Source organism: Ascidiella aspersa, chromosome 7 (genome assembly GCF_963924565.1).
Source record: "Ascidiella aspersa chromosome 7, kaAscAspe10.2, whole genome shotgun sequence".
Taxonomy (NCBI): domain Eukaryota; kingdom Metazoa; phylum Chordata; class Ascidiacea; order Phlebobranchia; family Ascidiidae; genus Ascidiella; species Ascidiella aspersa.
In genome coordinates, this window is record NC_139453.1 from 26217943 (window position 1) to 26275599 (window position 57657).

General features: G+C 36.9%; 2 protein-coding genes across 2 annotated transcripts; one reads left to right on the forward strand and one right to left on the reverse strand.

Annotated features, from left to right (window-relative positions):
• Positions 1-1255: 1255 nt before the first annotated feature.
• On the reverse strand, positions 1256-20675 carry LOC146138700 (glutamyl aminopeptidase-like). Its single transcript, XM_083394653.1, has 23 exons — positions 20634-20675; positions 19698-19794; positions 18929-18988; positions 16919-17049; positions 15943-16123; positions 15561-15660; positions 14496-14640; positions 13854-13985; positions 12854-12980; positions 12080-12234; positions 11365-11478; positions 10780-10914; positions 10409-10540; positions 9297-9407; positions 8609-8750; positions 7690-7879; positions 6982-7129; positions 6585-6658; positions 4768-4875; positions 4073-4240; positions 2691-2831; positions 2106-2187; positions 1256-1429 (listed from the first exon to the last, which is right to left on the reverse strand). The coding sequence occupies exons 1-23, from the start codon at positions 20667-20669 to the stop codon at positions 1256-1258; spliced, it is 2883 nt and encodes a 960-aa protein (XP_083250779.1). The 5' UTR covers positions 20670-20675.
• A 10341-nt stretch (positions 20676-31016) lies between these two features.
• On the forward strand, positions 31017-53241 carry LOC146138701 (glutamyl aminopeptidase-like). The gene is made up of 23 exons (XM_083394654.1): positions 31017-31070; positions 31701-31797; positions 33468-33500; positions 33961-34091; positions 34795-34975; positions 35338-35437; positions 36467-36611; positions 38062-38193; positions 38752-38878; positions 39305-39459; positions 40527-40640; positions 40813-40947; positions 42786-42917; positions 43574-43684; positions 45155-45296; positions 46147-46336; positions 46721-46868; positions 47435-47508; positions 48291-48398; positions 49395-49562; positions 50575-50715; positions 52252-52333; positions 53077-53241. Exons 1-23 carry the CDS (start codon positions 31017-31019, stop codon positions 53239-53241), a joined length of 2865 nt encoding a protein of 954 aa, XP_083250780.1.
• Positions 53242-57657: the final 4416 nt, after the last annotated feature.

Sequence of the window (57657 nt, forward strand, 5' to 3'; positions counted from 1 at the left end):
GAAATAAAACCCGGTAACTAAGTCGAATCGATTGATTCTCCACTATTACCTAAATTACTAAGTTACAAACAAACTGTTTTTTTTACCAAAGAGTGAGTGTAACGTTTGAGTATGACTCCGGCTTTCCAAGATTCTGGTTTTTCGGGGTCCGATATAACAGGTTACTCCACTATAGTAACTCTTTAGTGAACAGAAATGTGTGTTATTTAATATTTTATGCCAATAACGATATCCGATAATCCTGGCTAAAATAGCGCGATCCGAACCGACACCAAATTACGTCATTACTATTTTTAAACAAGCACTATTAAAGATTCGTTCATAAGCAAGACTTTGGCTTTCAAAAAACTAGGCTCCGGTGAGATGCGAACTTACTACCTCGTAAATTGTTGCCGCAAATGGATGTGCAAGGTTTTGGTGAGTAAGTTTCCACAAGCATGTAGTTGGTGAATTGTAGAATTGAGTATATTCACATGTTTTACCGCATAATATCACAAAACAACCAGTTATAGAAAGTGATCTCACCAATGACAGCAACAGACCCTGCTTATCGTAGTAGGAATATTAAACCCGATGCAGAAATATGTAACATTTTAGCAGTTGAAAGTATATTAAGAGTCGTTCGAACCGTTTAACAAATGTTACCGTTTCTCTATGGACTTCAAAGTTTCCAATACGGATAGTCGGATTGCGTTTAAGGTATTCCTTGTAATGCAAATGGAAAGTTTATCCAAATAAATTGTTCTGTTACATAAGCGTTCCATTTGGGGCTTAGCAACCGTATATGTGGACTTTTATTAGGAGCGTTGGAAGTTTGGAGCACCTATTTAAAAAAAAACTTACGCATTTTACCCACAGGTTGGACTGGTTAAGTCCGCTAAACGAAGTGGTTTGGATTTCTGGACTGTGTATTCACGGTTGTAGTATGTTAAACAAAGAACAAAAGTTGTTCAAGGTTTTCACGGTCAAGTGTATTATACGATTTCGTAGAAGGAACGACAGGAAAAATTACTAAATCGGGTTGTTCATAGCCAATGAAAAAAAAAACAGAGCACGCTGTTACTTTAACTCCAAACAACTCTTGTGGCTTTATTTGTTTACACATTTGGCTTGGCGCATGTTAAAGAAAGAAACAGGGCGTTCACAACAAGGGGTCCTGGTTTAATTATAACGGAGTTATAATTGGACGGTCGGGTGCGGGGTACGATTGGAAACAGTGGCAAAAAAGTATGTTTAGGGAAACACGCTATATAGCTTAAGTAGTGGTAGGAGAAGGAGTTGTCATTGCCAGTTGCTCCTGAATCCAGTTTCCGATCGTATCTTGATTTTCCGCCATCCAGTTGATGTTAGTTTTTATCTCGTTGAGTGAGTTCGCTCTCGGGCTCTCTCCAGCGCCAGCTTCCGGATAGCGCTCGTAGAATGCTTCGACCTGCAGGGGGCGCAAAAGGCAAATGCTTATTAAATGCTTATTCTAATCCGTTTATATTGGTTTGTTCGTCACATAGCAAATTAGATGTAATCCATTGTGTATGCCATTTGAAACAAACTATCTATTCTAGTCAAAATTTTAACCTGCTCAGCACCGTGTCTAATATGGTTATGTATGACATTTTTCTGTCAAAGTTACCACACAACAAATTGGTTGTTTGCTTATAGTGTAGAGTTCAATAAATGGGTTGTCTGTTCAATCTAGTGACAACACACGGTTTGATGGTCGGTATAGTGCCAATAAATTGGTTTTATGGTCGGTTTACATACCAATAAATTGGTAACATGGTTATTCTGGCGACAATAAATTGGTTATATGGTCGTTATAGGGTCAATATATTGGTTTTATGGTCGGACTAGCGATAAATTAACTGGATCCGGTCCGGTTAGCGTCGAAAAAATTGGTTTTGTCACTATAGTGACCGGTTACTCTTAATGTCCCAAAATGTGCCTATCCGGTCAGTCTAGAGACCAGCAAAGTAATGGAATACAATTGACTACATTGATTTGGCAGGGACCAGTCGACCATACGGAGCATTGTAATTACTCGAAGACTCATGGAAAACATCATCTTGGATAAGAAAAAAAATAATCCTAAAAGTTGGCAATCTTTTTACCTCCCAGAGCTGTAGTTCGGTGTTGTAGTCTGACACAATGTTCGGAACCAAGCGACCAAGGTTACGGTCTTCAAGGCTGTACCTTTAAAAACAAAAAATAGGGCTGTTATTGCTGCTGTGTCAATTTCTCAATACTAATTAACATATTTTTTTACTGCAAATCAACGGCCAAACCATATGCTATTTTGTTACGAAATTTAATTCTGCTATTAAATAGTTTGCTGCTTCATCGTTTTTTTGTATTTAATTTCGTTATTAGAAATAACGCAGGACTAGCACAACAAGTTGTATTCAGATTTGTGTGAAAATGCTTTACAGTCTTTGTTTATAGGTTTAGGGCAAACAAAGTAGCCTATGAATTTCTCTGGTAAACAATAAAGCTTTTAGTAACGCTATAACATAAACACAATTAGTATTTTATCTTACATACATTTTACTGTATTTCCTATGTTTGAAAGAACAAGGCCATTCTGGGAAACATAAATGGTCATAAATCAAGAGGTATACCGCTGCTAATCAAGTAAAATTGATGAAAGCAGATATTCCGCATCTTCAACAAGTAATCATCATTAAAAAGTAAAGTACCTGTCGACGAGATATTCCCAGTTGAGCTGGACCCAGCTAAAGGCCATTCTATTTCCGATTGGCGTGTAGGAAATGTATTGGATGCAAGTGAATACGTCTTGCGATTTGATAATGTCGGGATCCTTTGTGTATTCAAGCATTCTACGACAAAATACTTCGTGCATTAACACGTAAACAGTCCAGCACACTATTCTAGCAATGTGATACAGGTTGACATAGTCTACACCAGCCTTTCTTAACCTGGAGTAAATTTACCCCGGGGGGTAAATTGCCTCGTTTTAGGGGGTAAATCCAAGGTATTCAAGCTCTGAAAATACTGGTTCCATTTTCTTTAACTAACTTTCGCGGAGCGGCTTCTCTGCATTGCTGACTATCAAATATAAAGCACGAAACCGACTTCATGTTAAATCTGATATTCGTTGTGCATTATCACTAATTTCCCAGACATTGCAATTTAACTCGGTGCCAAAAAGCATGGGCAGCCGTCACACTGACTACTGATGTAATTTGTTACTTTCGTTTTTTAATAAATGAGCACCACTTTATATATTGGGGGTAAATTTGATATTCATTTTTGTTCAGAGGGTAAAACATACAAAAAAGGTTAACAACCCATGGTCTACACAATATCTGGAAGACGTTCAAATACAATGATCAAAAGTCGTACTCGAATTGCAAAAATAAAAAGTGAAAACCCAATCCAAATCATAGGATACCCATTACCCAAGTCAAGTCCCAGTCAAGTCATTACGAGATCAAGTCAATTTCAAGTAATGTCACTGACAACAAAGTTACCCAATCAAATCAAACATTTAAAACATTACAATAAATTGTGCCTTCGTAAAACTCGTTTGTCTACTATAGTTGTTGGTTTTTAAGGGTAATTTCAGCTACAAAAGCCCCTTGCTGTTGCAATATCTCTGTGTTGGGTATCTATATGTCCGATAATATCGGATCTGAGCCGCTACCCTATCCTAAATGCTAGTACGCGTAGTCGTCAGAAAGTAGAATGATATCGGCACCGTTTCCAAACCAAATTAACATAGAAGTTTTAGCTATGATTTACAGTGTAACGTCGTTATTTCTAAATTAAAGTTTAATATTTTCGACTTAAAGTAACTGAACTCCTTCACGCTAGAGAAAATTTTGCCCTTATAATACGAAACAAAAAAACGCTGATCGTTTTAATTTCATCTATTAATGTTTGAGCATAGAAATCACGCAATTTAGCATCAGATCACATCGCGATACCTTTTGTCTAAAATATGGGGTATCGTTATCAAAATAAAATGATCAGTATGGGATATCCTTATAGTTTGCTGGTCTGTTTTTGGACAGAGAACACGATAAGACAAAACAACACACTACACAGAAAATCACACCTGTCCAGCAACCCGACGTCTTCGGTAGAAGTGAGACCTCTCAGTAAGTTTGTCTTCTCAGTGGCCACAGTTTGCTTGATGTAGCGGTCCAGGGTAATGTTCCACTCCGCCTCACCGCTGGCTGCGATTCCGTAACGGTAAACCAGCTGACGGACGTCCGGGTGAATGCTGTAGTGACGAAAAGCGTGAAAATGGTATTTTTAAGTTTGTTTGTGACAAAAATATGAAACGCGGTGCAATGAATCAAAAGCGCCGCCTCATTTTAGTCTGAAAATTTAATTTAGAAACATAAATTTGTCTTACTAGCGACATCCGTCAGTTTGTACACCGCAGTTTATGCTTTGCAAAAGTTCACTTCAAGTTTAGTCGGAAAGTGCACTTAAAATATGAGCGAAGAGTGCAATAAAAACTTAAGCGTAAAGTGTCTTAATTTAGACGGGAGTGCAGTTGAAATTTGAGCGGAATTGCACTTAAAGTTTAGGCAAAAAGTGCTCTTAAAATTTGAGCGAAAAGTGCACTTAAAATTTAAGAAAAATGCGACTTAAAGTTTGATCTGAAAGTGCACTTAAAAGTTTGATCCGACAGTGCAATTAAAAGTTTTTTTTATATTTAGTCCACTGTGCTGTAAATCACAAATCAAACCAATCTGCACGGTTTGACTTTGTTTAAAAGATTGACCAAAGCTCATCACTTACTAATAGGTTTCGTCTTTTATCCACTCGCCGAAAAGCCTGGTTGCTTCGGCAATATTTTCCAAGTCGTCAAAACGCAGAGCTAAACCAAGAGTCTGTGCACGGTTGAGCCTGTAAGCCAAAGTGGTGTTTAAAACCGGTAACTCGTTTATTGAAGAATTAGCTCCACCAGGCAACATATTTATTGGCATGAATCGCTCTTCTGGTGTAAACAAAGTATAAGCTGACGTTTCGACAGCAGATACAAGTCGACCTTTGCGATTTTCATATAATAGCGTTATTTATTATGTTCGCTTTCGTTCAAAGAACTACTACATTTGTTACAGTGGCTTAGCGGTCCTTTCTGAAGGAAGTAGACTGTTCCATATGCTGTTGCAAATATAAAAAAATGGGAACATATGGCCTCATAAGTATGTACCATGTTATTCGTTAGAGTACGTAAAAGGAAAATAAGACACATCGTGATCTACAAGCTAGACTGTTAAGCAATTGCAAAGAGATAACTTAGCGCAATGAGTTTTTTTCAACCTTTTTGAGCCACCAAACACTTTATGTATTAAATAGTTTTGTGAAACACAAAACGAAAGTTCATAAATGAAACTGCCTTAAAATAAACAGCAAAACAAACAAGCTCGGTATTTTTTTAGTGCGATATCTCGGCCTGTTTGCACCAGCATAAATTGATATTCAAATTGTAGTACAACCCCACTGTTACGCAACGAGTTTGTTATTACTAAACAATATATTAAACTAATCACAATAGAATATGAATTGGTGATAGTGAATATTTACTTTCATAAATTGAAAGGCACTCAAGTACATTGTGTTAATCGAGTGATATTTGACTGGTGTGCGATGGAATATCGTTTGAAATCAATCAATTTTATGCGGAACATCAGACGATGTTTCACGGAACACCGGTTAAAAATCACTGCCTTAGCGCAAATATATTTATTCGATTTGTTTCTTGACGTCTACCTTGTCAGTCCTGTTTAAAGAGACGCTCAAGGTGTTTATGAATAAACGCGTGCCCATAAAGCCAGTGTTCTAAACAAGTCATTTCGAAATGACTGTAGTCCCAGTCAAGTCATTTGAAAAATGACTTCATTCCAAATCAAGTCTTTTGCATAAATAACAAGCCAAGTCCCAGTCAAGTCATTTGAAAAATAACTTCATTCCAAATCAAGTCTTTTAAATAACAAGTCAAGTCCCAGTCAAGTCATTATGAGATCAAGTCAATTTTAAGTCATGCCACTGACATAAAAGTAAACTGTTAAACCATTAAAATTAGTAAACTCTTCCGACTATGAGCAACAATTTAACTAAAAAGGACACAAACGTAATATACAGCAATAAAATTGTTAAATGTTCAAAACTTGAGATACATTTCAATGAAAAAACTTAATTTAATCCCAACATATTTGACGAAGTCATTTGTCCTATTTGTTTATTTATTGCTAAGTGCGTAGCTGTGTTTAATTTACTTAGTTTTTTGCAAAAGTCGTAATTGTGTTGATATGATTATTTCCTCGCAACTTTTTTTTCTTCGCCCATTCAAACTTATATATTGCTAAAATTGAAAGGGTCGGTCTCTTTGTATAACCACTTGTGGTTCAAGGCTGATCCTTCCCCAAATCTGGTAACGTTATTTACTTTTCTGTTTGCATGTGCATTGTATTAAGCGTGGATGGGGAGAAAAATAAAACTTGAAACTTGCAACTTGTCCGAATGACTTAAGTCAAGTCAAGTCAAAAGAGCATTTAAGTCAAATCATTAAGTTCATTGCAACCCCGTATGAAGCTTATACGCTGTTGACTCACCTTTCCTCGTGAGTCCCATTAACAGTCCATCCCAGTTCGTCGGCAACCGGCTTGACTTTTTGCAGGAAATATTTCTGAAAACATTAAGTAGCGAAACCGGTATCAACATTTGTCTAATGCATGCCTAATTCTGGATGGAGTTCTTAGGCCAAGGAAACTTTTTAAATGAATATAAACTAAAAAAAAAACACATGCGGGTATATGTTTGTTAAAAGACCGCGATTGCAGTTTATTCAAAGGGAAAATGTATTATAGTTATAACATTATTATTTCTCTGTTTTTCTCCGTTTTTACACTTTTAGATGGCGTTGTTACGCTTTCACATTTTTTTTATTAAAGTCACCAAGGCCAAACCTGAAAATAACAGATCACATGAACTTCCTATTTTTGGTCCAACCTTAAAATCGCCATAGTACATGGAGTTTTCCATCATGATCCGAATGTAAGAGCTTCCCGATGAAAAGGAATACCAGGCAAAGTAGCTTCGCTCGCCGTCTAAGTATCGGGTGAGGTCAAGCGCTATCGGGTATGTCAGCTGTTTGGCACTGAATAAATGAAATAAATTAGTCTTAAGGCAGTTCAGCTTGTAAGAGTAACAAATAGAAAGAGTTTTTTTTATACAGCATTAAAAGGAACCACTTTTTAGAGGTCATAAATATTTTACTTAAGTCTCACTAAATCCTTCTTTAAGTTATTTATCGGTTTAGGCATTTTAATTTATTTCTCTTAACACTTTTATAACAAACATGGATTCGCTGCTATGCTTTGTCTCCTAAATAACAAGTCTTTATTAATTTGAAGCCATGTAGGTATATATACTGTAATATGTCACTTCATTGTAATGAGATAGAGGTTGGAATCGAAGAGGATTACGTCTGAAAATTGTTTTTATTTTATTTTATGGTTGATAAGCTCGATCTGAAGTTATTTAATCTTATTAAAACTTAATGCAGACAAGATTTAAGTAATGATAGTTGGAACAAACGGCTGATCTTGCGTTTTACTTAGATTTTTAAGCCTAAATTTAGCTTGTTTAATATTATATAAACGTTAGCGAAGCGGTGATTCACAAAAAAACAAGGAGGGTTTGTTAAAGGTTATTTACGCGGCCAGGTTGAATCCGTCGTCGATGAGGTTCGATCTATCAACCTCGGTGAAGTGGCTGAAGTTGCTCAACAGTTGTTCACCGATAAGCATCCACATCCCTTCGTCGTAGTTGACTCTGTAGTAACCTGTCTCTTCCGGATTGACCTTGAGCCAGTTTCCATCGGTCACCGCGGTATCGAGCATGAGACCTAATAATTAGACTTTACCATTTAGACAAATACCTTGATTTAGAAAAAATGTATTTTTTTTAAACTAAATTTTGGTAAAGTTATCTCTCTTCAGTATGGGTTAAACATTTACCGCGTTTGCATGTCATATAAGCAAGCTAGTTTAGGCAGTTTGGCATGAAAAACATTTTCTCCAATGATACAAATTTTAAAGCCTACCATTGCGTAAGTGCAATATAGACTTAGACTCAGTAAAATAATTATTGTGTTTTCCATTTCTTTTCTCTTTAACTTTAGTAAGTTGCATCGTTGGGTACCAAACCGTTCAGTCACTGATACAAAACAACCGTTTTTTAAATTAATATACCAACTTCGCCAATAAAATACGGATGGTTCACGATGGTTTAAAAAAACTTTCGTTCAATGTTTCATTTTCTTGGCCTTTGTGAAATCTTTATATTCATGCAATGTCACCGCAGAATAGTGAAGCGAACCTAGTAATTCAGGTTAGACACTATTTATATATGTTGAAAGAAACACATCGTTAGTATATCTTAATTGGAATGAATCAGAATGATATAAAATATAGTGTCTGACCTGAATTACCAGCTTTGCTAAACTATTCTGCTGTTACTGATCAATGAAGTCGACATTCATCTTGTCATGTGACTTCTAATATCACATATTCAGTGCAACTACGCATTGCATATGATTTGTTGGTCATTCAACTCCCCTAGTATGTATACTCACTGTTAGCTGCTATATCCAGAGTTTGTCTTACAACAGTTGAGTTATCTTGGCTGATGTGAGTGAGATCAACGTTCCAAGAGTAATCGTAAGGAGAATTGGGCCGTGCAGCCAGGTTGGCGTTGGGATCCGTGAGGAAATGTTGCTGTGTAAAGACCGATTAGCTTCACGTGGTTTTACATATTAGCGCTCACTACGTGGCAGAACGACTCATGATACGTTAACTAACAGATAGCAGCAAATACATCTAACCTGCACGTTAAACTTTATCACATAGCTTTATTTTGCAGTACAATCATTTAAAAAAAATTAGGTGCTACGATGTACAGAAGCTAAACTTATCCAATCCTAACGTTAGTCCATCGAAATGTATATGTTAGGGGTGTTCAAATGATTTCTGCCATAATCCAGCACAGCCAAACCTAGCAACATGATGATCCACTAAATACGGATAGTAAACATGTAAACCGGCATTTAGTCGAGTAAAACAGTCAGCAAAAAAGTCAAGGTACATAGATTGGTACCGTGAAAAATGCTACATTGGAAGATCCGCACAAAACGGTATAAAGATCCGGAACCGGATCAAGATCCGCCATTTGAACATCACTGGTTTATATATTTACTGTTTCAAACGCAATGGTAGCGATCGCTAATTTGTTCAAGCGTTATATTTATGACAAAAGCAACTAACCTGAGTAACCGTATTGGAGCTGTTAACTTTGATAACCGGGAATCCCATTTGTCTGACCCATGGGTCCATGGTCTCTGTGATGTTGATTGCCACTTCTACACGGTCCAAATACTGCAGAGAAAAAACAAATATAGATCGAATTAATTACAAACGTGGGGGTCAGGCACTACTGCTGGCCAGGTATGCAAAGTCGGTTAAAAATAAACGTGTCCGACTTCGACCAAAAAAATGAACCCGACTCCAACTCCGACCAGAAAATGAAACCGAGTTCAACTCCGACCAAACGTACGGTTACGTTGTGTGTGAGGGGGGGGGGGGGGGGCGGAGGGAGGGGGGGGGGGTGTCATATCATTTATCCACCAACAATACATGATTAAAAATATTTCGCCATACGTTATTCCACCTTTACAATTTACAGTTTCACGTTTCGGCATATCAATTCGAAATGTGATAAGTCAGACTCGGGATTCGTGTATAGTTTACTCCAGTTGAGCTTCCCAAATTAGACCTCGGAAAAATTAACTGACTATACTTCGAGTCCCGAGTCCTAAGTCCGACTCCACCTTCACAACCCTGCTGCTCATTGTAATGTAAACCTGACGGTTTTTTAAGCAATTTGAAAATACAGCATACGAACAAACATTACCGCAGTTATACAGTTATGTGAACAGCGGGTTATAAAAGATAAAAGTTTTGAGATTTTTGGTATTTTTTATCTCTTTAAACGTTATTCTTCGAGCACCCGGATGAACGTCTGGCCAAGTGTGCACCACTAACAGACTATTTTCATAGCGATTCACTTCTAAGTTACTTACGGAATTAATCATCTATTAGGATTCAGCATAGACAAAGTGTCAAATCTACGGAAAAGCAAAAACAAGGCGAAGCAATGTGAATAAATAGTGTAATGCGTTAGTAGTTACCTAAAGTTGTATAACTTTAATACGCCACAGATTATTTAAATGTCATTGCTCACTACAACAAACGTCTGCTCAGTATTTTAGATAAAAAACTGAACACGACGGTTTTTCGAAAAAAATCTCTCAGTAATAAAGATTGCCAATCCACGAAAAGATGCATGAACTATATTTAAACGTCGGTCTAAGCTTTACCTGTTGTACGCCCCTCCAAAGGTCCATCTCGTCCGCACTGCCGTAGATGTGGTTCTTAAGGTATTGATTAAGTCCGCCGATAAAATGCTCGTGACCCAAGATATTGCGCATCATTGCAAGAACAGCAGCGCCCTGTCGACGAATATGTTTACATGATTAACAAAATAAAAGGAAGTGAGCAGTTTATATTCGAAAGGTGGGGTGCTTTGCAAGGTTTCTGTTCCATTGGCGTGATTTGAAAAAGTAAAGGTAAAAAGAGACCAATTAGTTTTTTTAAGATCAACAATGCGTTGGACTTTTGGGAAATAATTCGTTTATTTTAATTTTATTGATGAATTTTGTGTTCACGATTTTTGTCCTTCGCCCTTTACCTTTGAGTACGAGATGGAATCGAACAGTGACGTAATCTGACTTGGGCTTTCCACCGGCGCAACAATGGGGTGTGACGTCACGACCGAGTCGACACGCATCACATATTGCAGGTCTTGGACGACGAGGTGTCCCCACTAGAAACAGAATAATTAACTAAATAGGCCATAGTATTTTGGCGAACACATGAATTCAGTATAGATAGAAATCGCTTTTCTGGTGTAAACGAATGAATTCAGTAGTTGTCGGTAATTATTTTTCGTGGCAAGGTGACCAGCGCAACAAATAATAACGTACTATATTAATAAAAAAATTAATGATAAGAGGATATAATATGGCAAGATTTTGGGCCTTCGGCGCATAAGACTATATATGCACAATAATTTCCTACTTGGCTGCGTTGCCCATGTGTTTATCGTTATTTTGGTATATTTTTACAACTTTAAACCCTGTTGGTGTGCGGCAAGTGACAAAAGGTTGCGGAGCACTGGTTTAGGTTGTAAGTACAACTGAGCTTTTTCACTGATTTTTAACATAGAATATTTATTCTTTTTAGGAATATTAGTATTTTATATGTTTGCACTTACGACTTTCCAGTCAGGTTCGGCAAATTCCATTCCCAGGTATTCAAAGAAGGAGGCAAATGCCTCGTTGAGCCAAATGTTATCCCACCACTTCATCGTCACAATGTTGCCGAACCACTGAGTTGTAATTGATAGTGTTGTAATGAATGACCAGTTAACAACACTGGTAATCGGAACGTTAGAGCATCGATACAATCAAAAGTACAAAATGTATAGCGTTACGTGGCTTTAAAATATGTTTGCTAACAAGTAAATAAACAGAACACAAAACATGCTAGTAAGTATTGTTATAAAAATAATTTTGAAATGCCTAAAGTCCTAGTCAAGTCTTGTTAAATAAATAGCGAGTCAAGGCATAATTAGAGCCAGTCAATTACAAGTAAAATCCTTGTCATAACAATTATAGATTACCCCCCGATAGTATGAGTGATACTTGACCTTAAACAAAACAAAACAAAATCGCAATATACAGCGAGCAAATTCCTATTGTTAAAAAATAGGTTAAATAACTAAGATTATAAAAACACCTTATTGTCCAAAACACTTAAGACAAGTTAAGTCATTTTACCCGAAAGACTTTAGTCGAGTCAAGTATTCTGAAAGCAGCGACTGAAGTAACCGAATTCCGCCACTCAATCAAATCAAATAAATCAATCATTTTTGTGCCTGTAAATTAAAAAGTAATTCCCTATAGATACTATTTTATTAGAGAAACTACCTGGTGGACTACTTCGTGAGCTACCACAGCAGCCACGCGCTGCTTGTTGCTGGTCGACGATTCGTTTGGGTCCCAAAGGAGGTTGGTTTCTCTGTAAGTGATCAGACCCCAGTTTTCCATCGCACCAGTTCCAAAGTCAGGAATGGAAATCATGTCTGGCGAAAAAAGGCGATAGCTTTATAACTAAATCTTACAAGAATTGAAAGATAACAACGGTAGATACTTAACCCAATTTAAACTTAATAATATGCAGGGCGACAGATATAATTTATCACTATGTTTGAATCGGACAATGTTTTGCGACGGGGTGGTCGACTGCCCTTTCAATAACATGGACGAAAAGTAAGTGAACTTAAGACAAGCCGCCTAAAGGGTAATAATATCGGGCTATCTGTTATTCGCAGAAAAAGCTCGTAATTGTTGCAACTTCCTAAAGCTAACCATAATGTAGCTCAATAACCTGGAAATACCTTGTTTCAATTTAATCTATATTTTTTTTAAGGCTATGGTAAAGGTAAAAAGTTTATTTTATTGAAGGAAGTTTCATTTATTTGAGTTTGTACTACATTATTACTTTACGTCGTTTGCATTTTAGAGACGTAACGCTGCGGTATAATATACTGAGATATCGATTGCACAAAAAGTGCCGCTTGACCATAAATGTAATTTAAGAAAAAAAGTTAAACAAACTTGACGTAAAAATAAGAGGAAAACGTTTTTCTTGGCTTGTTTCAGGACAATCGTGGGTTAGCCAACCTCTCTGCGAAATCTTACCGCATTTGGGCAGCGAGTAATCCATTTCGAAGAGGTCCTCGAAGAAGTCGAAATACTTCTTCATGACGATCAAGGAATAGTTGGCTTGTCCTGTTTCGAGACGGTGTGGTGGAATATAGACTCTTAACTGTGGAATACAGAGTAAACAAAGGTGATTATTTGAATGGCATATCCTGATCGTTTTAGTTGAACTCAAACTTTTAATCCTTTACACGAGTTTCTCTCAACACATGGGTGGCGAACAGAAACTGGAAGGACGTTTAATTTTTTCGGGCCGCTGATTGCATTAGTTCATGTGGTTGGTTATAGTGGAATTGGTTATGAGTAGGGCGAATATTTTTTGACTTGAATTTTGTCAAAATTTACACGTTAGGTCAAAATTTGTCAATATTTTTGTAAGTTTAAATCGAATAAAATTGCACATAAATCGCTTACAAAATTAAAAAAAAAAAAAAACTAAAGTTAGCTTTTTGAAATTGGTTGTTCGGTTATTTTGAAATTCATCTTTCATTTTATCAAAAAAAAGTTAGTTTTGATGTAAGTTCAAAGTCATTTTAACCGTATTATATTTTTATTAGAGCAATCTAAAGTATAAAAAAACGCGTGATTAACGACGCCTAGATTATTTAAATCAATGTATTTCTAACAGGTCAAAATTCTGTCAAAATAAATTATTTTCAGGTCAAAATTTGTCAAAATTTTAATTTTTCAGGTCAAAATTTCCTATTTTTTGGTCAAAAAATATTCGCCCTAGTTATGAGCAATAAGATTTCCCAAAATTTGAGAAAACTTGGGCAGATGTTAATTAAGGTCTAATTTAATAAACCTTCTTTGTGCTCCGTTCACTTTAAGTTCACAAAACGTTTATTGAAGATGATTGGATTGCCAAAGCTTCACTGTTTTACTTACGCTTAGCATTTGGGTCATTTCGAAAAAAGCTTGACTAACACTGCCCCACACATATAAAATAAACAACCCGCCTTGAGAACCCAAACCATACCGGAATTTTAGTTTTGTTGCTAAAAGCTTCGATGTAAGTGAATTCGCCGATGCAGAAACAGCCCAGATAGCACGACATGGGAACTGAAGTGTTGAATATAGTTTCCACCCAACCGTCTGGTCGAGTAAAGTTCTGCAAAACCAAAACACAAAGTGGTTAAGTTTACCTAATTGTTTGAACACCTTGGGATCGAACAAAACTAGAATATCAAGCCGGTTTAGCCGAATACTATACCAGGAACGTACTCACACATATGAGATCAACAACTACGTTTTAGCCCTGAAGCTGCAGTTTGGCAAACGATTATGGCTTACTTACCTTGCATCGCTGATCGAAATATTCGGTGAGTCTGTTATGGCTTTCGGTGTACGCTTTACGAAGCTTCAGATACGCGATAGTAAAGGAACGCATTGTTTATCATACATGTGAAATTCATTGATAGACTAGGATTTTAAAACTTTCGAACAATCTTGCCTTAAAACCAGGCAAAACGTAGGTACATATAAATTTTGGGCCTTGGTGTTATTAGAACAAATTCATAGTTTTGAGTTTTCGACACACTTTTTCAGAGGCGTTTATACACTAACCCGAACAATACTTCTTCTCCAAACTTTGAAAGATCAAATTCAATTTTGTCGTTACCTCTTTGATGTTCATGTTGGACAGGGCCACATGTTCCGGTAAGTGAACAAGTGTTGTAGTGTATTTTATCTTCATAGCTGGCTCATCAAAGCATGGGTAGGCCTTACGAGCGTCGGTAGGCTCCATGTCCGAGCCGACCATTTGCCTGAAACAATGTATGTTTTATGAGCATATATGGAGACTCCAATACTTCGCATTGTTTTCGGATAAGAATAGCGGATATTTTTTCTGAAATATTGAATAGGTGAGTTTTTAGGTAAACATAGTACAAGGTTTCTTAAACTGGGGTCCGTAGACAAGTTTTAGCGGGTCAATGAGGCCTATCGTTGTTAAAATAGTAGTGTATTATTTAGAAATGGAATAACGTTTTCAAATGAACATGCCACTTGTTTTATGACCTCAATTTATGACGTCATCTCTTAAAACGTCCATGCTGACCCTGGCTCACGCAAAGCAGAAATCCAGAAATATTTTTTCGGGGTCCGCGTTGAAAAAAGTTTTTTATTGCAATTCTGCCCAAGTTGAACTATGAACCATACAATTTATAGCGCTTTTCTAAAGTATTCATTCGAATTAAGATATACTGACGATGCCTTAGTTGGCGAAATATATATATATCTTTTAAGATGTGGTTAATGTGTCTGACCTGAATTGCTAGCCTTGCTAGATTATTTTGCTGTTGCTTTTCTAAAGTATTTCGAATTTTCTATGTCACAATATGCTAGCAGTGATAAATCATACTACATTTAAAACGAAATTTTTGTCATATTAGTCGAGTTTAATTACCATTTAAATTTAGTAATTTGATTGCGCTCATGTTTGGTCAAAACGAAACAAATATTTTCTTGAACGTTTACCGCTAGCATGCTGGATGAAACTAGACTCGATTTTAGTTTTACATATGGCTAATAATTTAACCAAACACAGCTCGTTATTACGAAACGTGTTTTATGGCGATATAGTATCACGTAAATTTCTCAGAAATGTTGCATGCCCCAAACTAAAATCCTAAATCCGCCCTGGCTGCTTCACGAATATACATTCATTCAGCATTAAGCGACTTACTTTTCCACTCCCTCAACCATGTAAGAAGTCTTGTAGAGTCCAACTATTTTACCGATCAACCAACCCTGGAACTCCAAAGTGTAAAGGTAGTAATCGTCAGCTGAAAAGAAAGCAGCACGTTAGCGGTTGAACATTTCGTGTTTTAAGATGCGAGCGCTCTGTAGAAATCGAAAAAAAAAAAATGTAAATCTGAAAATACAAATCAAACTATGGCGGTGTGTTGTGTCTATATGGCTTGTGGATCCGACTAAAACCAAGGGAAACGCCTTAAACTAAACCTGGTGCTATGTACATAGCCAAATATTATAGTTTTCTGGTTGAAACTTACCAAGAAAACATATATCAACAACAATGACTTATTCAACTTTGCTTTATTTCTCACCTGTATTTGTCGCCAGCTCATTTTCAGCCTCCACGATGAAATATTCAAACGGGGCGTGTCGAAACTCCCTCACGATGTTTATTTCTTCAAGAACGCTGTCGTCCGCCGCTGACATCAGCTTTAATGACGTCATAGTGACGTTCAGTTCGTCGTCCACGTGCAGCAAGATGTACTTCGTCGCCTGAACAATCAGTCGTTGGTTTAAAGCAGGGGTTCTTAAACTTTTTTTACCACGGACCCCTAAAATATTTTTTGCCCCGCGTGGACCGCAGACCACAGTAGGAAAAAATAAAAAATGACGTCACAAATTTACGTCACAATACAAATAGACTTCATAAACTTGCTGATTTCGGTCCAGAAATGTGAAAGTGAACTTGAGTCTTCATATTAGTGCAAAACCGTTTTATTTTTAATTAAACCGTTTTGTTTGATTACTTCTTAATAATACACTAATAATTCAAGTAGGCCTCCATGGACCCCCTTAAACTAGTTCACGGGCCCCCAAGTGGTCCATGGACCCCAGTTTAACAACCCCTGGTTTATAGTGCCCAGAATGCGATATGTGAACGGAATAAACGTTGTTCAAAATTCTGCTTTATACTGTTAAAATTCTTATGGTGTTGCCCTATCTAAGGTATCGAAATTTTCCGTCTTTAAGTGCAGTGTTTAAGATGTTGAACTACACAGAAGATGCAAAATAACGTAATTAAACCAAAAACTTTGCACATAGTATTAGTCTCAGCCAGTTAAAAACCGCGTTGTACTTTCACTGAAAGAGAGCAGTTGTTATCACCTATAATTTCGCGCTAGTAGAAAAATCAGTAAAGTCATTCAGGTGCAGAAAAAAAGTAACAAATGTAGTGTAGAATATCTTGAACAATATTGAAAATAAAGGGAGCAACTGGACCCCTTTAATAGTTTCTCGCCCGTACACCGATGCAGATTACAGCAAATTACATCAAATCGACTGGATTACCTCCGATATATTTAGGCTGATCGCGTTTGTTCCAGTGTAAAGATCTGTTGCCATGACAGGATGTAGCTTCAAAGCATAGTGGGATGGAATAATGGTTTTGGGAAGCCTGTAGTCCAACCATGGTGCGTCAACTTATAAGACAGAGAATAATAGTTCATTACGGTGTATCCATTCATTCACGGACAGACCTTCTTCTGTGGTCAGTTTTGGCATAATGAGTTTAGATTAGTTTGGTACAGTATGCACGGATCTGCAATGTAGCTTGATAATGAGTTGCATTAACTGAAGATAATACAAGCTCGAAACGAAACGTCTAAATCAAGATGATGTAGTATGTAGTCGAACTTTTTGGCTTTGCAAATCATTATCGAGTTTATACTAGCTTTTCCAAAAGTATTTTTTTCCAATATTTGCTTAATTTTTTTATTAAACAGCAGTGATTTTAACAGTTATGCCGCGGAACAATAGTGTTCCGTAAAATATGTCAGGCGCTCCGCAAAATATTGAATAGTTTAATGTGGAACACATGTCAAAAATCACTGGTATACTCTCCAGTTTTAATACTTAGTAGAAAAACAGTTCGTACATCAATTTTGTGTTTTTTCAAAAAGGTCCATATAGTAAAAAATGACATAAATAAAGTGTTGTTGTTGTTTGTTTTAATGCATTATTAAAAACTTTCGTTTTTGTTTTCGTAACTTATTTTACGGCATAAAGTGTTGGAATGATCAAAAGAATTGGAAAACACTGTTATACGGGATAAACTATTCGTTCATAAAGACCTTAGGCACTTTAATCCGTGACTTTTACGTAATAAATTGCTGATATTGCAAGGTTGGTTGAGTGTTTGATTGTAAAATAAAGGCCCCTCTACAAGATTTCGGTCATTTTCAGGAAAACGATAAATACTCTAAGTCAGGGGTGTCCAACAAGCGGCACGCGACCTAATAAAAAATGGCACGCAAGCCCTCCCCCCAAAATACTAAAATTGTTATTTAGCCAGTTGCCAAAAAAGCTCAATTTGTTATTCAGCCAATTGTCAGAAAATACTAAGTTTGTTATACAGTCAATTGGCATTGTTTGTTCACAATATAAAACAATCGCGGCAACACGACAACCAACAATTACTTTTGATATAGTTACATTATACTGTGTGGAAGCTAGCATATTCACATAATATTATATAGCTTGATGTGAAGAAACAAAAACTCACCGAGAGACACTTTGATGCAGTGATGAGCATTTATACTAGACAATTTTTTTTCAAGTTTAAATAAACCTTCTTATTTTTGGTAAAAAAGCGCTTTTATGATTAAAAAGAATTGGTTCGGTTACGAAACTTTTGCACGGGAAGAAGTTGTAAGATAAAAATTGGCACGCCGGCATGTTTGAGTTGTACATCCCTGCTCTAAGTAAATGATTTAGCTTAAATACTTAACTTACCAGGAGTTGTTGGAGTTGTTGTTACAACAGGTGCTGAAAAACACGAAATAATTTAAATATTTTTTTACTAGAACGTAAGATTGCTGTTCAATGCGGGTTACAATTTTTTCCAGCAGAAATGTGAAATGTTTATCTATACACCAGGGATAAGCAACCTACGGTCTGCGGGCCATTTCCGGCCAACCAAGGCAAATCATCCGGCCCGCGAGCTATTTTACAAACTGGGCACGATGTCATTTTTAATTTTTTCGCTATTTCAAGTACGTTTTCAAAGCTCTTTTTGCGCTTGTAACAATGCCGTTAGACTCTCTTTAACTGCAAAATACCCTAGTTTTATCTCTGATCAACAGACGTTGCGATAGTTATAACAAGATACAGTTAAACTTAAACGGCCGAAAGTCCCCTTTCTGAGTTAGGTTTTAGTACGTCACTAGAATTAGGTTGCCCACTCCTGATCTATACGGAAAATACCTCAATATTGAAACCCAACATTAGTTGCAAATAGCCGAGGTTGTGTTTTTAACTTTATTTCGTCGACAAAACTGTTTCTTTTAAATAGATTCTTACTTGCTGTAATGACAGTGACACCGGTTGTAGAAGATGGTTTTACGGTTGACGTTGGTTTCTCTGCAAAAACAAACAAATACATTTTACAGGTCATGATTGACGTTCCAAATAAACCTATGTTAGCCACAAAAACTCGTGACTCACTACACTAAGTAGCTACTAATGTTGTTGCACCCTTCTGTTAAAAAGGTTCTACTGCGTTAAATGCTGGAGGTTAACTGGTTCAAGTATACATTTTTAGTGCCAAGCTATCCTTGTCCATCCGTGATTTGTAATACCCTACGCTAGACATGTGACGTTAGGGTACACATGCGCAAGTGACGCTGCGTAAGTACCAGTAAAGTCATTATTAGAGCAAGTCATCTCAAAGTCTAATCACTTATATCAAAATAAAACAATAAAACTTTAAACTTGGTAACTTGCTTGATATGGAGAAATAACTAAAAAGTAAAAAAAACGTGTTTCAATCTAATCGTTTTATGTGCAACGATTAAGGTGAATAACTTAATTTTATAACAGAATGTTAAACAAAAACGCTTTATGTCAAACCAAGTTATTTGGCACAATGACTTAAGTCCAAGTCAAGTCCTTTGTCCGAAAGACTTGAGTCAAGTCAAGTCATTTTACCACAACGACCCAAGTCAAGTCAAATCATCTGAAACAGTTGCTCAAGTGCACTAAAATCAAGTCAATGATTCAAGTCGTTATTGCACTGAAGTGACGTACTAGCAACACATCGCGTTTGCTTCACGGCCATTCATAAACTTACCAGGAGTTACTGAGTTCTGATTGGACAATCCGACACCGAGCCCCACGGCTAGACCAATCGCGATGAGCAGTGAGCATATGACGAAGACCTGCCACCTCTGTCAAAAGAAACAAAACACACAGTCACAGACCTCACGAGAGCTAGGAATTATTTCATTGGTATAGGCATCCAAGTGGGCCGTGTTTGACAATGCAGTCAGTTTATATCAGTGGTTGTCAACTTTGTGTTTTTAATTTACTCCTTTTGGTAAAACTAACCCCAGCCAGAAGTCAAGCGTTTCAACTTATTTTAAAATATGGAATAAAAGTGGTGATTCTGCTAAGCATCGCGATACAAACCAAATATTCTTTAGTGTTGTAACGTTATATGTTTTCTGAAAACAAAAACTTTCAACTGAGAAAAAATTGCAGAAGATACATGATCTTTTAACAGCATTGGTCTAGAACCCTAGACTTACATTTGGTCGTCCTGCATACCAATATTGATTTTTAAACTGGTCAATAAACCAAATATATTCAATTTTTTGGTATTGTGTAAATCTTTTCTTTCTACCCTGTTGAAAAAACTGTTAAAGTTTTTGTATGTAGCTTACTGTGTGTGGCCGAAGAATATGATTGTTGTCTTAAATGCTCACAATCTTTGACCAACCTGATCTAGATTACAAGTTGATAACGCACCTTATATGTGTTCACATACTTTACTTCTTTTAGAATTTTCGAGTGTGTTTGCTTTACATTTTGGTATTTTTAATGTGACACGTTCAGACTTATAAGGTTAAAATGCTATGTAACATTTAACAAACAACATTACACCAAGAGGAATTTGAAAACAACCAGCAATGTAAAATTACCTATGGTAGACCTGTGCTCCGCTATCGAAAGATTATGTACAACAAGAAAATATTTATAAACTCTACATCATAAATGTTTTACTCACCGGACATGCTTTGTTCTTTTTGCCGTCTTCGGGCATTTCATATTCAAAACCAGACATTTCGTCGTCGTTTACCAAAAAATGCCTTAATCAAGCAAGCTGATAACCCTGTCGGGATAGAGCAGCAGGATATTGTATTGCATAAAATTATAATTTTTATTACACAATGTGTATACCGACAGGCCAAGTGAATAATACAGATCAGTTTTTTGATCTGTAGTATTCAGCAATGCGTAATGGGCGTAGTGGCGAAAGTAGAATAATTTATCTGAACGCATAAAATCTTTCCTATCGCAACGCATGAATTGAAAACAAAGTTACGTCATAGTGGAACGTAAAAAAACAGACCTTGAGAAACCTGAGGTTACCTTTCAAATTCGTGTTGAATTTTACCTTAACAACATTTGAGGAGTTAACGATAAAGTATTTGCGCGACGAGAGCATTCGTTTGTTAGGTGTAAATGGGCAACAAATAATTTCGAAAGGTCGTAACGCATTGGTCCCCAAAATGATTCACGTAACACTCGATATAATGGTATTTAATTTTTTTGGAAAAAATGCGATTAAAATAGCTTAATGTTTTAGGGCATTGCCCCGTGAAATAAACATTTTTTATCGGAACGACGGCAATAATTATTTTGCCAGAAAATAACTGAGAAATGTACTTCAGCCAAGGAACAGTAACACCCTAAACTGTTAAGGACTCGTCTTATGTAATTCGTTGCGTAACACACCATATCGTCTTTCTTTCACAACATAAAAATTCCCTTCCTAATTTGTCACGTGCCGTTGTTTCAACTTTATGAGGATGCTTAACGGTTTAGCGAGCATTTTACGACCGACTGTCCGGTTCGTACCAGGCTGTGAGTCGAGCTTTATTGACATCATCAACTTAATTGCCAAGCCTTGCATCTAAACATTAACCGTGGTGCAATTCGTCTGCACCAGTGCTTTTCAACCTTTTTGCTGGTGTGGAACCCTATGGCAACATTTCACTGGCTCGAGGAACCCCAGTGTAATAAACACACCCCAATTAGCTACACAATTTAGATTGCGGACGCCTGGCCTGTACTAGCGGAACCCTGGTTGAAAACCACTGGTCTACACCATTGACCAGATCCGGCCCTCAATGCATATTATGCTGCGGCCCGCGAACTATTTTACAAACTGGGCACGAGGCCATTCCTCATATTTTTGGTCGTTTCCAACAAAAGCAATATTTTTTGACGCTTTGTACAAATCTTGTTTCTGGATAGAGTGTAACATGTAACTTACAGTTAGACCCCTTTCCAATTGCGTTAAAGTTTTATCCGAGATTAACAGTCGTTGCGGTTATTATAATAAGATGCGGAAAGGCTATACCGTTAAAATTTAATAGTTCGCAGGGACCTTTCACAGTCTGGTCGTGGCTCGCGACTACAAAAAGGTTGCCCCTGGTCTACAGATAGATCAGCAACCAAGTAAAAATATTATCTGGAATATAGAATTTCAACACTTTAATTGCCAGTTACACGTTTTCTACGATTAAAACTTACAGAATAAAAGTTACAGAACAAAAGTTACAGAACAAAACAAAGATAAACTGGTACAAGTGACAAAACACATTTTTTTAATAGATACATGTGAATAAAGAACCCTCAAGTACAGATAATATGACAAAATATTTAAACATTTAATATTTTGTTTTGTTATAGTAACAAACGATGTATTACGATATTTTATCATAATAAAACGATTGAATCCCAAGCAAAAAATGTTTAGATATTAAACGTTTTAATCCATTAAACAATTCAATTCAATGATTGTTTGTGTATTTTTCGCGGATTAATTTTCAACTGACATTTGTATCTTTAAAACATGATGCAAGTGAACTAGGGATTTTGATACAAATGTAACACGATAAGCTTCCAACTGAAATTTTTCACTAATAACTTTCAATAACTTCCAACTGATTATATATAGGAATATTTACAACTATTGTTTCAGAATCTTCCGCTTTCTGAAACCTTGCCTGTTTGTAAATACTTATACTTTATAGTCTTTCTGGAATTTACAACAATAGACATAGTTGTGGCTAACGCGGCGTCTGCTGATTTTCAACTGATTATTTCACGAGGATTAATTTTCAGCTGACATTCTTATCTCTAAAACCTGACACAAATCAACAAGGCTGTTTTGTACAAGCATTACAAGATGATTTGCCAACAGATAGTTTTCATGTGTATCTATCAACTGAAAGTTTTCATGTGTATCTATCAACTGAAAGTTTTCATGTATATCTATCAACTGGAAGTTTTTTAACCTTTTCAGTTATCTGTCAGCATATTTTATATTTTTCCTTAATAACACTTCAATAACTTCCAACAGATTATTTTCATATTTTTTGCACTAAAATTTTAAGCCAAGATCTTACAACCATTGTTTCAATATTTTCTGATTTTTGAAGGCCTGTTTCTAAATATTAATATTTTTTACAACATTATAGGCATACTTGAGGCTAACGCGGCGTCTGCAATTTTTTCAACTGATCAGTCCCTCCTTAAACCACGCACTAACGGCCGCGGCAGCACGCCAAACTGAAAAAAGCACATTATCCGACGATATCCAAGCACATTCCTTCCTCTTTTCCAGCAGATCGAGAGACCGGGCATTGTTCCAACAATGGACCGACGTCATCTTCTCTTGCATTGCAAAGCGACGAAACGTCAAACATTCGCGCGGCGGAATCGTGTCGATGAAAGCGACGAAATGCATTGAAGATGAAACGAGGACTGCAAGGTTGCTAACCTTTGGTTGTGGTGTTTGAAGAGCTGCGCACGTCAGTAACTTTTGTCGTTAACGAGCGCTTGACTGTCACCAGGGTTTATTACAGCTCTTGGTGTATATCAGGGGTGGCCAACTATTCCGAGATGAAGAGCCTCTTTTCTTACTCCAACGTCCTGTTCCAAGAGCCACGTCACTGTCATACACGAAATGAAGAACACCACATTTCGTCCACACTCACACACATACCTTTGCTCAGCTGGATTGTTATAAGGTTGTCCACGAACAATTATAATGAATAAATCAGATAAAAGCGTGTTGGTCACATTTAGGTATTGTTAAGAAGTGCAACCACGTTGTAACAAAACCCTATTATAATGACTAGATTTACCAAAAGAATGGGACTTTACTTGGATTATGCATGAATTGGTGACTTTATCAAACAAAATTGACACTGGACATCCCAAAAATCAAAAATACTAAAGGTTTAAGGAAACCGCACGATAACTCGTAGACTACGGCAAGCCATTCATAAATGTTTTGTTGGATAAAAAACACTTGTTTAATGTGTTATGTAAGGATAAAGGTGTTAGTAATATATATTTATGTGATTTTTATTCCGGTCTAATTTTTTCTTGTAGTTATGCGATGCCTCAGCGGAGTTTTACAACAAGTAACAAACCTCTGCCTTAAATTTTCGCCAGTCTTTCCGAATTCCTCAGAGGTCACTTGTTTTTGCGTTGAGCAAATGCAACAAATACTTGCGCATATTTGCCGAGCGAGTGACGCGGTTCGTGTTTATCGTGATTTGCCCGCTCCCTCCAAGCCAGCAGGAATACGTGTGTCATGGCATTAAGCAAACAATGCGTTTAGTTAGATGATGTCGAACACCAGACGCTCTCCTTTGGAGCAATACTACTGCAATTAATATCGAACGGCCTGTTTATGTCTTCTTAGCCCTGTGCTTTTCAAAGAGTTACGACTAATTAAGGTGGTAAACTCTTGAGTTTATAGTTGGCATTAAGTTTGGATTAAAGTTTATTGACGTCATTGTATTACGTCGGTATTCCTGTAAAAAAATAAAAGATTTTTTTCGTAACGAACACCAGATTGTAAAGCACAAGTCAAGGCTCGCATACAGAATAATTTTACTGTCTGTCATTAATTTATTTATTTTAAAATGCCCGTAAAACAGACTTGTACCACAATGCAGCTCGGTCTGTGTGGTTAAAAAATCAAATCAAATAATTATGTTTTTTCGGTAGGTGTCAGATAAAAAAGCCCACATGAGCTCACAACAGCTTTGCATTAATGTGGTATGCAAATGCAGTTTTTGAAATACAAATTGTTAAGCGCACTAAAAAAGGTAAATTCGCGGTAATACCGCTTAGATATACTGGGTGGGCATTTATTTGCACATAAGTTGGGCACAAATAAGTGTTGCGATATAAGACATGCAAAATTCAAACTTCGGGTGAAGTTGAAAGCATAGGTTGTGACATTAACGTCCATCCTGATTTATAATCAAAAAGGGTATAAGTGCTCGACAGATGTAGTAAGAATATCAAAGCCCATACAGAAGTAGGTATCATTTTGAACGTTTCGAATAACTCTTTATTCATTTTCAACATCGATGTTGAAAATGAATAAAGAGTTATTCGAAACGTTCAAAATGATACCTACTTCTGTATGGGCTTTGGTATTCTTATTACGTCTGACTACAACCTCCAACCATTATGCTCCAATGCTCGACAGATGTTCCTAAGAAACAAGCCCCCAAATTACACATTTATGTTTTACCAGCTCGGTTTACTCGCTCTTTTCATAAATCATCCACTGAGTTTACTGGATCCATGTTTACATTGTTACCTGTTTGCATGTCGTCGGGGTAAAAGATCAATAGAGCATCGTCGTCGGCTTTATGCACAAAGCTTGTTTACTTAACCTGCTTAAGGCTGCCTTCCCAACCTTACGCAGCTAAGAAGAGTAAATACATCCTGTGCCTTTGCGGTGCGATGTTGGAGTTGTTGAATGATTTATGCTTGCATAACGGTAAAGTGCGCAAAACGATCAGGCTTAAAATAGACATTTTACCTCGACCTGCAGGTTGTTGTTTCTTTGTATTTGTCATTACTTAGTTTTTCAAGCTTGTTGGGCCATATTTACGATTTTTCGCTGTACTTCAGCCATAAGACCAAAATTAGAACAACATTAACGTCGGAATGGAAAACAGTCCTAAGTAAGACGAAAATACGACTGATTCCTGATAGCCGTACAAACCAAATCGGAATGAGACCTAAACCCGTCGGAATAAGACATAAACAGCCAGCTTGTTACCTATCCCTGCCGTCATGACTAAATCGTCTAATAACTTCAACCCTTATGGTGCCGTGTATATTAAGGTTGTACCATCCAATTCAATCTAGTGATTACTACGCCTCATCCAGCCCGAAGTGTGCCTGGTCTAAGTTTTCACCTTTTACGTTTCGTTTATCTTTTTCTTTATAATACTTCAGGTTGCACCTGAAAATCCAGGCGCGGAAGTAGGAATTTTGTTTGGGAGGGTCACATAGCTACGTCAGTGACGTCACATAGCTACGACATACCGTGACGTCACATAGTTACGTCATACCGTGACGTAAGAAGGTTACGTCATACCGTTACGTAATAAGGTTACGTCACACCATTACGTAATGAGGTTACGTCAAAATGTGTTGTCAGAAAGTAACATTTAAACGTGACGTCATAAAATTATGAACACTACACAGTTCGTTTATTAGGTTATTTGTTTTTAGATTGGACAAGTATTACTTCCAATACAAAATCTATAACAATTTAATCGATAAGCGCAAAACGCCTTTATATTGTTTAAGTTGGCCAAACTGTTAATTTTGATTTTGCAATAGGGCGTACGATGCCTTTGGGCACAAACAATTTTATCGATTTGCGCAGAGCGCGAAAAACATTTTCATTTAATTAGTTTGAATGGGCAAAAAATACAGTTTTTTGGGGAGGGGGGCATGGCCACGTGACGTACAGGTCAAATGCAAATAGCTAAACATAAACTATTGTAATTTTGAATTAAGCGAATTGTGCTAATCGAAAATTCTAAGATCTAACGTACTTCGTTTGATGGAAATAGATAGCTATAGTCCCTTTACCATTTTTATGTCATTTTCCCCCTGGTAACCCAAATTGGTAATTCAAAATTTGGTAACTCAAAGGTAATTCAAACAACAACTAATACCCATTAAAAAGTTCACTGAGGCTAAAGAACTAAAACAGTTGTTATAGGCTCGTGACGACCTAACATTTTTTTAGTTGTAACATATGCTACCAAAAAGCCAAACAGGATTGGTTTTTCTGAACTAGTTAAAAAAAAAACTAATATCATATAAATTTAAGAATACTAAGTCGTATAACTTCCAATAAACGAGCAAATATACTTAGCTATTCGAAATGGAAATATTATAGCGAGAACCAGTCAATTAAAATATTTTAGCTCTACTTTGAAGTTGTTGTTCGTTAACTAATTATTCAGTATGACATTATTCGCATCCAATTACCTAATTGCAAGCAATCATTATTATCTAAATTAAAATTTGTTCTGGAAACACGCTAATACATGAATTGCATTTTAGACATTTATTTACCCTTTTATTATGAAACTAGCTGTAAGAGCATTTCTTGCCACACTAAGTCACAGACCCGTGAGATCATGCAAACCCAATTTTTCTATTTAAAAAAATTTTAATTCGATTTTTGTTGAAAAGTAAAAAGTATGACATTTAAGATTGAATCTCTGTTAAGAGAAAGTGAGCGTTGGAATTTTCATTATTTCACTTTATTAAAAATAAGAAAACAAATTCCAACATATAAGGTAAATATGTTTGGATGTGTAAATGTTCATAAATGTAGTGCATATGGTGCTACTAATAACATAGGAATATAAAATTAAACGTCTAAACGTAAACTTATCCTATTAATGTCAACTCAAGAGGGCAAACGATGTTACATAACAGAATTGTCCATGCAGCAAGCTGAACTTAGTTTGAGCAAATAGGTTGATTCTATTTTCGCCTTTAAACAACCCACATTGGCCATAAGCGCAGGCTTATTAAGCCGATTATAAATGTCCATTTCATGAAAGCATGTATAGGCGCCTGATGTGCGTTTTGTGACTTTGTCGCCGGACCCTCATGAACACTGCGTGGCCTAGAGTACAGATGTTCAACTAAAAAAAGAGGTTACGAAAACTCGTCAGCTATCAGGCGCTGTAAACATCTCTTCGTATCCGTACCTATATAGCGTGGTACGTAAAACAGCGAAGGCTCCTTAATGCGCAAATGAAGCCCGATAAAGCGCGCTCTTTCGCAATTAGCTTATCCAGTTGTTTGTTTAATGCATGCCACAATCACGCTGGCCTGGAGTGAACAGGAAGGTCGGGATAAACATGGACGGCGTCGGTCGCTCGGCAAATTTGCGCAAGTGTTCGTCGCGTTTGCTCAACGCAAAAAACAAAGGCACCTCTGATGGAGTCGGAAAGGCAAAAGTCGAGGCGCATATCTTAGGGAAATGCTGCAAGAAAAATGACGATTCCAGTGGAAATCATGCAATGATCAGTAGTCATTTATGATATCCCCGAATAGATTAAACGTAATATCCAGTTGAACTGAATTGATTTTAATGTGAAAAATACAACGTAATTTTTATTGGTCGCGGCTTGTATTTTGTCGCAGCGCTGCAAAACAGTTAAAAAAAACGCTAACAGTAGACACTTTACATGAAAGTTGTTTACCACCATTCCGAACAGTCAATAATTCAGTCATGTTTAGTTTGCTCGTTTGAAACTTCATTATTTGATTCGTAAAGCACGAAGTGCAATAATAACATAGTTATCTGTGACCTCCAAGGAATGTGATTGGAACAGGTTCCTAAATTTTATAAACATGCAGTTAGGGAAAAAAACACGCAAAGCAATCATAATTTGTGTTTACGGAAAAAGCAGTAACTTAACTTGGCCGTTCTTTAAGGGTGGGGTAGAAATCTTTAAAAAAAAAATCGCACGCCCCTGCCTGGTAGGTTTGAACACTTTGCAGGTTGACGCAAACAGCTCGTTTTATCGCGCATAACCTCGGTGAGTTAGTTCTGCAAATCATTATCTTTTCGTCATGTTGCCAGCAATGAAGGGTGGGGGGGGGGGGGGGGGCGCCGTTTGCTTGTTTGAAATAATCCCGGTCACTTAATTCGACAGAAAAAAGGGAGAAACGCTGTTGGGTGACGTCGGATCCTGAGCGCTTTTTATAGTTGAGTTTTTGCCGTTGCCGAGAGCGCGCAATTTAGATGACTCTAATCAGTTGTGAAAATTCGGTTGATTTAGTATTTATTTAGATTAACATCAGTCCTGACGTTATTGTTCTTCTCAGCTAAAACTGTCTATTCTTCAAACATAATACTAAACTGTAAAATTAAATAATATATTAGAGACGGGAAACCAAGTCAACTGAAACTTCATATAAGCAAAGTTATAACACATACTGCATATGAAATCTAAGTAAAGTTCCGTAGCGTTTTCAGTGGTAAAGTCATTTTTCATGTTGCCTTGTTTTATCTACGCGACCCAACTTCGAAATTTAGCTACGTTTGGTCTGCTAGTGTGTTTAACGATGCAAATTTTAGAAAGGGCGACAAAATAAATCAAGTTTAAAGAAAAAGCTTACCGTTGAATAATACTAGTATTCGCGAAAAACTAAAGGTTGCAATTCTTATTTGAAATGAAAGCGCTAATAATTTTAAATTCAATAAAGAGCAATATTTAGTTTTATGTCATTTGCTTAATCATTTGAAATAAAAGATAGATATAAGATATTTCAAACAAAGCAAATAAATGCGCCATCCATGTAAAAAGCCCAGCTTCCAACACTCGTTTAATGAAATCACTGTGCCACTTAGAACGCGTTTATGAATTGATATTTTACTGTAGCCATTATGCCTTATTCTGGGCGAATAAATTTATTTCACTTCAAGCGTACGTTGAGAGATATTAAGGGAATTCTTATCTTATTTAAAAGTTTTCATGCAAAGAAAGGCATATCTTCTTTTAACATTAAGAAATAGTTAGCCTTCATTGATAAAGGTTTAAGTCATCCAATCGCTAAAAATCATGTGGCCCTGTGGACAATTTGTGCTTAAAATCGATAGCTTTTTATATGCGTTTGTTGTTCGTAATATTATATCAATGGTTTATCTATTTCAGCTTAAAGGCCAAGCCATGGGCAACATTGGATAACACCCAATGGTGATAAATATTCCCGAGTTGTCAGCTAATTCGAACAATCGTTTGTAAGAATTTATTGCGGAAATCGTGGAGTTGTGCAAAGACTTTCGTTTGGCAACTTAGCAACGGATTGCCGAACAAACATTTTCCAAACGCAAAGACACGTTCAAACTTGAATCTACGACAATTGGCGAAAGGGCGAACCACATTGACTAGTTTAGTTGAGCAGACAATAATACTAATAAGCAACATTATATCTAAGCAGAGTTGTCTCATACCATAATTCCAAGACAAACGATATGATACAGCAAAATACGCAGTAATAACAAAGACTAAGACCTGTACATATAGTGGAATTAGACCTAGAACTGTTAAATTAAGTCTTAAACCATCAGAATAACATTTGGGCGGCGCTGTTTTGGCACCGGACTGTTTGCTGTTAATATGGTTCCGGATAGGCTAAAAAATTGGGTTAGGGTTTAAATGATTACAGGGGTTAGTGAGCAAGTTGGAAATGGGGTGAGGTAAAGGTTATTTCAGTCTTGTTTCATACGATTATATATAAGGTATTCTAATTTCAGGATTCTTTTTCGTTTATATGTCCTTGCCAGCTTACACACCAGCATTCAGGCAGTCGGAATACTCTGTAGCATTTTGTAAATAAATTAGCAAATTACTTCGGGTGTGAGATGATTGTTCTGTTGTCTATAGACGCTTTTATACCGTACCTCGTTCAAGTTAGTTGCTATATTGATTCTTGCTAAATGATGCAAGTGTCACTTGAAAAGAGTTATGTTTTTTTCTCGTAGGCGACTATACGTTATAATTGTGCGAGCATGTTGTTCGTGCTATGTGCCTGCAAAGTATTTTTTTCGGTATCCAGCAAATAAATTTGAGAAATATATTCAAACTTACCGCTAAAGAGGATTTTATCGTTCAGTACAAAATGATTATAATGTGTCTCCAGGACTTACAAGGTGTCAATGGCGAAAATTCCAAATGGACTGTGCTATTTCCAATCGTTTGAATGACTTTACGATTGGAAAGACTTAATACTCGTGCAGACCTGATGTAGTTTCCATGGCCAATTCTATTTATTCCACGCTTTATGTCATTTTAATACGATTTCCGTCACATAACTACAGACCACAGTCATAATTGAGGCAAGTCATTTGACTGTTCATGTGTCTCACTTATAGATACCGACTAGACTGAGCTGAAAGTTTTTTATACTCGCTTCCTAATATTTATCTATTACTTTTAAAGGCCACATCCTGTAGCCTTATCTCGTAAGGTGATCAAATATACAGTTCATATAGGACAAATTTTAGGTAAACGACGACAATATGACCGACGGGCTTGACATGGAAGGGCGAAGCGATAAAAGCAACGGATGTCCAGTGAGTAAATTGTTTGTTAAATCAAACGTTTGTTAAATTTTGATTGTTAAGTAATATTGTCTAAAAACACCGATTAATTCAAGTAGTTCTAATTGGTTGGAATTACTTTTTATAATTCGTTTTGGATGTGAGAAATATTTATTCAAAAACGGAAAGCAGCTAAAATGCAACTTAAACAGGGGACATAAAAACTTTAAGCAAAATAAACAAAAACCTGAAATCAGGAAAAAAACAAATCAGCATCGTTACGTTTCAGCCACATGCTTTAAAAACTTTCGTTTAATGTTTGTAGCTTCTTTCATGGTGTTTGAGAGTGTTTCCTTTTTTTAATTTTTAGTTACTAAGAAATGTTTTCAAGTGTGACCGGAATGCGTAAAACGTGCATATAAAGAGCTAATGAAAGATAAATAAACATAGTGTACAATGTACATACAATAGGATCTACCCCTTCTGAAGTCGTTTTGTGGTCTACGATTAAGTATTACAGTGCCCTGGGGGCCTCAATGGACGTAGACCTATAGAGGAACTAAACATTTTTATTAAAATACCCGTTTTGCAACAACGGAAAATTTTCTTTACATTAGTTTACATAAGCCTTGACTCTATTAACGTTACGCTTCGTATTGACAGAAGTGGCAGGTTTTCGTCATATGCTCACTTCTCATCGCGATTGGTCTAGCCGTGGGGCTCGGTGTCGGATTGTCCAATCAGAACTCAGTAACTCCTGGTAAGTTTATGTAGACTCCAGTAATAAGACCGAAATAAGAACAATTTTAAAGTCGGAATAAAACACAGTTCGGAATAAGACCAAAATCGGACTAATAGGCTACCTAACCCTTGTAATACCGATAATTCCTAAACCCGTCGGATTAAGACCTAAAGGACTAAAATAAAGCCTATAAAAATTGTTTACCTTACCCCAAACCCAACCCATAATCATCAACTCCCCTTATAATTTCAACACAAACCCAAGTTCTAACCCTATACTCATATCCATACAGGGTGATACAATTTGGTGCAAAAACAGTAACGCCTTAACAACGCTGTTTGATACTAGGGCGCCCGTCAACACCAAAACGGCCGATGGCCCCCGATTGTCCTGTACCCTCTCTTTACAGGTACTTTGCCATTAAGGCCTTATTCCAAAAATTCAATAATTATACTGAAGCGTTAAGGCCTTATTCAAACGATTTTTAACTTATTCTGTCGTGAATATTACTGAATATCTAGCTTTATTATGTCGTTGGTCTAATTTCTATGGTGTTATGGATTATTCTGCTTTAGATATTGATGCTTTATAGTTTTATTGTGAGTTCCCTTTGATGAATGGTCGTGCAAACGTATTTTGTGACCAATACGTCACACTGCGCATGCGCACCTGAACCAGATGCGCATATCGTAATGTTGAGTTGATGCGAAAACCTCAGCATATATGTGAAGTCAAAATTAACAAGTCAAATTCCGAGAGCCTCGTGTCATCATTATCAATGGCCAGTGTAACGTTGATCAATTTAGTGATGCCAAAAGTTTTTTTTAACGTTTTAGTTTTTTTTTTTTCTCAATAATGTTCTTAGGAGTGCTTGCAAAACAAAAAGGCTTGTTATGGGCCAAAATCATATTTGCTGAAATGATCGCAACTTACGCGTGACAATAATAATTTTTCCTTTTCATTTTATACTCGGTTAAAAACGCAATTTTGTCGCTCGATTGCACAGATAACTTAAAAAAAACAGAGTTGAGTTGGAACACTAATTGGGGCATTTTCATTCTGTGTATTTCAAATTGTAATTTTAATTATCGAAAATTTTGGCTTAATACAGTAATATTGAGAAAATTGAAGTTTCAATAATATTCCACGTTGTTTGTATTTTTTTTGGGAAAGCACTAAGACATAAACTGTTTTCCATATTTCAGCAGCAATAGACAACTTAATTTGTAATTGTAATTGATGTAATTAATTACAGTTTAATGTAATTGTAATTGTAATGTAATTGAACCAACTCTGAAGTGCTAGCTTCCCTACTTCATTCCTGTTTTCATTTTGCACATTTTTTAACCCACGTGTTTTTTAAAAGAGTCGCCATCGACAACCGTAAAACCACCACAGACAACCACTAAGCCATCTGCAACAACTGATGGAGTCATTACAACAAAACGTAAGTCCTCAATTAAAAGCAAAAAAATTCTATGAAGAATTTCAATTAACATGCTGAATATATATTCCCAAAACACTTCTCCCCGAATGTAGATTTAAAGTTAAAAGTTAAGGTAATATTTTTTCATATTTATGGAAATAAATCATGTTCAATTTCCGAAATTTTGTACAGTACAGCAAGGAATGTGTTAAATGCCTGTTGTGCACTTAAAACCAAATAACTATTTTCTGATGTTTTGCAGCCCCTATCGTCGCTACTACAGCACCTTTGCCGGGTAAGAAAAAATTATACAATATGTTTACTAATAAAGTTAAATGACATTGCTTTAAAATGGTAAATATTATTTCAAACTTTAAAACTCCAATAAAGTTATTTAATCAATTAAATAAAATGAAATATTTAAGACGTGAAGTACGTTTTTCTATTTACAGTGTAACGAAATAAATAAAAAAAAATACCACCAAGCTTGGTGAGATTGTTCTTCTCTGAAAATATCAATTAATTCTCAAAATATACAAACCAATGAAACATGCACACACATGCGTGTGGTACCAACTGAGATCTAGCCCTTCTGAAGCTGCTTTTTGACCAACGATTGCGGCTTACGTATCTTAGTACACTGAAAAGTGGCTTTTGGTGTAATCTAGAAAGGATACACTTTTATACAAAAGCCCATACCAACATAAAGTAAACGCATGTAGCATGAAAATATTCCTAATTAAATTTATCTTAAGATGTCGGACCGTGGTTGGACTACAGGCTTCCTACAACAACAGTTCCTTCCCACTATGCTCTGAAGCTACATCCCGACATGGAAACAGACCTTTACACTGGATCCAACGCGATCTCGTTGAAAATCTCGGAGGTAATGTAGCCGATGCGATACAATGTTGTTGTAACGTACAGCTGGGTTCCGCAGGACAAGTTCTTATATAGCTTCAGTCGCAGGACAAACTATAGCAGTATCTGGGCTTAAATAGCTTAAGACATATGTACTGTTACTTGGTAGTTACTTGAAGTTATAAAGTTTAGTTGCTTACCCGATTTTTAACTTTTTTCGAACTTATAGATCACAAAAAATTACAGATATGGTAATTTATACGTGCGTAAAAATGTCGCGAAAATTTCGTGGTACTTACAACCAGGGCTGTGGAGTTGGTCAAAAATAACCCGAGTCCGACTCCGGCCAAAAAAATAAACTCGAGTCCGACTCCCGAGTCCAGAGTCCGACTCCGGTCAAATGTGCGATTTTGTCCAGTCCCGAGTCCGGCCCTGACTCTACAGCCTGTATTCCGCCAATTTATGGAACTAAAATAACGGGAATATTCAGCAATCCACTTATAGGTGTGTTGTAAAATTTATTCACTCGCAATACATGGTTGGAAAATGCCCACCATATGCTATTCCACCTCTACAATTTCCAGTTGGCGGCCATTTCTTTTTTTTACGTGGTCTTACTCGAGTCCCGAGTCGGACTCCAGCAAAACAAAGTGACTCCATCGAGTACCGAGTCCCGAGTCCGACTCTGGCTCCGCAGCCCTGCTTACAACCAACGACTGATTGTTCAGGCAACGAAGTACATCTTGCTGCACGTGGACGACGAACTGAACGTCACAATGACGTCATTAAAGCTGATGTCAGCGGCGGACGACAGCGTTCTGGAGGAAATAAACATCGTGAGGGAGTTTCGACACGCCCCGTTCGAATATTTCGTCGTGGAGTCTGAAAATGAGCTGGCGCCAAACACAGGTGAAAAATAACGCACAATTTAAAAAGTTATTGTTGATTGATATATGTTTTTTTGGTATTCTGAGTACGTTGCCGAAAATAATACTTTTTGCTATGAATATAACACAAGGTTTTGTTAAAGACGTTTCCTATGGTCTTAATCGGACCCAGAAGCCATAGACACAATTTTCAAACAACAGGTGGAACAAAAATACACACAGTTTTATTACCAACACCGTTATAGTTATTATTCTTGTTTTAACGTCGTGAAGTGATTTATTTTTTCACGTTTACATTTTGGGGCATTTTTTTTCAATTTCTACAAAGCGCTCGCATCTTAAAACACGAAATGTTCAACCGCTAACGTGCTGCTTTCTTTTCAGCTGACGATTACTACCTTTACACTTTGGAGTTCCAGGGTTGGCTGATCGGTAAAATAGTTGGACTCTACAAGACTTCTTACTTGGTTGAGGGAGTGGAAAAGTAAGTCACCTAATGATGAACGAAATGTTAACTGAATTTGGGATTTAGTTTGGCGGCATTATACATTTCGGAGAATTCACAAATTTAAGACGTACCATGTCATCATACTACAAGTTACCTTAATTAACTTCATTTGATGAAAAAAAATGCGAATTAACTGTTATATATTACGTTATTTGTGCAGTGTTGTTGAACAAAACTAACATAAATTGGGTAACACGCACAAATTATAATGTATAACGCTTTGTCGCAGAACACTAAAAACAAAAGTGGGTCATTAAAGGTCGGATGGTTGTTACGTGCTTAATTAGCACTACAAAATGATCACCGGCTGCTAATTACGCCGACTGTAAATTCTAACATTCATTATTAATTTAGCGTCTTTGTTCTTAAATGTAGGGCTAGGAATTAGGTTTGATAACCCTTTCGAAACGGTGAACTCTTTAAAAGTATAAAATTGCGATAAAAGGAACACAGTTTTCAATATTGGTGGCCTAACGTCGAATAGTAAATGTGTTTTACGTGTTTTCAAACAGAATATTGCCTGCTTTTGAATACACGAAACAAGTAAGTTGAGTGAGGTCGCTTAGAAATATCTTATAACCTCCCACCTTGAGGATATAGATATGCCGACGTTGTTTCCCTTATGCGGAAATACGCCGAACGGAGGCACACCATTGTCAGACATATATATTGCCAGAAGAACCTGTTTTAAATAATTTGAGGATATAGGTGCTCATTCTATGATAAGGTTTATCCTGCCTTATTTACCAAGGTACAAGCATTGGCAAAATACAATCCAGTGTTTCCCATCTGGGACGATGTTTTGTTCTAAAATTACAAGTTTACAAAAATAATTACATTACTTTAAGGTCAAGTCATGTTTTAATGCAAATTACAACAGCGCCCTGTGATTTTACAACGATTAACATCCGAATGACCAGATGTATGAGCTAAAAACTATATCTCACATTCTTAAAAGGTATCAGATTACCAGCTTGCATAAAAACAAGAACCTCGTAATTTTAGGCACATGGTCGGCTCGGACATGGAGCCTACTGACGCCCGTAAGGCCTACCCATGCTTTGATGAGCCAGCTATGAAGATAAGATACACGACAACACTAGTCCATCTACCGGAACATGTGGCCCTGTCAAACATGGATATCAAAGAGGTGACAATTGGCTCCGATTTTCTGTTGCAAATTTATCGACAAGGCGTGGTATACTGGCTACATTGTATCGTTCGTCGAAAATTTCGGTTATATAACTTTAGCGCCTAATGTCCATTTATATTTATAGGACAACCTGCTACTTTTGTACGAAACGATGGAGCCCAAATACATCTCTAAGATGACTCTTGCGATTGATACATTAATATAGTAGTTTAAAAAATATTTGCTTACTGGACGTTTGGGCTACCTATCCAGGTTGCCTTCATCAAACATATAACAACACCACGCCCTTAAAACGACACAAAAAATAGCGTTTTTTTTACTCTTTTTTGTGTCGTTTAATTTTGCGTGGTCTTGTTACATTCCCTGATGAAGGCATTCTGGATAGGTAGCCGAAACACCGGATAAACAAATGTAGCAACAGCATATATATTATTAGTTGGAGCGCAAATCGGCCTTTGCTGTTTTAATACGGCATTTATCGCCAAACGTCTCCAAACTCAGAGTTACCGTACACACAGTGGGAAAACTCACGCAGTTTTTGGATGAATAATTTGTTTCACGCGTATTAAATAAATCCAGGTTTTTTTTAAGGTTTGGTTTGGGTGACCCCAAAGTAATTTTAAGAGACCGCAAGTGTTTTATTTAAATACCAAAAAGTTGCAAGTCCAAAATTTGGGAAACCGCTGGAGAAATTTGGGGGACTGTTTCGGTCCTCCAAAACACCTTAAAAAACGCTGAATGAATCCATACCGTTACTGTCGTAAGTTTGGGATAATGCATAAAAGAAGGTGTAAAAACTGAAAACCTGGCATTTGATGGAGTGACAGCGTAAACGTGGTCTGCTTTCACAAACAAAGGTAAAACTGTGGCTAAGGTTGTCACATTCTATTATTATCGTTGTCTTCAAACTGGCGACATAAAGTTTAAACAGTAGTTAAATGCGTTTCCTCTTAGAGATTTTCTTGAAAAACTAATTTTTGCTATAGTGAGCATTGATATATTAAATCTGAGTTTTTCACATAGCTCCCCTTGTTATTGGTCACTTAATATTTACACAGTTTGTCTGGGGCAGGGGTTCTTAAACTGGGGTCCATGGACCCCCTGGGGGTCGGTGAACTAGTTTTAGGGGGTCCATGAAGGTCTAATTAAAAAAATAGTGTATACTTAAAGTTTTGTGGCGTCAATTTATGACGTCATTTTGGAGCATTTTTTGTCTACCGGGGTCCATGCAAAGCAAAAAAAAAATTTAGGGGTTTCCGGTAAAAAAAGTTTAAGAACCCTTGGTCTAGGGTAATATTGATAGATAACTGATTCTACAATTGGGCTAGAAGTCATTTTACAAATCGTCTTTTGTTACTGCAATTTTGAGCAGTTGCACTTCTTAGAGGCAACACTGTAAGTTATTTAAGTATACTTCCAGTTAATTGCCTGTCCTTGCGTTTCGCAGAACTTTACTCGTCCAGACGGTTGGATAGAAACCACGTTCAACCCCTCGGTGCCGATGTCCACTTACCTTGGATGTTTCTGCATCGGCGAATTTACCTTCATCGAAACCGAAAGCACAAATAGAAATATTCCGGTAAAAAGATTGATACGATGCAAGAATTTGCAACCTAAATAGGTTTATGAAAATCCTTGCAATGAGATTTACAGGATTATGGGTTGGGGCCTGGGGATTAGGGGTGACCGTTGATGTCAGATCGTTACTGATACGCAGTAAAAAGTGATAGCATCGTTGCTTTTCCGATACTCCGATCAGATAAGAAATTCATTTTCGAGTTTTAGTCCTGTTTTGCTACCAACGTTAAGTTTTCTAACCTTAACGTAAGTTTCTTCGAAAATATTACTTTAAAATATGGTTCGTCGCAGAACACAGGCCTATAATAATTAACAAAAAAATACTTTTTGCACTTGTTTAAAATTTTATTTTTTCAGCAATTTACTTATTCGAATATACAGCAGTTACGACATCAAATCGGAATGCCGTCTTTTGACTAAAATATCGAATAAAATACCGATTATATCAATTAATAATCGGACGTCCCTATAGTTTAGGGAACGCTAATTCGTTACAGAATATAACTAAAACACGACTTTTATAATAAAAATACAACTATTCATTTGAACTATTGGACAGTTAAGGGTCTATATCCCGCCTCACCGTCTCCCAACCGGGCAAGCGGATTACGCCTTGGAAGTGATGAAGATCTACTTCGACTACTACGAGGACCTCTTTCAAATGAATTACTCTCTGCCCAAATGCGGTGAGGTTTTTTAACGTTAAGTTGCTGATTAAGAGATTTCGTCTTTACTTATTGATCGAAGTAAGAACGAAATATTTTTTAACTATGAACCCATTTTGAGTGTTACATTACGATGTTTTTGAGTGTTGACTTCAGGGAGTTTCACGTTAAATTGGAGATGTTAACTACTAGTCATTTTTTACCGCCATATGTTCCGATAACTCTTTACATCAATATTAGCAAAAAAGAAAAATTAAAACTTTTGTTCGTTTTTATATGTAAAATATAGCTGTAGAGACACTTTACAAACATACCAAATTATTTTTTAGTAAGTTTTTACTTGGATTAACTTCATTACTTTGGTCATGTTAAGCACCATTCTGTACCGTTAAGATTTCAATTCGCCAAATGAGGTTTTGTGATTTAGCCTTTGTCTTTTTTCGCCAGACATGATTTCCATTCCTGATTTCGGAACTGGTGCGATGGAAAACTGGGGTCTGATCACTTACAGAGAAACCAACCTCCTTTGGGACCCAAACGAATCGTCTACTTACAACAAACAGCGGGTGGCGGCGGTTGTGGCCCACGAAATGGTGCACCAGGTATAAAAGAAAAACTTAGAAGCTGACGATATTTTATTGTTTTAATATTTGATTGAGTAATTTTAACCAGGACTGCGGAGTCGGTTAAAAATAACCCGAGTTCGACACCCGAGTCCCGAGTCCGACTCCGGTCAAATGTGCTATTTTGTACAATCCCGAGTCCGGCCCGGACTCTACAGCCTGTATTTCGACAATTTACGTAACTAAAATAACGTGGATTTTTAGCAATCCACTTATAGGGTTGTCGTATAATTCATTCACTCACGTTGGAAAATCTTCCACCATATGCTATTCCACCTCTACAATTTCCAGTTGGCGGCCATATCATTTTAAAAATTTGGTACTTCGTATGCGCATGCCGGACTTGGGACTCACGTTGTTTGACGTGGTCTTACTCGAATCCCGAGTCCTACTCCAGCAAAACAAACCGACTCCTCGAGTCCCAAATCCCGAGTCCGACTCCGACTCCGCAGCCCTGCTTTTAACAGGTTTGCAGCAATCCAGGCCTTGAGTTGCCACCCATAAGGTAAAGATGCATTGTAATGTATTCGATATTACCCACACCAGGTTTAAGTTATAGGAGCTTTTGTGTTTTGCTTTGTGTTCCTTAAGTTGTCTGAGGCGAACTGATAAGGAACAGTAAAAATAGAAGCGTGATAATCCAAGCCTTAAAACATCCAATTTTTACATGGACTACTTGTCACCAAGCGAGGATCTAGCATTTTTGTTTTGTTTAAGGCATGAAGTATCTTTCAGGAATAACCTAACAGAGTTAGGTTTAAACGTGGCTTCACAAACTTTTATTTTAAAATGTGACGTCATAACGGAGTACCTTTAGAAACCAAACCGCCGTATCCGCGGTCTAGTACTTATAACAAAACAAGGAAAACTCAATATGTTTGATTTAGGCAATAATTATCCGGCTTGCCAAAATCCTTCAGTTTGAACTGAAATAGATGACTGAATCCTATGATTGCTAAAGAAAACTAAATATGTCTTGACAAATGCCGGACCATAATATTTTTTAACCTTTCATCAATATGTTAAACTCCTGTCGTACAACTTAGTGGTTCGGCAACATTGTGACGATGAAGTGGTGGGATAACATTTGGCTCAACGAGGCATTTGCCTCCTTCCTGGAATACTTGGGAGAAGAAGTGGCCGAACCCACGTGGAACATCGTAAGTGCGATCATAGAATAATAATGTCCCTAATATTTTGCAAGCATTCTATGATAAATGTTGCACAAACTTATTCATTACAATTTTTACCGTTAATGATAACTTTAATTGTAAGCAAACCTAAAACAACTAAATACATAACCGTTCGTTATGGTATGCATTTTTTTTTAAGTGGGGGCATTTTCTTGTCGACGACCTGCAGCCAGTGATGCGTATCGACTCGGTTGTTACGTCACATCCAATTGTTGCCCCGGTGGAAAGCCCAAGTGAAATTACGTCACTGTTCGACTCCATCTCCTACCAAAAGGTGAGACCTGCTATTTCACGCTTATAACGCGAGTATCTTCACGCTTATAATGCGAGTGACGTTTAGCCACGACATTGTTTGGTTGAAGTCGTAGTTTGTTTCCATTAGTAATGATATTCATGAAGATTGACAAAACACACAACTGAAGTGTTGACTACAGTGCAACGATTCTTAACTATGGGTTGCGAAGCTCTTTGGGGTGGGGCGCGCACTTTTAACCGGGATATTTTAATTTTGCTTAGGGTTAATTAATACAAGCTACAACCTGTTTGAACATACAATTCATTTTGTTTATGGCTATAAGATTTTAAAATAACGTTTTTACAAATTCCTGCATACAAGTATTGTAGCTTATATTCAAGTCTATAATTATGGTAATCGTTTTTTTGTTGTTAACGTATTAAACCGCTTAGTTAAGTGGGACGCAAGTTTAAAATAGTTGACAAGTACTCAACTAGACTAGAGGATAAAAAATAGCACCAAATGGGCAATAACATACTAATCAACGACTCTTTGTTTAACACGCCTTGGCTAAACTGTAATTTAAAGCTGTATACTAAGACAATCCACCCGAATTGAACATAACAATAAACAAAACAGAAATGTGTGACGTATAACGTGTACTAAACGAACACGCCTTGCAACGAACGTTGCCAAGCGACAACGGTGCTTCTGCGCATGCGCACAAGGAGCCCCAGTCATGCCTTAATCACAAACGCTTCGATAACGGAAGAATGTTTGCCATCACGAATCCGTCAGTTGTCCTACAATTAAGCGCCCATGTATGCTGACGCTTTTTTGTTTGGTGGCGGTGGGAGCGACTCCGTGCGATAATGCGGAAAACAAATGCGTCACCGCAAATATTTGCAAGTCAAAAGGACGCCTGCGGCTGCGCGAACACGGAACCCTGGCAAACGCACAAACAACGGTAGTTCGCATTAAACGTGAACGGGCTTGTACGCCGTTGCACCACTGTTAACCACAAAGATAAGCAACCCTGCATGTTGACGCGTTTTCTCCCTTTGTCAGTGGTTCTCTTTTGACCTGACTGCCTGCTTTGTTTCCTTACAATTGCTTCCTTGAAATAATGGACGACCCAATCATTTTTTTAAACGGTTACGGAACAACTATTTCTTTGGCATTCGACTTTGTACCGATGCAGGATATGTTTATTGCACAAAAGCTTGCAAACATGATAGCGTCTTGGCAAATCAACGAGTGGAATGCCCTTTTTGCATTTAGTCAGTAGTTCTCTTTTGACCTGACTGCCTCCTTTGTGTTCTTGAAATAATAGACGACCTAATCAAGTTTTAAACGGTCATGGCCCTACATTTTTTAAACGGTTACGGTACAACTATTGTTTTATCATTTGACTCTGTACCGATACAGATTATATTTACTGCACGCAAGCTGTCAAATAATGATTAGTTTCATTGCGAATCAACGAGAAGAATGTTCCTGGCTGATATAGTTTATCAGATTATTAAAAAATACTAATGAATTTACGAATTAAAAATCACATTTACCTGAAAGATGATACAAGCTTGTATCGAAACGTCCTACTCAAGATGATGTCGAACTCCTCAATTGAAAGTGGGTGGGTTGAGTTCAGTTGCCTATACTTCGCTTCAATTAATTCATTTATTTTGTTTTTAAAAACGAACAAATTTTTTTTCGAGAGGCCCTATATCTTTTATTTATTTTTTACATATTTTTGTTAAATTTTCCTTACTTTTTGTACATAAGCATTCGAAAATAAAAGTTCCGCTTGGATACAGAGTTAAACTTCTGACCTCTGAAAGATAATTTGTGTTTGTAACTTTCTGCTTTTTTGACAGGGCTCCTCAGTTTTACGAATGATGCGCGATATCTTGGGTCACGAACACTTTATCGGCGGTATCAACCAATATCTGAAGAACCATGCCTTCGGAAATGCGGACGAAATGGACCTCTGGAATGGTGTTCAGCAGGTAATGCATTTGTAACCAACACAAGCTATTAATTTAAGTACTTTTTCGGTCGATTTAGGTTAAAAGATAGAAAATATTTTCCGATTTGTTAAGAAACATTTCCGATTGGTTTAACCATCGCTGACGGGATGTGAGGAACTTAAGCCCATACAGCAGTAGAGAGAAACTCTTTGGGCAATACTTTCTTTAATCTTCACCATGTTAAACACAAATAAAATTCTAAAAATTATCCAACTTCTCTATGGGCTTTGCTATTAATTCTACGACTACAGTAACTATACAACCACCACCAATCAATATGCTCCAAAGTTTGTGTGTCATATTTTTTATTTGGGCGGACCTTGTGTATTTTAGTGTAGTTTCAACTTGTGACTAGAGGGCGGAGTAAGGTACACGTTTAAGGTACTCAACTTGGCCGCTTATATTTTATACTTTATCGTGTACTTTTAACAAAATTAGTTTGGGACGGCGCGTGTAGATTGAAATTTGTCAAAATTAATTCCGAAAATCCAGCAAAAAGCTCCCTTTTACTTAATTTGTCGATTCCGCTATATTCGGATCTCTAGTAGTGATTTTTGATGTTGCTGTATTTCATTACATGCCTTTTGGCAATATTCATAGATACTTGGACGGCTCATTATTATCTTTTTGTACAGTATTTGGACAGTGTGGGAGTGGCGATCAACATCACAGAGACCATGGACCCGTGGATCAGGCAAATGGGATTTCCGGTCATCAACGTTGACGACTCCAACATAGCCACTCAGGTTGATTGCACTATTCCCGTTGAGGACATTAAACTGTAAAAAGCGCCTATTTAAATCCTACCTGTCTATACTCATTTAGATCAGCGTTAACAGTAGAATTGATTTGCCGAAAGGATGAAAAATTTTCTTCGCGGAATGTATGAAAAATGTCACATGACGTCATAAGGTAACGTCATAACAATTCGTCTAACACGTAACCTTATAGGAAACATGAAGTACCTTATAGGAAACATGAAGTACACAAATATGCAACTGTAATCTCGATTTAAATACATCCAAGGATATGATAGGATGCCCTGGTTAAAAAGAACATCTTTGTTTACCAGTGAGGCGTACTTGCAAAAATAAGTTGACCGGAAAGCGGCAGCGGCAATAATTTGAGTTAGTTTCACCACTGATTTTAATTTATTAAAACAAAACTTGGCCCTAAATCGAATTGCCTAGACCAATAATTCGTCACGCTCATAACTTGCAACTTTTTCTATGGATGGGGATGGCAACAAGGAATGACTTAGGCAAAAACTCTGAAAATCATAAAAAAATGATTTAGGCAATTTGGTTATGTATATATATGACTATTTTCTGTGCGCGCCTGTTATGCAACGAATGGAAAATTACGATGAACAACAGTTTGGATTGCATAAACTGCACTGGCAGCCCATGCAGTTGATAACCGCTGAACTTTGAACGTACTTATCCTTGATAAACATGTTTCAGCCTATCCGCAACCAGTTCTTATCTCAATCGGGCAAAACCGGGGTTTCATTGCTAAATTGTGGTATGTGATGCAGACGGGTAAATATTTGCTGCTATTAGTTAACGTGCGGTGTGTGCATGTCCAACAATATGCTGCTTTGTTTGACAATTTTCCTTCCCACGTAATGCACTTACGTTAAACAAACTATATTGACGCCATAACGCATTGCCGGACAAACAAACAGGAACGTTGAGCCTTTTGTCAATGGAAAATTTTGTAGCAAGCCAAAGTCTACATTGATTACAAAAAACTTCCATGCTTCTTACATTGTAAATATTTAGCTCACTAATGCAAATTGCTAAATCGTCGATTACAATATCATACAAAAGAACACAGTGCTAGCCGTCTGGATCTTGATTTGATAAATTGCGCCTATAATTATTATAAAAACTTAACTCAAGTCAAGCCAAGCTATTTTTCACAAAATACTTAAGTCAAGTCAAGTTAAGTAAATTTGCGCAAAATAATTAAGTAACGTCAAGTCATTTAGAAACATTGACTCAAGTGCACTAAAGTCAATAACCTAACCTATACAGTACCTTAACATAATATTATGTCATTAATAACTTTACATTTGTGCTGTGTGCTGTGTGCAGGCTTAACATTTAATAAACATTTTTTTTGCATTATCTCCTATTCAATCTCTATAAACCAGTGTTCCTCAAATCTCTTAAAACCAGTGCTTCGCTTTATAAACGTTAAAATTTTAACAGCAACATTTCCTAACGGACCCCAACGCCAACCTTGATGCACTTCCTTCTTCTCCTTATGGCTACTCTTGGAACGTCGATGTAAACCACTTCAGCCAAGATAACTCAACGGTTATTAGACAAACTCTGGATATAACGGCTGTCAGTAAGTTTAACAGGAGATTTACATGGCATATTTGGCATAACTCCACTTTCGTTATTTGATAAACTCTCAATATATTTCTTAGTGTATAAACTGTTGCTACATTAATAAAAAAGTTTCTCTGCTTTTTACGTTGTTTTAAACTTTTCGACTTTTTACAAAGGTCGCCTTCTTCAGGGTGAATGACACCCAATGCTCGTACGAGCAATTCATAGCAAAACATTTTGCTTACCTATGATATACATAATATAGTTTAGGTGTAGCCAACTTATGTTTGATTGCGAACGACCTAAATATTTTTAGAGACTCGCGATCGACTGGTTCGGTAAAAAAGGTCACAAGAATATTTATTAAACATTTTGAGCGGTAATTGCATTCCAAGTAAGCGATGGAGGTTAATTTGTTAAACTCAAGAACGCTTTATTAGGTTGTCTAGACCAGTGTTTGTTAAACAGGTGAACGGTTCACCCCAGGGTGAATAATTTTTTTTGCAGGGGTGAACCAACCAAAAGGGGTAAATAAGGGTGAACCGTCAGCAATGGATGATAACTTACGAAAAACCTAAGTAGTGTTATGTTGTTATATATAGACGAGATAGTTTTATCATATCATGAGACAAGGGTGAATGAAATCTAGAGATAGGTGCTAGGGGTGAACAAAACTAAAAAAGTTTAAGAAGCACTGGTCGAAACAACAAAACGTCATTTTAATGATCCGCTCGTGTGCGACAGCTACTGTAATGACGTAACACATATTCGACGCGATCGATCAGGTGAAATGTGGTGATTGATGTGTTGGCTACTCCTGCTTGATCACAATAGTATAAAACCTCATAGTCGATTAATCTTTAAAGGCATGGCGCTCAATACTGCTGTGACCGCTGGAAACTGGATCAAAGTCAATCCGGAAGAGATCGGTTACTACAGAGTCAACTACGACGTAAGCATGTGGACTCTTATCGGCGAACAACTGTTGAGCAACTTCAGCCACTTTAGCGAAGCTGACCGATCGAATCTTATCGACGACGGATTCAACCTGGCCGCGTAAATACTACCGTTGATTACCTATTAGCGTAAATTAAAAAAAAGCTTTTCTGCAAATAAAATCGTGTTTGTTTAAAAGAGTAAACCCGAACCGTTTTAAAATGTTGGTTAATGGACTAATTCTGCATGAATATAAGTCACCGATGTGATTTTGATTAAGAAATTTTTTGCGCAAACCTTACAAAAACATTATCGTTTAAAGTTCAAATATTTTTACAAACAAAACCGTTTCGATTTTTGTTTTTTGCTTTTTATTTAAAAAAAGGTTTAGGGCACTTACCTGGTGCAACTATCACACAACAAATCAACGAAACTTCCTTGTCTATTACACACTTTTCTCACAAATTAAGCTGTCCTTAACCAGTGTATTCAATCTACCTATAGTGCCAAACAGCTGTCCTACACAAAAGCGCTTGACCTCACCCGATACTTGGAAGATGAAAGAAGTTTCTTTGTGTGGGATTCTTTCTCTTCCGGAAGTTCCTACATAAGGGTCATGATGGAGAATTCGGAGTACTATGGAGATTTTAAGGTTTTTTCATAAAAAGATAAAATTGCATAAAAATCAAAAGTTTCTCTCGAGGTATTTATGCAAGCCTACTTACAACGATTCTCGCCTAACCTGAGGATTTGTGAGGTTTATTTTTGGTAACAGATGCGAAAGCACCCAACTGTTTTATTTAGGCAGGTAAGGATGTATGCATAATTGCTTTCATATAGAAAAATGATAAAATTGACGAAAAATCAAAAATTTCTCTCGAGGTATTTATGTATACTAATAGCGTTTCTTGCATAACCTAAGGATTTATGAGGTTAACTTTTTGTGACAAATAAAAAATTGTAAAGCACCCAACTGTTTTATCTAAGTATGTAAGAATGTGTATAATTGCTTTCATCAAATCATTTGCAATGGTACCTCTGCCAAAACATCATTATAGGAGTTAAAAGTTTCACAAAAATAAACTTAAGCAAAACACCACTCTCTGTAATCATAGCGATCCTAAAATCGGCCAGTAAGTAATCATTGTTTTCACCCCAAAATGTTTGATTTTACCCAAAAAATACCCTAGCACCAACTCAATTTGTTGATTTTTTCAGACATATTATCTGCAAAAAGTGAAGCCTACCGCCGACGAACTTGGATGGAATGTGACCGGGACTCACAACGAAAAGTAAGTCGGTACCAAACGCTACAATACTAGATTTCTCACAAATACCCTTTATAATATTCTTCATCTTACAAGATTAAGTGGTCTCGCCAGGCCCAGAGTATTACCAGTGTTGGGTTTACGGGTCCCAAGTCACATTTATCAACGAATATAGAAATGTGGTGGGTCGATCATGTTTTGCGAAAAAAACTGTTTTGATGGTACGCCTTATAGTGAATAACCTACTATATGACTTTATAGTGAATAGCCTACTATATGGTCAATTTGCGAGGTGCCTTAGTTTTCCAACAAAAAAACTTTAGCGTAATACCATATGGCAGGGCTGGGTAACTTAAGGCCCGCAGGCCAGATCCGGCCCAACAACGCAATTTAACCGGCCCGCTACTAATTTCACAAACCGGGCACGAGGTCATTCCTCATATTTGTTAGCCATTTTAACTATATCCAAAGACAATTTTCCGCTTTCCGTAATTCTAGTTCCTTAATCGAGTGTAAATTGCAAAATAAGGTTTATCCCTGATTAACAGTCGTTGCAGTTGTAATAACATGCGTGTAGTCTACACAGTTAACATTTAACGGCCAGCAAAGACCTTTCTGAGAATTGTTTTGGCCCGCGACTAGCCAAATGTTTCCACCCCTGCCATATGGCTTCAAAAGACGTCATGAAATTTAACAATGTTTCCTAAAATCTTAACTTAAGTAACTCGCAAAAAGTTATTTACCAAAAGACCACAGATGACATCAGAACTTCAAGTAGCTTAATATACCTTGATGTTACTTTCCAGGCTCACTCGTACAGTCACCCTTGGTTTAGCTCTGCGTTTTGATGACACCGAAAACATTCTCGAAGCAACCAGTCTTTTTAGTCAGTGGATAACCAACGAAACCTTTTAGTAAGTGACGTTTATTAAATTTTAAAGGAGCCTTGACGCTACTGTACTATGTTCGTTTGTATAAACCTTGCTCACCCCAATATGATCGTCTACTAATTAGTTGATTCCTTAAAACAAGACGCATTTCTGAAGCCCTACCATGATGAGCCTATTTCCTAAAATTTGCATCACATTAACCGACTTTTAGATTTAAACTTTAAGATTAGGCGTTTAAGATTTAAACTCGCTTTTAAACTTCTGTTACCACTAACTAGGAATGTCTGATAATATCGGACCGAGGTCGACACCCAAGGCCATGTGGTAGCAACGGTACTCGTCCGATAGTGCGGTGGTATCGGTACCCATCCGATATTAAAGTAATATATGAATTTCAGCCGTGATTTACACTCCAAAGCAGCGATTTGTTCTGAAAGGTAGATTTATCAAAAAATAGTAGGTTACCAGCTGGTTGTACATAATTCATTAACACTAAACACAATTGTGGTCAAAAATTCTGAAAGAATATCCCCACTCCGATCCGATATTATCGGACATCAATACTTGCGACCGACTGAGTCGGTTTAAAATAACTCGAGTCTAATTCCGGCTGAATAAATTTTGTCGAGTCCGACTCTGACTCTAAAGCAAGCTTTTTTCACACATTTACGCAATTAAAATAATGTGGATATTAAGCAATCCACACATAGAGGTGTCATATAACTGATGCACCCACAATACACGGTTTGACTTGCTATAACACTTTTACAATTTACAGTTGGCTGCCTTATCAGTTTCTAAATTTGGTAATGGCTGCCTTATGGCTGCCTTATCAGTTTTTAAAAAACATTCGCCTGCGCACGTCGGACTCGGGACTCGGGTAGTTTCATGTAGTCTTACTCGAGGCCCGAGTCCGACTCTAACAAAACAAACCGACTCCGTCGAGTCCAAAGTCCCACTCCGCAAACCTGGTTGTCAGCCCCGTCAGCAAAACCCATTTTACACCTTTACTCGCCACAGCATTCACCCGGACGTCCGTCAGCTGGTTTACCGTTACGGAATCGCAGCCAGCGGAGAGGCGGAGTGGAACATCACCCTGGACCGCTACATCAAGCAAGAGGTGGCTGGTGAACGAACTAATCTGCTTCGAGGTCTCACCTCAACCGAAGACGTGTCGTTGCTGGACAGGTGATCTTTTTGTTTTGGGTTTTTAAGAAATTGTTTAAGCTTGTTTTGCTTTTTAAAATCCTTTTATCTTAACACGTTCTATCTTAGAGAGCGTATCTCTATGGAATCCGAAAACCATTGAAAGCAGGTTTTTGAATGTCGATCACTGTAGCGCTGACGCGTATATACACAAATAAAAGTCAAAACAGGGTCAGACATTTTGTTAAAGGAATATATATATCGAACTGATGATGGCATTTCTGGTTTTACTCAGGTTTTTAAACTTTGAGTTTTATTTGTTTCTATATAAGAGCGCCTGGTCAAATAATTTATAGAAAGTAAGGCCAACATTTTCTCACCAAGATAGAAACAAAACTTTACCAGGTGTAACCAACGGAAAACATTACTATTCTGGATAATTTACCTCCCAGCAATAGAATTATATCGCAAATGCTCCTTTCAAGACAAATATGGAACTCCATGTTTAATAATTTATTCTAAAATCCTATATTTTTCGGCCAAAATTAACAGTTCGAAATGGCGTTGTTATGAAGGTCAAATAAGATAAAAAAAGGTAAAATGGATATGATCTTTAGGCTATAAGATCGAAATTTGCGTTTGCGTTACAAAGCATATTGCTGATTACATTTTAAGTGATAGTTTCTAAAAAAAAAAATTTTTTCAAATAGAAAAGTCAACGCTAGATCAAACACATGACTGTCATTGCGCAAATTTAGTATTTACTAATGTAAATTAGTAAGGTATTGGATCGAAACGACACCTCTCCAGTAACGGACGTGTACTGAAAATATCACTTGTCATCAGGTATCAACTCGAGCCCGGCATTATTGGATATTCCCACGAATATCTCCAAAGCAAATTAATAAGTTTTATAAACAGTGTTTTTTATCGAAGATTCGCATCACCTCTAAATAAATAAGCCACAACAGGATAGCCCAGTTCACATTGCAAAGTAGTATAATAGCGCACTGGTTTGTTTTCGCGATAATATACTATAAATATTGTGTCCTAGAATGCTGGAATACACAAGAAACCCCGACGTTATCAAATCGCAAGACGTCTTCACTTGTCTCCAGTACATTTCCTACACGCCAACGGGAAACAGAATGTCTTTTAACTGGGTTCAGCTCAACTGGGAATATCTCGTCGACAGGTAAGTCTATTCATTAAAGCACTACTACCATGTATAGAAATACAACTAATTACGTTAAGAAATTTTGTGAAAATTTTGGGAAATGTGCTGCCATTTCAAATACAAGATGCACATAATATCCAAGTATGTACCAAAAATGCTGGTGCAAAGCCGTACAAATACATACATGATGTATTTAATTAGGAACTAATTGTCAAGTGTTGTCTAAATAGATTAACGTCAAGTTTATAAATATTGCTAAACGTGGCTATAGCATAGTGTAGACTAGGGTTTCCCAAACTTGTTTGGACCACGGACCACTATTTGTAAATCTGTTTTTTCGCGGACCTCTATACAAAGCAAAAACTAAATAAAACCAAATTTTATATATTTACAAAACTGACAACATCAATGGGGGACTTCCCTCTACTTAAATCATCAATTCATCATAAGTTCAATGCGCAACAAGTAAGATTTACGATACTGGATAGCAAAAGCTTTTGAAATCACTAAGTTGTGAATAACTGCGGCAATTTAATTAGCTTTGAAAGAGTACACATACTGTAGAACAGTTGTCGGCACCTTTTTCTAGTCGTGGGCCAAAACCAAACTCAGAAAGGTCTCTGCGGGCCGCACAAAATGTTAACTAAGAATTATGTTACTAAAATGTTAGAACAACTGTTAATCAGGCGAGCTTCGGATATGTTTTTGCTCTTAAAAAAAGCGTTTAGTTGCTTTTAAGGAGGCAGTAAGTGTTGACGCAAAGCGGGACAAAAAGCGTTTGTTTGGTTTAAAATTCGAGTCCACACGTCGTTATTCATATTGAAAAGTGTAGTAAAACCACTTTGAGAAAACGCGATACCCTTAATGGTTAATATAGTTCAGTGTGCATTAAGGTATTTAAGTTGGAGTGCACCTGGCGAGCGAAGCGAGCGCGATTTTTTTGGGGGGTATACCGGCATTCTTTCAAATTTCTTGCAAGTTTTTATTACATTTCAAAAATAAAAATTAAAAATGTATGTCCAATATTTTTGAATACGTTTTCCGTTTGTACGCGACGCACTTTGGCACTTGGCAGTCAGTCTTCCACAGCGCAAGAAGCTCTATTCTAGTTCAAATCAAACCTGATGAATAAAGATCGTTAACGCTAGGCGCGAAATTTTTTCGCACTTACATAGTTAAAAAGTATGAGAAATGGACTCGGTCTAGTTTGTCAAAGAGGCTGCGGGTCGGATAAGTTACATACGCAGGCCACCAGTGTAGTCGTCGCGAACCACCAATGGTCCGCGGACCACAGTTTGGGAAACCCTGGTGTAGATCAAATGTCATTGTTTAAAAGTTTTAAACAAACAAAAAACGAAAAAACGCAATTAATTAGTAAAAATAGGACATTTTTATGTTGCGGTTGACTTAAGCTGTATGACAACTGTAAAATTCTGAATATGCAAGCCATGGTAGTTGCAAACTCTCACCTTTACTTTGCCCTATAACCAGAAAACGTGAAGTTTTTCTAATTTTTCTGTCTACAAAACTACATCCAGATATTATTTTTCAAAGATTCAGCATCGAAGACCGTAACCTTGGTCGCTTGGTTCCCAACATGGTTTCAGACTACAACAACGAACTACAGCTATGGGAGGTAAAAGCTATCAAATTGCTTGAAACAATTGTCTTTATATTAATGTTTGCCACAAAGACGATTATCCGTCTATTCGCATTTTAAGGTTACAGAATACAGGTATATTCCTTTACGTTTTAGTCAAGTAACTATATAAATGCAGTTAATTTCACTCAGTGTATTAAAAATAGTTCCAGTCTAGTATTTTTGCATAAAAAACAAGGCGAGTCCCAGTCCAAGTCATCGGTTGCCCAAGTCAAGTCATTATTAGAGCAAGTCGATTCCAAGTTGGCCCTTGTCATGAATATAAAGCGTTAAACTAACAAAATTGGTAAACTCGTCCGCGAATCAGCAATAACTCAACAAAAAGTAACAAAATTGCAACATATAGTTTTATGTTCAACAATTAAGATCTATAACCCAATTTTGTAAAAAAAAATGCTTAATGAAAACACTTTATTTCAATCCAAGTCATTTGTCTAAAATACTTAAGTCAAGTCAAGTCAAGTCATTTGTCCAAAAGACCTAAGTCAAGTCAAGTCATTTTAAAACAGTGATTTAAGTGTAAGTAAGTCAAGTTATATTATGTCATATTTTGTCAAGCGAAAAATACCGAACCTTTTATAATCTGCGCTTACTCGATAATCGGTCAGTATAATTGGCTTCTTACAAGCCTTTCAAAGTACAGTGATATTAACGTAAATGTTAACGAACAAACCAAAAGAACCGAATCATCAAGCACTTGTCTCTTGCGCCCCCTGCAGGTCGAAGCATTCTACGAGCGCTATCCGGAAGCTGGCGCTGGAGAGAGCCCGAGAGCGAACTCACTGAACGAGATAAAAACTAACATCAACTGGATGGCGGAAAATCAAGATACGATCGGAAACTGGATTCAGAAGCAACTGGCAATGACAACTCCTTCCCCATAACTATACCTAACCTAACTTAACAGTTTTGACCCGAAACTTTTCACCCCACTATAGTCCTGAACCCCCATCAATACCTAACCCGTTACTTTTGGCCCCAGCCTTACCCTGTCCACAACTCTTGTACTCTCAACTCCTTCACATATTTCATCCCTTTACGCATAAGCGCTGATATCTGTAGTGTCATTCAAAAAGGTGTCCAATTAATTTTAGTTCCAGCTGATGCCAACGCTAATGCAGTAAATCGCCGTTTTGTCCACTTTACATTCGTTGCCACCGCCTCACTCCGTTTTCGTGAAAATATATTTCTTCAACGCTCTTACGCATGTTTCATTCAACCAATAGATTTTTTTGTGAAAGAGTTCCACTATAAAATAGACATCGTATGCGCACAGGCTCAGATTATTTTTTTATAGAAATTTTGACGGTTTTTATTAGCAGCGTTTGTAGAACTTTATTCCTGTGCAATTCTCTCGTAATTATGCATTTTTGCGTCTCTCAAAAGGATTTCATTCGTTTTCGCGGGCATTATTTTATTGCTGAAAGTTTTTACGATGAAACGATGAGAGCAAAAAATAACCGTCCCTTGCAAATTTAGGCCGTTTAGCAATTTTTACCGTTTTAAAATCGTTTACAGTTCCTTAATTCATAAAGCGTTTTGGTTGTTGTTTTGAAAAGCATTTATGCAAAAATAAAGTGCTGTGGCTAACGTCGTGGGTTTCTTTTTGCTTATACCAAGTCAATCGTAAATCGTTAATGGTAGTTGAAAGTAACCAAGAATATCCAGTGATTAAAATGCTAATTAGCTGAAGGGGTTAATAAACAGTGCTGTATGAAAACAATGTGTGACGGCCACTCAACAAACCAACGTTTCGATAAAGTTAAAGTTTCTACTCCGGCAAATGATGGGTAAAAAAAAAAAGCATTAGGTGGTAATTATTAACAAGCGATTAATTGGGAAATTTATGGCACAAAAGCCACCTGTATTTAAGAGCCACTTTGTTGGAGCATTTTTGCTGGAAAACGTGATAAACGTACTGTCGTCTATACGTAAGTGATTCTTGCGAAACAGTAAAAATGCAAATATTCTTTCACGAACCGGTAACCAGACTTTAAAGGCACGATTCTTTACGACAAAAAGGTCATACATCAACAACACGAGTTTAATCAAACTGTCTTGCAAATTTGTTGTTTATTGCCAAACATTCGGTACTGCAACAAATTTTTTTTTAGGAATCTAATTTTGTATTTCTTCTTATCGCTTATAACGTTTTCTTTTAAACAACCCGAAATCTATCAAAACAACCCCTAGGCACTTTTAGCAAATTACCTTACTAGCAGGCGTTTTAAGCATTTTCGATCGCCTCGACAAGAGTCCTATGATAATAATAAGTAGATTTGTAGGAAGGTATTCTTTGATTTTCTACTTCTTCTATTTGTTGGCCATGTATGCAGAATCAACATCAAAGCACTTTCAGAAAATTTAATAACTGCTAGTCGATTTGGAAATAGGATCTTACAAAGATGTCCTTCGATATTACAATATAAAAGAAAACAAACCCGAATGACTCCGCAAGGGTCGTCGCGGACAAACTTAGCCGAGGCCGCAAAAGCCGAACTAAGCCTGTTTATTCTCGTACGCGCTGTCAACATAATTTCGTCATCGGCTTGCAATAACGTCGCGAGCACCCGTTCAATATCGCATTGTTCGGTGGTTGCTGCAGACAGTGCAAGAGTTGGACTCATCTGGGCTACTCATATGGTATAAGTCTCTACAAGTCTCACCTATCTATGTCGAAATGGAGGTGCTAGCAGTAAAGCAAGGGATCTGACCTAGTCAATTTGCCCGCCAGTCAGCAGCGACAGCTGAGAGTTAAAAAACTAACAACTGATTTGAGTAGAGTAGAAATTGTCTGCTATACAGTGCAGTAAGTATATTAACTGATATATTTAAAGTTTAATAGTTTTATGTATTTTTATGATATTGGTCGAGTCTAAAAACCTCGCTGGTGGCTTTAGGTCTGTAGTGGTAAATAGTTTTTTTTTGGAACAAACTGCATTAAATCTCTGTTGCTTTGATGGAACCTAAAGAAACACATGCAAGTAAGATTCATTATTGGGTTAAGATAAAGTTGTTAAATTTGTTCGTTTTTGCGACGAATGTGTTTAACACTTTCACCATAAATGTTGACTCACATTAAAATTTAAAATATTAATTTGTACATGTTAGAGTACCTACATAAAAAAAAACATGTTTACAGAAACACAGTTAACTGCGCCGTAGTATGTTATTAATGGTTATACGGATATGCTTGTGCACTGTAACATGAGAAAGTTCGAACTGTACGTTAATTTTCGAATTTGTTTTGCTTCAAACCGCAAGCATTGTGACGTCATGACAAGCGAACAAAGCGGATCAAGCAGCTTTAGATCTGTCCTGAGACTGGGACAAACACCGTCTAGGAGATATTCTCATACCATTCCGCGTACGTCGTACACTTGAACGAAAACGCTTGATAACATTGACATTGACATCTTTTCACTTCACGTATTGTTGCTTGCTTTCACTTGACATTAGGGATGTCCGATAATAACCGATCAAAGCCGATACCGATACCAAGTGGTAGTATCGGCACTCGTCCGATACTAGGGTTGTATAAGAACCAATGTTGATGTAGTAATTTCAGGCATGATTGGTGATCCAATGCAGCGATTATAAGTTGAAAGTTTAGTTTATCAAAGTATAGGTTAACAACTGGGATTATTTGACTTCTTTATGCTTAAAGAAAGTTTTGGCCTAATAACTTTAAAAACTTTACCTTTAAACGTACATCTTGATTAACGTTGCGTGTTTGAGCAGAGTAATGACGTCATTTTTTATCGATTCGGATAGCGATACTTTTTGTTTAATAACTGTCAAGCATCAGACATCCCTACTTGACATGAACACAATGCTAGCAATTGAAATGCAACTGTATTTGAGCACAGAATCATTTTACCACTAGGAAGCATGTAGGGTGTTAATACGCAAACAGTTGTTGAATTGGGACCGTATTTTGAATCATGTCTATAGTATGGTATTAAAGTGTACATTTAACTCCGAATATTTACAGTATGAATATTATTATACATAAACAGGGTGTAGTTTAGTTTTTATGAAAATGACAATCTCACTTACATATATTTATTATTATATATATAGTCATCATACAGAGGAATAAAAAAAACTTTTTTGTAGGATATAATGAAATAAAAAGCTTGTATACGCAAACACCCACTAATTTTGCACAGTCTGTGTTTATAGGAATGAAAACGCATGCTTCATTTTACACTTAACTTAAAAAAACAAACAGAATCGGAACTAACAACAGAAGAAATCATTAAAAATCTATATTCGACAAGTTTTACGTTTGTGTACGTGTTGTCGTGTTACACACTAACGACCCACAACTTTTATATCGGAATTGGGTTTGGGTTTAGATGTGTCCTCGTTAACTGGCCAACTAAAAAACATACAAGAATTGCAAAAAAAAACGAATAATTTGATGCTATTTTGGATAGGAATCTGTACAAACAGGTTCATATGCAAAATAACCTATAGCCTTTTTACCCACAAAAAGATTTTTTTTATTACTCGAATACGTTGTAACTTGAGACCACCCGTAAGCAACCAGTATTCTATTTACCCCTGTTTTGTAAAACGGTTGATTGTTCAAACTGGCTACGATGGCTTTTTTTGAAGAGTTGTTTAAATCGTTAAAATGCGGAATTGTTAACTCGACAGTTAGAGGTGGATGTGGCTGCATATTAATATATATATTTATAAATAATAACGTTTCATTATTATTTTATGTTTGCCTTGGATAGCTGAAGCAAGACAAAAGGACGTTGCGAAAATTTTAGCTGATTACCACCTACGGATATGTATATTCAACGTTTCAGGTATATTAAGGTTATGAAAACTAACCCATATAACGTATACCAGGTTACCAGCACCAACAATGGAAGGTGGAACCGCGTTCCGTGTTCGATTATGACCCACTAGAAGAAGGACTGGAATCAGTTAGTTTGGGTGAGAATTTTCAAGGAAATATCAGTCGAAAAACAAAGTTCTCTCATTTTCTTCTACAGCTAACCGAACGATGGATATTTGTTGTTGAAAAACAAAATAGAAGCAAAACAATTGTGGGGTACCTATGAAACACTATTCTACTATTTCCCTGTTTTTGTATTGTTGGTAAAACATCTTTTGTATCTTTGTACACAAAAGCAAATAGTACCGATGTAAAGCACTTTCCGGCAAATCCAAGTCATTTTTATAAGAAAAGAGTTAATAAGGAAGAAAGAAAGGAAAAAGATCGAACAAGTTGCAACTTTAAAGCAATACAAGAGTAAAGTAAAATAATGCGACGGAATTTG

What these genes read in the sequence shown, in the direction of transcription:
- LOC146138700 (XM_083394653.1), bottom strand. Translation starts at nt 20,669, where the DNA reads ATGCCCGAAGACGGCAAAAAGAACAAAGCATGTCCG. An exon ending in ATTCCATCTCGTACTCAAAG is followed by an intron (nt 10,541 to 10,779) that starts GTAAAGGGCGAA and finishes ATTCGTCGACAG; the next exon opens with GGCGCTGCTGTTCTTGCAAT. An exon ending in AATGGGACTCACGAGGAAAG is followed by an intron (nt 4,876 to 6,584) that starts GTGAGTCAACAG and finishes TTTGGCTTACAG; the next exon opens with GCTCAACCGTGCACAGACTC.
- LOC146138701 (XM_083394654.1), top strand. Translation starts at nt 31,017, where the DNA reads ATGACCGACGGGCTTGACATGGAAGGGCGAAGCGATAAAAGCAACGGA. An exon ending in TCAGAACTCAGTAACTCCTG is followed by an intron (nt 31,798 to 33,467) that starts GTAAGTTTATGT and finishes GATGTTTTGCAG; the next exon opens with CCCCTATCGTCGCTACTACA. An exon ending in CAAACATGGATATCAAAGAG is followed by an intron (nt 36,612 to 38,061) that starts GTGACAATTGGC and finishes TGCGTTTCGCAG; the next exon opens with AACTTTACTCGTCCAGACGG.